This window comes from Quercus lobata, chromosome 11 (genome assembly GCF_001633185.2).
Source record: "Quercus lobata isolate SW786 chromosome 11, ValleyOak3.0 Primary Assembly, whole genome shotgun sequence".
NCBI classification, from domain to species: Eukaryota; Viridiplantae; Streptophyta; class Magnoliopsida; order Fagales; family Fagaceae; genus Quercus; species Quercus lobata.
Window position 1 is genome coordinate 43311814 of NC_044914.1, and position 71573 is coordinate 43383386.

General features: G+C 36.2%; 4 protein-coding genes and 1 long non-coding RNA gene across 8 annotated transcripts; 2 read left to right on the forward strand and 3 right to left on the reverse strand.

The window, feature by feature from the left end:
- The first annotated feature begins 8180 nt into the window (after window positions 1–8180).
- LOC115966243 lies at window positions 8181–9963 on the forward strand. Its single transcript, XM_031085496.1, has 2 exons — window positions 8181–8270; window positions 8639–9963. Exons 1-2 carry the CDS (start codon window positions 8214–8216, stop codon window positions 9773–9775), a joined length of 1194 nt encoding a protein of 397 aa, XP_030941356.1. The 5' UTR covers window positions 8181–8213; the 3' UTR covers window positions 9776–9963.
- A 7457-nt stretch (window positions 9964–17420) lies between these two features.
- LOC115968251 (SWI/SNF complex subunit SWI3D) lies at window positions 17421–32331 on the forward strand. The gene is made up of 8 exons (XM_031087589.1): window positions 17421–18144; window positions 18738–19267; window positions 27736–28401; window positions 28759–28925; window positions 29022–29809; window positions 30209–30402; window positions 30495–30933; window positions 31982–32331. Exons 1-7 carry the CDS (start codon window positions 17664–17666, stop codon window positions 30840–30842), a joined length of 3174 nt encoding a protein of 1057 aa, XP_030943449.1. The 5' UTR covers window positions 17421–17663; the 3' UTR covers window positions 30843–30933; window positions 31982–32331.
- Window positions 32332–39549: 7218 nt separating this feature from the next.
- LOC115968253 (bifunctional L-3-cyanoalanine synthase/cysteine synthase D1-like) lies at window positions 39550–45150 on the reverse strand. Of its 3 annotated transcripts, XM_031087594.1 has the most exons (8): window positions 44612–44685; window positions 44133–44189; window positions 43905–44014; window positions 43707–43764; window positions 43009–43272; window positions 42220–42928; window positions 41971–42051; window positions 41124–41413 (listed from the first exon to the last, which is right to left on the reverse strand). In XM_031087594.1, exons 2-6 carry the CDS (start codon window positions 44169–44171, stop codon window positions 42845–42847), a joined length of 555 nt encoding a protein of 184 aa, XP_030943454.1. In that variant the 5' UTR covers window positions 44172–44189; window positions 44612–44685; the 3' UTR covers window positions 41124–41413; window positions 41971–42051; window positions 42220–42844. The 3 variants fall into 3 exon arrangements, with proteins under 3 accessions (XP_030943453.1, XP_030943454.1, XP_030943452.1); XM_031087593.1 differs by lacking the exons at window positions 43009–43272; window positions 43707–43764; window positions 43905–44014; window positions 44133–44189; window positions 44612–44685 and adding exons at window positions 39550–40355; window positions 40439–40552 and having other exon boundaries at window positions 40733–41413; window positions 42220–42472; XM_031087592.1 differs by lacking the exons at window positions 43707–43764; window positions 43905–44014; window positions 44133–44189 and having other exon boundaries at window positions 44612–45150.
- A 327-nt stretch (window positions 45151–45477) lies between these two features.
- On the reverse strand, window positions 45478–46216 carry LOC115968254. Its single transcript, XR_004086718.1, has 3 exons — window positions 46172–46216; window positions 45693–45739; window positions 45478–45514 (listed from the first exon to the last, which is right to left on the reverse strand). It is a non-coding gene; the product is annotated as an uncharacterized LOC115968254 (long non-coding RNA).
- A 2534-nt stretch (window positions 46217–48750) lies between these two features.
- Window positions 48751–54951, reverse strand: LOC115968252 (serine/threonine-protein phosphatase 7 long form homolog). Of its 2 annotated transcripts, none has more exons than XM_031087591.1 (10): window positions 54841–54951; window positions 53817–53882; window positions 52977–53088; window positions 51238–51995; window positions 50786–50876; window positions 50274–50672; window positions 49382–50188; window positions 49172–49279; window positions 48960–49061; window positions 48751–48819 (listed from the first exon to the last, which is right to left on the reverse strand). In XM_031087591.1, the coding sequence occupies exons 3-8, from the start codon at window positions 53085–53087 to the stop codon at window positions 49190–49192; spliced, it is 2256 nt and encodes a 751-aa protein (XP_030943451.1). In that variant the 5' UTR covers window position 53088; window positions 53817–53882; window positions 54841–54951; the 3' UTR covers window positions 48751–48819; window positions 48960–49061; window positions 49172–49189. The 2 variants fall into 2 exon arrangements, with proteins under 2 accessions (XP_030943451.1, XP_030943450.1); XM_031087590.1 differs by having other exon boundaries at window positions 48960–49069.
- Window positions 54952–71573: the final 16622 nt, after the last annotated feature.

The following is a 71573-nucleotide window of genomic DNA, read 5'->3' on the forward strand; positions in this document are numbered from 1 at the left end:
TAATCATACTTTTATATATTAAGGCCCAGTTAGGCAATTGATTGGCAAGGAAAATTGCTTGATCAAGACAAAAATGAAAAGAAAGCTTAAGAATGCTTGATCACGACAGAAATGAAGAGAAGGCTTATTGTATTGGTAAGCTGTCACCAACTCTAAATTCCATGGCATGACTTTAATATGCTAGAAAACAAAATGATTATTGTATCGCTTTTGTATCTATCTATCTACTCCTACCCAACCATTCCTTCTAGATAGAGTCAAAAGAATATGGACAATCGTAATAATGGCAATATGCTTTTGCAGGCCCACCACTAAGCAGATTTGCGATCACCAAGATTAACTTTCGAATTATTAATTGTCCACGTTGATCATAAGGCTTTTACGTTTTCTTCACATGATTTATCTTTTGTGTTTTTTAATTTTTAAGTATAAAATATTCATATTTTGTAGAAACAGTACCAATAATAGTTTTTTTTTTTTTTTACAATTAAGGATATTTAGATTTCTTCGAGTATTTGACTTTTTTTTAAGTATATTCAATCTTTTTAGGAGTGACTTTCATTTACTGATATAAGGTTTCGCATCCATGACCTCATGGATATCATGAGACCTTAATAACAGCTTAACAAATCTTATAATAAGAAGTATTTGGGAATTGTTTTAAGAGAATGGAGATAGATAAAAAGGAAATGAGAGAAGATGACTAGAATGCACTAAACCTCCCCGCAAAATGCAAACATAGGTTAGTGTGTTTGAAAAACTATATAATTGATTCAATTCTAGTTTAAATGAAACTTGAACTAAAATCAATCAATTTTAATTTTATCTTATTTTATATCCAATTTGTCAGGGGAGTTTGAACTAATTTAGGTAATTTTAATTTTTATTATACTCAACTTTAAAAGCTTTTATTATACTCAACCTTAAAATCTACATGCTTGCTATAAAAATAAAAATCTGCAAACTTCACATTGTCATGTATCACATAATTATGTACTTATTTTTTTAGGTCTTACTTTGATTATAAGAAACATTTTTTTGTTAAAAGTAGGTAAAATAGTAGGAAAGGAGGGGACAGAGTTCAAACTTCGAATAGACATTAGACACCACAAATTCTATACCATTATTACTAAGCCATCACTTGAACCCATGTGATATACTTGTTTTAAGTGTGTGTTGATAATTGTAGCAAAAAAAAAAAGTGTGTTGATAAGACTTAAAATGTGGCTTATTTGGCTTATTTATTGAATTACTTGTCTTATTAGATAAAGATTTTTCATATCTTTGGTATAACAACATATTGAAACCAATTGCAATACCCAATAACAATGGATGGTTGAGATTGAAAGTTAAAAAAAGTAATTTTCAATCTCAACCATTAATACAAAAAGTTGAAAAATAACTAAAAAGTTAAAGTTAAAAATTAAGAATGGTACAAATTTATGATCCAAATCCTAACAACCACATTTATGAAAACGGCCCCAATAACTCACAAATTTTTAAATCGTATCAAATGGACACTAGTTTTATAATTAATTTTTCTATACTATTTATTGAGATTCAAGTATTATTGAAAACTGGTCCGTTTGGATACAGCTGAAAATTGAAAACTGAAAAACACTGTAACAAAATAATTTTTAAATGTGTAAATAGTACCGTGGAACCCATTTTTAATATTTTTTTGAATAAAGTGATTTGTGGGTCCTATGAACAGTGTGCAAACAGTGTATGAACAGTAAAATTTGTCTCTACACAGTAAAATTTGTCTCCGTACAGTATATGAACAGTACTTTTACTGTTCATTCGCTAAAAAAAAAAAAAAAAAAAAATCTTAAACGCAAACGTGCGTTTGGTTTGCGTTTGGGAAGCGCAAAACGCGCTTCCCAAACGCACTCTAAGTTTAGTGTAAGTTTGGATCCAGAGTTATGCGTTTTGCGTTATGCGTTTTGCTTTTTTTTTTTTTTTTTCTTTTCTTTTCTACACGCGTTTCAGGGGACAAGCGGAACAGTAGAGTACTGTTCAGTACTGTTTGGCCCTTTTTTTGACTTTTCTGTCAATCAGTGGGTCCGTGCACTGTTCACGGACCCACAAATTTCATTTTTTATCAATTTTTTCATTAAATATGGGTCCCACAGTACTATTCACACATTTAAAAATTATTTTGCTACAGTGTTTTAAGTTTTCAGTTTTCAGTTTCAGCAAAATAAGTTCTATCCAAACAGACCCTTAGTATTCGATGAAAACAAAACCTATTCATCAATCAAGGTGAAGCTTGGATAATGTACAAAACTTCTCTCTAACTTTATTTTGAAAAAACTCTTTCAATCCATTACGTAACACAAATTTTAGTTTTTTATTCTTCAATTATTGTATTTTTTATTATATTTTGGTAAAGGTGAATAATCTTGTTTGATTATTTAATCTCTATGGTCATAGTGGTGTCCGCCATTGACAAGATTGGCATCATTTCCCTCCTCCACCCCAAGTTAAAGTAAAGTTTGGTTTGATTAAACTGGAGTTTGGTGTAACTTCAATAAATGATAGATTAGTCTATCATTTTTATTATTATAATAGTTTTTAAACCTTGTTAGATTAAGTGCCTCACTCACAATGATCATGTTCAAATATTAAAGTGATTCGACAGTATAAACTAATTTATCTAAAAAGTGTTCAAAATTTTAATTCCTTCTGTTCTTATAGATTTGCTAATAAATAACATCATAGATTTGATGATAAAGAACATCCAATAATCATTATAAAATTTTATACGTGTGATGAATATATAGAGAAAATCCATCCAAAAAAATATATGATATAGGGAAAAATTGATTTAATGGTAGATTCAACAAAATATTGATTAATATAAATTTATAAACACATAAATTGTGAAATTTTTGTAGGGAAAAAATGCAGAATACTTCCATGTGGTATTTTCATAAAACACAGAACTCTTCTATTGACTATTGACTATAACACTAAACCATTCTTCTGGAATATTGTTTTTGTGTAAATCGTTAAACGTCATTAAAAACAAATGGTAAATTACTCATGCGATGAAACATGTCTATACTATGTCACATAAAACAGTACAACTTAAGGGTTTTGTGATTCACTCACAAACCTACAGGGATTAAGTGTTCCATTCAAAACAGCTAAGATTAGATAGACACAATTAATGGCTTACACATAAAATAATACTACAAGAGTTTAATAGTTAGACTAAAACCTTTAAAGGGTTACATGTTTTACGAGGAGATCACTTGAAGGTTTTGCATACTTTTTCGTATCTTATATTTATAGAAAGATTATAACTTAGGGGATTCCAATTAGCTCAATTGGTAAAGTCTCTAATTGTTGTATAAGAGATCTGGAATTCAATTCCCATCTATACCAAAAACCGATTGGTGTCTTGGTCTAATAATAAAAAACTATTATCATAAGCAAACGCCATAGGTTAAAACTCTCTAAAATATATATATAACTTAGATAGAGTATATTAGGTGTGATACATTAGTTTCTCAATTGAATTCAACCATTTGATTGTTTTGAATTTAATTGTCATTGGAAAATATAACACTATTTGTGTCTTATTGGTCAATACAACCAAGTATTTGAATTCAATTGGAAACCTAATTTACTTTACCTAAAATAGTCTATCTAAGTTTTATCCTTAAGAGTGTGTTTGGTTGGGATAAAAAGTGGAGAGATAAAAAATGATGGAGAAAAAAGTGAAGAGAAAATGATAAGAATAAGTGTTTGGTTGAAAAGAGAAAATATTAGTGATGAGATGAGTTTAAGTTATACTTGGTTTAACTCTTTAGAGTTACACATTTTTTTAACTAAAAAAAAAAAAGTTTACATCTTTTCTAAACCATTAGATTTAAGTAAATCCAAAGGTTAAAAAAAGACCCTCATTATTACAAATATTTTTTTTTAGAATCTCATTAATTACCCTCATTTATTGCATTTTATTCGGTTTAGAGATAGGTGTAGAATGTAATTATTTTTTTTAGAAACTAAAAAAAATATAATTACATTCTACACCTATCTCTAAACCCAATAAAATTTGACTTCTAACTCTCTCTCTCTCTCTCTCTGTCTCCTTCTCCATTGCACCTCCACCATTGTTCTAGAATTCATGTCTGACTTGAACTTGCCCTCTTTTATAAGGGTATTAGTAGTTTTTGTTTGTTGAGGGCTATAATTTCCTCCATGTGCATTCGCCTGTTGGCACTTGGCAACCAGAGAATCTGAATTTACTGAAATAATGATTATTAGTTTGGAAAAATAATAATAATTAGAAGTAAGAAAGTTTAGATTATCCTATTTTCAGCTGGTTTTTTTTTTTTTTAGAAATAAAAAATAAAAAATAGAAGTTCTCCTCGATTTGGATGCATGATCCAAAGTTAACAGATATGGATCGTTTTGTATGCATAGAAACAGTGTTCGGCTTGGTTTTTTTTTTTTTTTTCTCTGCCGGCAACTTGTGGAGGTGGAACAATGGTGGAGGAGCAATGGAAGAGGAGATAGAGAGAGAGAAACGTAGAGAGAGAGAGAGAGAGAGTTAGACGTCAAATTTTATTGGGTTTAGAGATAAGTGTAGAATGTAATAAATGGGGGTAATTAATGAGATTCTAATAAAAATATTTGTAATAATGAAAGTCTTTTTTTAACCGTTGGATCTACTTAAATCCAATGATTTAAAAAAAGTGTAACTTGAATCCATCTCATGAGTGATTTTGCTGGAAGTAGAAGTTTTCTTTCTGGCCTACCAAAAAAACAATCTCTCCAAATTGGAGAGAAAATAGGAAAGAAAAGAGGAACAAAATCTTTGGACAAAAATGTCCAGAGATGTCCTCCTTACAACATTTCTTTGTTTCATTCTTGTCATTTTACCATTTTTGTTTTAGTCTAATTCTTCTTCAGTTCTATACTTCTACTACATTTCGTTGTTTTTTTCTTTTTCTTTTTTAATTTTGTTCATCCTTTTTTTTTTTTTTTTCTTTCCGCCCCTTTGTTTTTCTTATTATCTGTTTTGGATTATTGGGTTCATCTTCCCCTTTTTTTAAGAAATACTTATTCATACACTTAAAAAAAAAGTATAATGTGTTTTTTTTTTTTTTTTTATCTAATAGTAAATTTATACAAATCACATTTTCTATCTTTTAATTTTTCTTCTCAACCAAATCAAAGACTCTTCAATCCTTCAAGTTTTCCATCACCCCAACTAAACACCATGAATAGTACTAAAAAGTGTAGTAAGACCCATGAATAGGATTGAGCATAGACCTGGCCAACCCGGCCCACCCGACCGACCCAACCTGACCCGAAGGGTCTTGGGCGGGTTGAATGGATGTTTGGGTTGGGTTCAAGTCCAATATTCGGGTCTGCCTTGGGTTCGGGTCGGTTTCGGGTCCAACCTGACCCAATCAATCTTTAAAAAAAAAAAAAACAAAACAAAACACACACACAACTTGTGTATCAAACAAGTGAAAGCGATCCAATACCCCATTATGAACTATTTCAAATAAACTAAAATACATTAAGATTCACCATAATCGAAAAGTAAAACACTTAAATAGTTTCAATTAACACAAAGGAAATCAGCTAATATTGCATTAAAATAGCAAAGATAAACCATAAATCAAACACTCTAAGAACCCAGAGAAAAAAAAAACCCATAAATCAAACACTCTAAGAACCCAGGAAAAAAAAAAAAAAAAAGACTGATATTTGCACCGAGTTTTGCAAGATTCCAAGAAAAATAGAGGAACGAGTCAGCAATATACAATCAAGCTCCTTTCGAACTTCGAAAAAAAATCCAAAATTTGAGAAACTAAACCCTAAAATCTCGGCTAGAGAGAGAGAGAGAGAGAGAGACGAACCTAGACATGGCGGCGTCGTGAGAAAGAGAGAACGAGAATGAAAAATCTTAAAAGGAGTGGTACGTGCTAACATGCGGCGGTGGTGAATGGTCGTAGCTGTTGCTGTTGCTACTGTTGTTGTTGAAAGCATTTTTTTCGTTGGAGACTCAGCCTTCTTCATCGTCTAGGGTTTTACCTTTCAGCCACCATAGGAGAGAAAGAGAGAGAGATAGAAAGAGAGTTTTATTGCAGAAAAGGTGTTTTTTTTTTGTTTTAAAAAAGGACAGACCCGACCCAATATCCAACCACCCAACCCGACCCGAGACCCGTACTTTTCGGGTTGGGTCGGTTTTCTCCCTGATAAACCCGATTGTTATCGGGTCGGGTTGCGGGTGGTAGTCAAACCGACCCGGTCCGACCCGATATCAGTCCTACGCATGAATAGTAGCAAAAATAAGTTGAATAATAAAATAAACTGTCAAATATAATCTATCCAAACGCAACCTTAGTTAGATTTGGAATCAGCAAAATCTTTAACCTTAGAGCAATTAGTGGCCCAATTTGCTTAAGTAAAGAAATGTGATTGGTGCTTAAAAAATTTATAATAAAAAAGAGAGTAAAATAATTTGATTTTTTACTGTCTTAGGGTTCGTTTGAGATCCGCTTATATTGCTGAAATTGAAAACTTTTTACTGAAAGTACTGTAGATAAAAGTAAATGTTAGCTAAAATAGTACAGTGAAACTCATGAATAATAACCAAAATAAGTTAAATAGTAAAATAAGTTGGCAAAAATAATCTTTGTCAAACGGATACTTAGGGGGTCCGTTTGGATACAGCTTATTTTACAGAAAACTGAAAATACTGTAACAAAATAATTTTTAAATGTGTGAATAGTGCCGTGAGACCTATTTTTAATGAAAATGTTACTGAAAAGTGAAGTTTTTGGGTCTCGTAAATAGTGCATGAGACCCACTAGTGTGCACTATGCATTGAAGAAAAGTAAAAAATCATGGCTAAAAAAAATTAAAAAGGAAAAATGTGAAAACACAGACATGGGAAGCGCGTTTTGTGCTTTCCAAACGCGCTCTTAAGTAGTTTCTTCAATCCGTATATTTTTAACTCTCACAATAATAAAATATTCCCAAGCCGCCCATGAAAATCACGAGGACAATAATCATGTATGGGTTTCCAATTGAAAAAAAGAAATGTTAAGGTTCTCATCTCAGTTCTCTTGCCAAGCATTCTCTCAGCTTCATGTAACAAGTAAATTATATTGCTTGTATTCTATTGTTCATCACTTGAATTTCATTTTACATTAGCACTATGTTTAGGAGTTTATAAATAAATAAAATGGACAGAAATAGAAAATAATTTGCTTAGATGCTTGAATGGAATTGAAGCAAGAGTCTTATTAGGGGTTGAATGAAAATGAATATTTTTACCACAACATAAAATTTTAACCAAAAAAAAAAAAAAAACAAAAACAAAAACATAGGTATTATGGAGATTTCAAATAAAAATTCATTAAAATATATACTATGCCCTCTGATTTCTCCTAATTTTAGAGGGATTAAAATGGATTTAAGTGGGAAATAAATGGAATAAAGTCTCAAATAAGAAATTGAAAATAAAAACTAATATATATATATTATTAAAAAAAATTTATTTTCATTCCATTCCTTCCCCATCAACCTCTCCCAAATACATGATAATGAGATAACAAATCAGTGAATGGAGATCAAACCTATGATCTTATAGTCTCATAGTATTTTTCTTTTTTACTTTAAGGAGTAGCCAGGTTTCTCTAGGACATGGGATTTATAAGGTTTAGGAATCCTTCTAGCAGTTATTAGGAGGGAAGAGGCAGAGAGAAGTCTATTAAGTTTATGTGTTTAAGTTTAACAAGAGGGAATCTCTCTCATTCTTTTAACCCATTGTTTCTCAACTTAACTATTTGATACTTATACTTTATTTTGCATGATTTCAATGCAAGTGAAACTTCCACTGCGCAAATGTCTTTTCACTTTTGTTTGTTGGAAGTCTCGGGCCATGCACCCTATGATTATCTAAGAGTGGGGTCCCAATTTAAAAAAATAAAAATAAAAAACCAAATTAAAGCAATGGTCCCACTATTAATATATTACTGTAAATTGTACCAATAAATACTATAGGCATGACCAGAATTATTGATTAGATTTGATAGATTTGATTTGATTAATCCCTCCCCAATTCTTTAGGATTCAGTCATTTTCAAAGAGAGAAAATTCTATTTTGTATGTTGCCTATAAAGAGCAAGGGCTAATGAATCTTCCATGCAGATTAAAAAAGAAGCAACTACTTTGAATTAATGACTGTAGACATGGATTCTCGTTTTGCATGGCTGACTCTCTTCTCACTTCTCTTGGTAAGGATATGAAATTTGTACTTCGCTCGTTTTTTATTTTTTGAATCATGATTATGGAAAATGTTTGGTTCCAAAATGGTTTGGAGATATCTTGCTCCAACTCATGATATGACAATTAAAAAAATAATCTAACAATATGTAGTTTTAGTCATATATATATATATATATATATATATATATATATATATATATATATTTTAATGAGACTTGTAATTTGTTTAAATAATACACATGTATAATCTTTTAAATAGTCATGTAATAGATTCGAAAGATAACTTCAAACTAGTTTATAATCAAATTTTGTTTATACGATTATATGGTCCTAAAAGACCTTGTAATTTCTGACTTTTCTTTGTGTTGTGGATCAGTTTGCAAATACCATAGAATCAAGGAAGGATCCAGGAGAATATTGGACTAGTGTCATGAAAGATCAACCAATGCCAAAAGCAATTCAAGGCCTTGTTCATTTGGATTCATCGCCATCTAAGCTTAGCAAGAATGACAATTGCCACACATCTGAGGGGGCAATAGGCAAGGACCAAGGTGAGAAAACTTATGTTAAAGATTTTGAGCCGAGACCTAGTGTCACGGCTTATGTTAATGATGTTGGTCTTGAAACAAAGAATTTTGTTAAGGATTTTGAGCCAAGACCTAGTGTTACAGCTTATAATAATGATGTTGGTCTTAAGACACAAAAGAAATTTGTTAAGGATTTTGAGCCAAGGCCTAGTACCACAGCTTATGTTAATGATGTTGGTCTTGAAACAAAGAATAATTTTGTTAAGGATTTTGAGCCCAGACCTAGTGTCACAACTTATATTAATGATGTTGGTCTTAAGAATCAGAATAAATTTGTTAAGGATTTTGAGCCGAGACCTAGTGCCACAGCTTATGTTAATGATGTTGGTCTTGAAACAAAGAAGAAATTTGTTAATGATTTTGAGCCAAGGCCTAGTACCACAGCTTATGTTAATGATGTTGGTCTTGAAACAAAGAAGAAATTTGTTAATGATTTTGAGCCGAGGCCTAGTACCACAACTTATGTTAATGATGTTGGTCTTGAAACAAAGAATAATTTTGTTAAGGATTTTGAGCCCAGACCTAGTGTCACAACTTATATTAATGATGTTGGTCTTAAGAATCAGAATAAATATGTTAAGGATTTTGAGCCGAGACCTAGTGCCACAGCTTATGTTAATGATATTGGTCTTGAAACAAAGAAGAATTTTGTTAAGGATTTTGAGCCAAGACCTAGTGCCACAGCTTATGTTAATGATGTTGGTCTTGAAACAAAGAAGAAATTTGTTAATGATTTTGAGCCGAGACCTAGTGTTACAGCTTATGTCAATGTTGTTGATCCTGAAACAAAGAAGAAATTTGTTAATGATTTTGAGCAAAGACCCAATATCTCAGCTTGCAATGATGATGATGTTGGTTCTAAGGATGAGAAGCCATTTGTGGAAGACTTTGAGCCAAGACCAATTGCTTCTGTTTATAGTGAGTGATAAAGGAGGACAAAATATGTGCAATTTAGGGATTTTATGTAAAATATTCTGCAATTGAATAAGTATGGAGCCCAGGAAAAAAAGGCTATGTAAAAGGGTTCTTATATCCTAATTGCACAACATGTTGGCTACTATGTAAACTTTGTGTGCTGATGAATATTATATGAAGCTATCGTTATGGTTTGTTCCATCTCTTTTTTTTTTTTTCATTTGTTTGTTTGTTTTATTTTGGTAATGCAAGTGAAAAGAGAAATTAACGATGAATTAAAAGAATCCATAGTTCCATACTCGACTTAAATATGAATGTGAAACCTATGAACATAAGATGGGGAAGGAGCATAAAATGAAAATTTGTTAGGCTTACACTCACTCAGGTACGAAGCCATAATTATACCGTTGAGGGGCCAAATCATGAAAAAAAAAAAATTTGACCGTTCAAAAATAAAAAATATATTAATATATAAAATATAAAACTAGATTCTATATATTAATAAGTATTAGCAAAATACTCTTAAATAAAAAGACAAATATTATAATAATAATAATAGGTAATTGAGAGAAACTTGTGAGGACACGATTTGTAAAGACCCGTAATAGTGTTGGGTTCGCACGTAAAAAGGTTCAAACAATATTATTTATAGAGTGTGGGTTTGAAAGGTTAGGCCTTGGTCATAAGACAGTAGGTTTTTGGTGGTGTTCATACATAATTAAATCGTGTTCGCCCTAGGAGTTTTTCTCCTGGAGGCGGGCTGGGAGGCTCTGGTTTTTGGTCATTTTTCCCAGCCACTTTCCCAGATTGCTTACTTTTCCTTTTATACTAGCCTGCATCCCATATCCAACGTCCACGTATGGGTTCGATTTTCCAGGACTGATACTTGTCCCATCAGCCCATACCCAGAGTGGTTGGGGATGGTTGTAAAAACTGAAGAGTATGGCTCTGTCAGGTGCAGAGTATTGAATGTCAGTAAGGGCAGCTTTTCCTTTGTCCTTAGTTGTTATACTATCCAGCGTACCCTTATCTATTGACCTAGATATTTTTAGATTTTTTCTCAAACTGTTCCTATACCGTTTCTGCCCTTCCTTCTAGGGAGGCCTCGAATATGCAAAGGACAGAATCATCATCGGCTGTGTCTCAAAATTATTTGGACTTTAATTACCCATCCTCGGCCATAACCTTCCTCGGCTTGGGCCTTGGGCCCCAATGTAGAAATGGGCCAGGGTCTCAAGTTATTGGACCCCACAAAACTCAAATTAGAATTCCAAATTAAAGTTTCAATTTTGGGTCATGTGTCCTAAATTATTTATTTTTAAAGAGTTTAATTTCTTAATTTTAGAATCAAATATGGGACTACATCATAAATATTTATTCAAGTGAGTTATTAAGTACAAAAACTAAAGAATCTAGAATAAATAAATTGTAAAAAAAAAAAAAAAAAAAAAGTGCTTCACAATAATTAAAAAAAAAATAGACAATTCACATTTTATACCTAGTAATATCCTTACAAATTTTTTGAAAGAGTTAACAAAATATAAAAATGACTATTTATAGTATTTAAATTATATATAAAAATTATATTATGCATTTTATTGTATTTATTTTTAAGTGAATCCATGCATATGCACAGAGTTATAAGCTAGTTGTTATAATATATTTCACTTTAATCATTTATGAGGAGGTCAAAATAAAATTTGATGTATTTTTATAAAAATCATCTATGATTAATTTGTAATGAATTTCACAATAATTTCCCTTCTTATATACAAAATTAAAGAGTTTTTATTAAATCACCTTCCATTTGGTTAGTTTTTGACAATATTTATGGTTGAAAATTCTCATGTCATAATTGCAATAAAAACGTTAAGCATAACCACTTTAAATAAATTAATGAGTTATTGATTTCTAGTTTTACTAGTCACTAACTCAATTCTTAAATATCTGACATGTTTTTAAATAAATTAATGTCAAACTACATTGTGCTTCTAACGAGTTGCATTTTTCAATAGCATTATGACATGATATGTAAAGTCATGAATATAAAAGTTATTTACCGACAAAAAAATATTAATTTTTTTTATTTATGTTGGGTACCTATAAAATGGTTTCATAGTGGTAAGTAAAACATCTCATCAATTGAGACTGAATTTTTCGATAACTAATTGAGGGGATGAAACAAGACGAATGACATCAAGTCATCGCATGATTTTTAGGTAAACTCTATGAATAAAATTAGAATAATTTTCTATATGATTCAGGAAAGCACAATATTTTACATCCTTAAATTTCTTCTAATTCGTCAACAATGAAGACATTATATCTTAGAATTTCAAATGAGTTATTAAATAGAAAGCATGGTAGATTAAAAGTTGAATCTTTATAGGCATATTTATTATCTCATTATTATATATCAAACATTTCTTTAACTAAAAAACCAATTAGCTTTATCAAATAATAATTTTTTTATAAATAAAATAAAATAAAATCCAAAGACAAAAATAAGGAAAAAAAAAAAAAAAAACACTCAAACAATCTTTTAGGTAGAGCAAAACAGAGTGATATACTTTAAATCCCAGTGCTAATTAAAACTTTAACTTTAGTCCTAAAAAATAACTAAAAGGTCGTGATAATCACAAATGTAGTTTAGAATGTTCAGGTGACCATTTTATTTTTGGGGTTAACTTTCAATTTAGTGGGTTAGCCTTCAATTTTTTAATGATACAGATTTAGATCTAAACTTTCAAAGTTTACACATACTATTTTTTTTCCCTCTTTTTGGAATAGGTGGTTGCCCCCATTGGTCAAAGAATAGTTATTTCTTTGCTCACATTCTTCCAAATTTTTTTAACAGGAACAAGATGACTTGCAACTTATTACATTTGTTCCATAATTATTCTTTTTATTACTAATAAATCAAGATACTAATAGGTTTCTTTTTCATATAGGTAAGATTTAAATATAGGTTCGTTATCCAACAACAAATAATTTTACCAATTAAGTTTGGTGGAACCTACAACTCACGCGGTTCTTTTACTTGCTTAGTAGAAGCAAATTTTTTTCCTTGTGAAAACTTTGTGTAGGGGGTCAAACCTAACAAGCCTAGAAAGAATACCAAACCAAGACTAAAGATTGAAAGACAAAGGAACTAAGGCCGTAGACCAAGCATTAAGGTATGAAACAATCACCATCTCAATATGGCTTGGTTGCCAGCCTATAGATCCCTTCCTTCTGATCGATCGGTAAATAAGATTATTCTCAAAAAGAAGGGTTTATTCTCCTTCGCATCCATATTTATTAGACACAATTAACAAGGCATTTAATGCCCTTATACTTGTCCCACCTGCTTGTAGACTGTGCCTGCTACCATGAAACACGTCCTTTTGGCTAACCTTGGAGGACAACAAGGCAGATCTCTAATTTTAGGACAAATTCTTGTCCAAAAAAAAAAATATTGATAAGCAAGGTATGCAATGCAAACTTTATGCATTGCTATTCTATCATTTTCACTCCTAGTTATTGATATAACCATCGGAGCATGCTAGTCCATCTCTTGAGATGATCAGAGCCAAACAAAGACTTCTCTTGCTTCAGAAATTACTTTTTGTGTTATAAAGCACTAGCATTGAGGGGTAAACACCCTCCAATTACTATTTTACAACCAAAACATCAAAAAATATGCTCCATTCAAGGATGGGTATGTATAATTTTTTAGAACCTGTGAACAGTTGGTTCTTAGATATAGAACCAACTGTAGCACGAGATGTAAAACAAAATATATTATTTTAATTAAAAATATCTGAAATTTCTCTCTTTCAATCACACGCCATCACCTCTCACCTCTCATTCCCATTTCTCTTCTTCCTTTCTCTCTCCCAATTTCTCTTCTTCCTTTCTCTCTCCCCTCTCTCTGTTTTGGTGTCTCTCTTAGATCAGCCTCTCTCTCAAATTGGCTTCAACGGCATGGTGGTGGTGTCGATGACTGTTAAGACATATATAAATCATGTTAGGAACATATGTCAATGTAAAATTGACTAATCTTTTAACAAAATGCACTTTACTTGTAATTGGGTAGATTTAGGATATATTTAATACTTCAAAAATCAAGGTTTCAAATCCAAGTGTTAAAGTCATGCACATCTGTCCAAGAATCAAGTGAAGAAGTGCTGGATTTTAAAACTCGACAAATAGCATCTATCAAGGTTTAAAAGGCAGTTTAGCTCGATGCTCGACAGCTGCTCGATAGATATCCTATCTATTGAAATTTATGAGAATCAGGTTTTCAGTTTTGATTTTCATCTAATTCGTTTATACATGTTTGGGCTTTCTTTTCTCACAACTTTAAACATATATAAAGATTATTTTAAGGGCCGTTACAGCTGATGCAAGTGAGTGCAACTTGATGCAAAGGTTTTTCACAAGCATATTATGACCGAAGACAATTTGTCTTAGTTCATATTTCTTTTCAAGAAGTTGCTGCGTCTGTATGCCGTAGGGTTTTGTAACCAAAGAACTTTGTGATCTTCATCGTGTGGATGAACTGAAGAATTTTATAGCCAACATCTTTCTCAAGTTGGTGTATAAGTCGCGTACTAGGATCCACGCATCAATTGGTTAGTCACGTATTAGGAGCCGTGCATTAAAAGGAGAGATTGTCACTACAAAATAAGTCCAATTGAGTATTGGGGTAAGGATTCAATTGTAGGTTGGTATAAGATACTGAGATTCCATTACTTGTAACCGCTTTTTGTGATAATAGTGGATTATCGGAAGTGATGATCTTAAAATCACCCGGTAGGGTTTTTGCTTTGAAGGTTTTCCTTATTTGTAAATAAATCACTGTGTCAACTTTATTTTCTACTGTATATTAACTTTGTTGGTGATTTTTTTTGCTACCACGCGTATTGCATGTTAATTAACTTAATTAATTCACTTGACTAATTAATTGGTTAATTTATCACAAGGAGTCAGTATATTCTTGGCCTATCAATGATGTGTAGACGAGATTGGCGTCAACGACTGGAAATCAGCCTATAATGATGATTACTCCAACGGAAATGTCGCCATCTGGTGGTTATGGTGTTGAGTATTTGATTTCTTCATCTATTTGAATAGCTAGCAGTGCTTTCTCCTTCTTTCAGTCTGTTGTGGTGGGGATATAATTGAAATAATCAAGATTTTGTGGCTGATTTTTGGTGGTTATGGGTTGAAACTTGAATCGGTGGTTGAATTTGTGGTGGGTTGCTGCTGGGTTTTGGGTGGTGCGATGGTGGTGAGGTTATGGGTTTTGGGTCACATGGGTTGTGGGTTTTATGGGTCGGTTGATGTTGGGTCGTGGATTTTTTCTTAGTTTGGTGAATGGTGGTGGGTTGCTTGGTGTGAGTTTCGTGAATGGTTGAGGTGGGCGGTGAAGGGTTTTTTCTGATTCCGGGTGGTGGTGATGGGCTATGGTTAAGGTTTTTTGTTTTTTTTTTTTTTTTTTTTGTTTTGTTTTGTTTTGTTTTTTTGTTTTTTTTTGGCTATGGGTTTTGATTTTGGGATGGGTTATTACTTGGTTTTGATTGTTGTGGTTTGATTTTTCAACGATGGTGGTTGGTGGTGGCAATTTTTTTTTTTTTTGGGTAATTTTAGTGGTGATGAACTGGGGTTTGTGGCTGAGTTTTGGTGGAAGGTGGTTGTGTGGGGTTTTTAGGAGAGAGAGAGAGAGAGAGATAAATTTTTATATTATTTAATGGTATAGTTTACATTATTTTAATAAATTTTATATAAAAATAGAAACTGGGATGTTAGGAGATTTGTAAAATAAGATGGTAAAACAGATAAAATAGTTTTTTATGTTGTAAAATAGATATTTTTTGTCATCCTAGATGCTAATACTCTAAGGTATCATCATTTGTTTGATCTTTGTCAAAGTACATATTGCAGTTCCATCTCTTCACCAAAATTTCACCCAATTCCCACTACCACCGTATGGAAAAATAAAACCCATCATGCATTTTGGTTGTAAATAAAATTTAGGTTGAAATTTGGCCAAGTATCAATCTCTTTTGAAATAAATGTTTATTTATAAGTTGTGTAATAAATTAATTAGATTGGCTAAAATACATTTTGATCCCTAAACTTTGCTTACTAAGCACTATTAGTCCATTAATTTTTAAATGAGTTTTCCCATCATCAATTTTCGTTACTTTCATTGCCTACTTGTTATCGGAATAATGAGGTGATATTTCTTGTAATGACATGACAAATTTATGTATAAAAAGAACAATTAAAAACCTAACTCCCTAAAGTGAATTACTATGTTAAAACATCTTGAGGAGACACCAATTAAATAGTTAATAACTTTTGATTTATAATTGAAATAGTTAATAACTTAATATAACATATAGAGACACCACTTGACCCAAAAACTTAATCCAATGAGTTTAGACTTAATTTTATTATATATTAACTACTTATTATTTTCATTTGTATCTAACGTGAGACTTTACTATTTAACTAACCACATTATTCATATGAATATTTCAACATTGTTGTTGGGTGCTTATGTGCAACTTTTTTATAAATAAAATAAGTTGTTATATCATTTAAAAAATGTTAGCTCATTGCTCCATTAGACGTATAAATAAAGGGAATTGATGGAAGTTGGTGGAGGGACCAATAACATCATCTTAAAAACTTTAAAGATAAATAGCTCTTTGAAATTTTAGGGATTAAAGCTTTCGGTTGTTAAATTTTATGGACTAACAATGTATTTTGGACAATTAAATTTTATTATTTTACCAATATTTGAACAAAAATTGCTTAATATAGTTGTAATTTCTACAAAATTAGTAATGAGCTACCAAAAAATCATCAGCCTAGCACTTTATTTTTTTATTTTTTAAGTCTCCTACCTTCAAAATTAATAGACAATATAAGATTTTAGAAAAGTTACACTAAAAACGCTATAGAAAATATTCACCTAAAATCAAAATATAAAAAATCTAAAGACATTATAATTTCACAGCCAATTCACAACATTCTGAAGTTTTTACCTGTGATTGGTGCACAATAAATATCCATGATGATCTTATGGGTAAGTATTGTAATTCAATAATAAATTGATAACGAAACATGTAAAACATATATATATATATATATATATATATTTTAATTCTATAGTTATAATTGTGAGGAAGATTTAAACTTTGGATGCTATACGAAATTAGATGTGGATTTGGGTTTTTACTTAAGAGCATTTGTATTAGACAATGCAAAATAGAAAAATTGCTCAATTTTATCCATCTAAGCTCCAAAATCACCCACATTAATTAAGTTAAAGAAGTATAAATTTGTAAAATTGTTACAATAACCGTGTAAATTTATACTGGTATTATTCTTTTTACATTTTATTTTTTATTATTTATTTACATATCTCAAGGATAAAAGAAGAGACTGAATTGTGATTGTTGTGTATGAAAAAAAAACTTGAAAAAAATCAAAATATTGCTCTTTTAATAAAATAAAGTTTAAAATAAATAATCTGACGTAATTATTTTTCAAAAATGATATAGAAGAAGTAAAATTTTATGCTAAAATAAATATAAATTTTGCGAATATTCTAAGGGAGTAAAATAATACAGGGGGTTGCAACTAAACTATCCTGCATCGCACACAAACACAAAAATATTATTGCTACAAACCAATCAAATTTCTCCAATCTCCACACCAATCACTCCGTGGATAACCCAATAAAACTCTTCCAATCTTCCTTGGAAACAATAAAATAATCCCTGGAAATAACAATTTTACAGAAATGGTGTAATACAAAACAAACACACACAGTCACTCACTGAATCACTATTCTTCCAAATCCAAAACTCCAAAAAAAAAAAAAAAAAACAAAATCCCTCAATGGAAGAGAAACGCCGCGAAGCCGGTACGCAACCGGCTGCCGGGGCAGCCGATTCGCCGGCTTCAGCTGAGCCGATCTCCTCTTCGCGGCGGAGAGCCGGGGCACATAAACGAAAAGCTAGCAACCTCGGTGGCAGCGGCGCGTCGAACTCTCCCTCTTCGTCGACGCCGTCGAAGCGCGTGACTCGCGAGAAGGCGTCGCTCTCTCACTCTCACCACCACCACTCTCCGATCCACAATGGCCCGTTGACTAGGGCCGCGCGCCAGGGCCCTAGCCACCTCGGTTCCGCCTCAGCGGCTTCGTTGGCCGGGGCGGCGGTGGGGAGAGAGAAGACGAAGGAGCTGGCGCTGGCGGCTCAGGCTGAAGCGATGGAGCGGCGTAAAGAGATTGAGTTGGAAGCTTTGGAGGCATCGATGGAAGCTGATTTCGAAGCTATCAGATCTCGTGGCACAAATGCTCATGTGGTTCCCAGTCATTGCGGTGAGTTTCAGTTCCAAGCCCTAATTTTTTTACGTTTTCGTGGAAAGTTTATTGTTTGGCTGTTTGGCCGCTGAGAAAATAGATGAATATAGAGGAAAATGTACATTTTAAATTGTGTGTATATTTTGAATTGTGATAAAGTGAAGAAATGCACCTTAGTTATGCAATTGTTTCAATTTCTCGGAAAATTTGTTTGAATTTGTTATTGAAATGCTAATGCTAGGCTCTAATTAAGTAGTTTTTATAAAAGAGTTGCTTGTACACTGATTGGTTGCCTAGAAATGTCAGGGAGGGAAAAGAAAATGAGGTTTAGAATTTCATGATTTTGTCTCAGTGAGACTGCATTAAGTTCAAATTTGTCTTTTGGGCTTTGAAAGTTATAATTCTGGGATATTTGGAAAAAGAAATTATAATGAATTCCTATCTCAAGTGTGTATAGTTAATTATTTATTTATTTAGATTTCGGGATCTGAATAAGAGGTAAAGATGGAAATATGTTGAGGTTGTGTGATTTAAAGCAGGTTCAAATTTGGTCATGAGAGGGAGAATCAATTCTGTTGTTAATTAGTGAACTTCCTCCTTTTGGCTTTCAGGTTGGTTTTCGTGGACAAAAGTTCACCCTATCGAGGAGCGCATGATGCCTTCTTTCTTTAATGAAAAGTCTGAGACTCGAACTCCTGATATGTATTTGGAGATACGTAATTGGATTTTGAAGAAATTCCATTCAAATTCAAGCACACAAATTGAATTGAAGGACTTATCGGAGCTTGAAGTTGGAGACTTGGATGCAAGGCAAGAGGTGATGGAGTTTTTGGACTACTGGGGTTTGATTAATTTCCAACCTTTTCTCCCGACAGATTCTGTTGTGCCCACTGCTGATGATGATGGATCAGCTAAAAACAAGGATTCCTTGGTTGAAAAATTGTATCGCTTTGGAACATTGGAATCATGTGTTAGTGTTGTTCCGAAGACCAATCTGACAACTCCAGCTATGCCTTCTGGGCTTTTTCCAGAGTCTGCAATTGCAGAAGAGTTGGCAAGGGCTGAGGGGCCAGCAGTTGAGTACCATTGCAACTCTTGTTCTGCTGATTGCTCTCGCAAGCGCTACCATTGCCAGAAGCAGGTTTGTACTTCCACAACAGTTCAGTGTTTGCATATTGAATTGTATGGTATGCTAGTTACAGAGAAAACAAATTGCTGAACTAGATCCTCATTTGTTTTTGAGTTTCAATTCTGTGTGATGCCACCATAACTTGCTATCTAGTTGGGTTGAAGATGCATTTTTTTTTTTTTTTTTCCAATTTCAGAACCTCTTTATATATTTATTTTTGCGTTGGTGGTACTAATAGGGTAAACTAAACTAGAATCTTGTTTTCCATAAGTAATAAAGTTTTGTTGATGAAAAAATAAAACGCGTATGCTGGTTACAGAGAAAACAAATTGCTGAACTAGATCCTCATTTGTGTTTTGAGTTTCAATTCTGTGTGATGCTGCCATAACTTGCTATCTAGTTGGGTTGAAGATGCATCTCTTTTTCAATTTCAGAACCTTTTTTATGGTAAACATTTCAGAACCTCTTTATATATTTATTTATGATAAATAGAACCTCTTTATATATTTATTGTTGAGTTGGTGGTATCCATAGGGTAAACTAAACTAGAATCTTGTTTTCAGTAAGTAATAAAGTTTTGTTGATGAAAAAAAAACGCGCTTATGTACACAAGATTGTACATGAGGTGGTCTAAAGAATTACTAGAAAAACTGTTTAACTGAGAGAGAATGAATAAAACCTACAACAGAATGAGTGCAGGGGCCTTACAGGGTTGGTTTATGGAATTATATAAGAAAAGGTGTGGGATGACTTTTATACTTTTATCATCTTTAAGGTGGGGGATGGTTCTTGTATTAAATTTTGGCATGATCCATGGTGTGAGGGACTTCCTTTGAAAAATATCTTCCTAGAACTTTACTATATTGCTAGTAACAAGGATGCTTCAGTGGCTGAGTTGTTGTTCTCAGAGGCAAACTACCATTGGAATATCAGATTTACTCGACCGGTTCAAGATTGGGAGCTGGAGTTGGTTGCATCATTTATGGACTGTATTTATTCTGGATCTTGGAGAAGGAATGGGGTGGATAAAATTTGTTGGACACTCTACTTGGGGTGTTTTTGATGTTCTTTCTTATTATGGGGCCTTACAACCCCCAAATCCAGATTCTTTTCCATGGAAACTGTTGTGGAAACCAAAAGTGCCTCCAAAGGTTAGTTTCTTATTTGGGCAGAGGCTTTGGAAAAAATTTTAACCATTGATAATTTAAGGAGTTGAAAAGTGGTGGTGGTGGATTGGTGTTGTATGTGCAAGAGGAATGGGGAGATCACTGACCACTTACTCCTACACTGCCGAGTATCTCAAGAGTTGTGGAATATGGTGTGTTCACTATTTGGGGTTCATTGGGTAATGCTGCGTAGTGTCGTGGAACTTTTGGCAAGTTGGTCAAACAAGTTCAGCCGACTTAGATCTAAGGTGCTTTGGAAAATGATCCCTCATTGTCTTATGTGGGTCATTTGGAGGGAAAGGAATACACATACCTTTGATGGGAATGAAAGATCGATTCATGAGTTGAAGCTTCTCTTTTTTCAGACTTTGGTTGATTGGGCAAATGCTACGGATGTTTTTACTTTTATTTCTTTACCTGACACGCTTGATTTTTGTACTTTTATTGTTACTTAGTTTTTTCCCCTGATGCTTCTAGCACACAGCCTGTGTTTTTTGCCCTATTTTCTCTTCTTTTTTCAATGAATTTTATTACCCAAAAAAAAAAAAAAGAAGAAAAAGAAAAAAAGAATGAGTGTCACTAGAGCTTTTGTTAACCAGTGAAAGACTTCTCCAAATGCACCGCCAAGGCTTCCACCCTTAAACTGTGCATTGATTTCTCTTCTCTCTCTACAATGTCCACAAGACATAATGAGGTTAAATTCCAAACAAAAGAGGATTTTTTTTACGAAACCAATTTCTCCAACCAGCCAAAAGGTCAACAACATTCCTCGGCAATTCCCATTGAACCCCAAGCATATAGAAGACAAAGGACCTCAATGCATATGCAATATCACAATGCAACAGCAAATGATCACTGTCTTGCTACTGCACATACACATGCAACACCAGTCAACTAGGGCGATTTCTCTCTTCTTAAGATTGTCACATACTCACATGTCATAATTTTCCACTAAGTTGTCCACACAAAAATGGCAACCTGTTTTAGAGCCTTAGAACACCAAAATATCAAACAAAGAGTACTGATCCCAATTCCCAATAATTTAAGTCTCCAAGAGCTTTTCATGGTTTGCATCCCCTACCTCAAACTGCACATGATCCAAAACCTGTCCCAACCCATCTGTATACTCCTCTACAAGCTACAACCATGGGTGCCTTCGTTGATTGACGACGTTGACGCCAATCCTTCCCATACTTTAGAGCAATAACCTGTCGCCACAGATGAGTTTGTTCCTCCCTAAATGCCATGTCCATTTATCCAAAAGGGCTTGGTTGAAAGTGATTTAATTTCTTCACCCCCAATCCCCCATTTTCTATTAATAATCCAATCCACTAGATGAAGTTTAAACTCATTCATGTAGAACAGAAATCTTGCCAATGAGGTCTAGCTCATTGGCACCTCTTATAACTTCTAGGTAAGGGCGAGATCCCCCTTTATTATTCATTTTGGTAATGGATTTTCTAAGTAGGAGGCTTCATTAAGGGCTTTAGAATAGGTACTACCATACCAGAAGGGTGTGTGTCTCTCATCTCTTATTTGTTGATGATACAATTTTGTTTTGTGATGCCAAGTGCTAATGTTGAAAAAATTCTTTTTGTGAAAATGGTGCTGACTTGCTTTGAAGCAGTGATGGGTCTAAAGGTAAATCTGAGCAGGATTGAGATGGTCCCAGTTGGGGCAGAAGAATTCAAGCATCATTTGGTGGGCCGGGATACAGTTTGCACTCCTATTGTAGCCAAGCTATTTTGGGAAGATGGCTATGGTGTTTTGGGATGAAGGAGATGTGCTTTTGGAGGAGTGCAGTAGTTTGAAGTACAGTGAGGATTGGGGTGGATGGAGTACGAAATCTTTTCATGGAATTCAGGGTTGTACTTTATGGAAGAACATTAGGATGGGGTCGGATAGGTTCTTACAGTAGACTCAATTCAATGTCAGTGATGGTAGTCGGGTTTGGTTTTGGCAATCTAGTTGGTGTGGCGATCAGCCTTTGACGTTGGTTTATCCAGTCTTTTATGACTGCTCTTTTACTAAAGAAGAGTTGGTGAGATCCATGTTGGTAAGGCAAAATGTGGGGGGAAGGAGGAGTTTAGATATGATATTTTTTTGAGATTTTAATGACTGGGAGTTACATTTGGTAGCTTCCTTTCTCAACTTTCTTGAATCCACTATCCCACTTATGGAAGGGTGTGACAAAATGTATTGGCGATTGAAAAGGAGTGGAGAATTTGCCGTTAATTCATTCTATAATGCATTAAGGGGCCATGTGCATTGGCATTCCCCTGGAAGAGTATTTGGAGTGTTAAGGCCCCACGATGGGTCTCTTTCTTTGTCTGACCGTGGCCTGGGGTAAGATTCTCACTGTGATAATATCATTAAGCATGGTAATATGTTAGTAGGGTGGTGTAGTGGAGATGGTGGGTCATTTGTTATTACACTACCCTATTTCATTTAATTTGTGGAGTTTTCCCTTCAGATCTTTTGGGATTCAGTGGGTGTTACAAAAGCAAGTCATTGATTTGTTGTTTAGTTGGAGAAATTGGTCAGTAAGCATGTGTCGGACGCTTGAAAATCAGTTCTATTATGTTTGATGTGGAAAATTTGGCAGGCGTGAAATCACCATGCATTTGAGGATGTGCTTTGTTACTATGTTTATTGGTTCTTTATTTGATTGGTCTCGAGCTTGGGTTTCACAGTTTCATTAATACCATTTCCATTCTGTAATAAAATATATCTTAAAAAAGGTAATGGTTGAGGTCATGGGTTCAAGACCCATTGGGTGTGTGTGTAAATTACCAAGAAAAACTGTAGAACAGAAGTTTTAATGGACTTTGATATCAATTTTGATGTGGGATCTTTAAGAATTCAATACTAAGTTGGGGGTTTTAATGAGATTTTTAAGGGTTTTTAAAATAGGGTTTGATGTTTAAGGGTTTTGATAGTTTAAGTAATAGTAAGATTGGATCTTGAATGAGTGTGATAGCTAATTGTGTTTAAACTGTGAATGAAACTAAAAACAAAGAAAGATATACCCTAAACAATTACATCAGGATTCCAAAGAAATCACACTTAGGAAGGAGAAGGCAATCACACCTTCAGAACCTTTTTTATTTTTTGACAATCACACCCTCAAAGCTTAAAATAAACTATTGAAATTTTAATAAATTCAATTTCTCTAGGAATGTTATTGGCTGCAATAAAGTATTTATAAAGTCAATTACTAAATCCTTTCCTACAAAGGACTCCTAAAAACCAATTTCTAGAAAGTTTAGGATTACTGAATATCCTATTCCTAGAACAATTACAACTACTAATCACAAAGAAATAAGTACTTAAGAACTTCTAAACCAAATAGAGAAAAGGCTTAGAAGTTAGAACACAAAATAAGACTCATTGGCTTTTGATACAGCTGATTGTTTGTAGCCCATTCCAGAAAAAAAAGTGGAAGTTACCAAATTACCCACATTCTAGTAAAACTGATCTAGCAGCAAGTAAAGTTTCCCGTTAGTTCCATAGCTCTTACCTCAAAATTCTTCTCAACCTTTCACCATTAGGACCATTAACCCCACCAAATGCCCACTTAAAACCATCTACTATTTTACACCATTGATAGGACACCATGAACTTCCTTGAAAATACTTCAACCTTTTCCACCACCATTTTATCCCAAAAAGTAAGAATCCCTCCTTCTGTATTAACATTTAAAACTCTAAAGCTACCCAATCAACCAAAGGGCTTGCCCAAATTCTTCTTACATTACTCCCATTAGTCTCATCTATTTTAGTTTCCAGCAAAGACACTACATCATACCTCCAATTCTTCACCAGGTTCTTCACCGCCATAGTTTATCGGGGTTGTTTAAACCCCTCAAATTCCAAGACAATGAGTGGAGCATCATTGGGAATATCTTTCCACGTAGTCAAAGTGTTATTTGTCAATCTCCATTTTCATTAGTGAAACGGGCAAAAGGGAGGAAGTCAAGGTAAGTTACTAGCCCCCAACCTTGTATTACTTTTCCCCTTCGGCTACTATCAGGTCTTCAAGCATCATAATTGATGGATGAGTTCAGATTCCTCAATTCCCTCGTTCCTTTTGTAGATGTGTTACCCAGTAGCCACTCCTCTCATGCCTTTTTCAGCTTGGGATTTTTAATAATTTTCCTCAGTCTCAAACAAAGCCAAGGTTGCTCTTCAACACCCACTATGGAGAAGCCTACATATTTACTATAACCCTTTATTCACCTTAACATCCATTCAGAGAGTTTTTGTCCCAAAATTTCATCTGAATTTTTGCGTTGATGATCTTTGAGTCTTGCTTGAGTTGATTGACATTTTGAATGTATCATAGCAACACCCCCTCATGATTTAGCATTAAAAAGTCACAAACGTCATTTTGAAAATTTTCTTTAATTTTTATTTTATTTTATTTACATGGTTAACTTTTGCACTTACAAGTTTATTATGTTAACATGACTCCTGCTCCCCCCTCCCCTTCCCCATCCTCACCCTCTCCACCCCACCCTCTTCCTCTCCCTCTCCCTCTCCCTCTCCCTCCATCATCACATTCTTTCTTTCCTTTTTTGCCACCCTCACATTTTCCTACTCCCTCCCCCTTATGCTTTCCTCCACAGTTTGGGCTTTTCCCATATCCTTATCCCCCTCCACCACTGCCTTTGCCCTCCCCTCCCCCACCACCTCAGGGGTCTAACCAAGCTTTGCCTTCTAACCAAGCTTTGCCTAAACAGCCTTCCCTTGTACCTGCACCTCTAACCTCACCTTGGTCTCCCTCCATCGATACCTCTCAAAACATCCCCCCTAAACCTCAATCCTCTGTCCTTGGGGGCAGCAAGAGGTCTTTTCATATTGATGCTAAACTTTTTTCTTTTTCTTTTGATGGGGGGCGGTCTGATTCGTATGCTATATATGAGACACGTCGGAATGTTAAGAGCTCTATTTGCGTTGGACGTAGGGGCATGGAGTGGATACTTGTCTTGAAGATATACGAGATTGGGTGCCTGGCCATGCTTTGCTTTGTAAGAGATTTAGGGATAATGGGAAGTTGTTAGAGTTTTGTGGGAGATCTAACAAAGCTGGTCTGATTGTCGCTATTGCAGTATATTTTGGAGGGTCTAGGAGAGGTTGTATTATGATACCAGCAAGCTCCAATAGAGCTGGTTGGTCTTTGTTTCAAAAAGAGCTTAGGTTTTTTTGCTCTGGTGCTAAACCGGTATCCTTGGCCAAAGTTTCTGTTAGTAATGGTGGTGGAGGTGGTCAGCTTGCTGGTGGTGGTCGGAGTGGGAAGAGTTTGTCTGTGTATGGCAATTAGCAGAAAATCAGGAATTTTGAAAAAAATGGAACTAAATGGGGGTAGAACGTGATTCATGGAGATTTTTTAGAAAATGATTTAGCTAGAAATGGCAAAGGTTCAGCTTTATATGGCAGACCCATGCGGGCATTTAAGTTGACCCCTGCTGTGTTGGCTTTGAGGGTGAGCAAGCCTGAGGGAGGGAGACGTGTTGTGTCTTACCTGGGTGCTAAGGAGATAAGTTGGCCCAAGGATATTAGTGGTGGGCCAGAAGTAACAAAACAATCAGGTGGGCTTGAGGAAGCCCAACCCGTGGTGCTAGTGCCTTCACTTAAGAAGGGTAGTTTGGTTAAGCCCAGATTTTTACATGTTAAGTCAGTTGCTCAGACAACAGGGGTAATAGGCGAGAGCTCTAGAGGTTATATGTGTTGAGATTCTGAGTCGCCGGAGAGCGTAGCGGTGCTAGATTGGGTTCTCAGTGTCTCTGCCCTCATCGTCGACCCGGTCCATGATGCCTCGGTGGCTTCACCGTCGGTTAGTTTGGTGGGAACTAATGCCAATGTAGAGGTAAGTGCGACGGTGGCTTCAGTTTTTGAGCTGGAGATTGGTGGGTGCACGCCGATGGAAGATTCCGGTGCACTGGGGGCTGAAATGGTGGATCTTGACTCCGGCAAGGTGGGTTCTACTCCGGTGAGTACGGCGATGGTGTCTTCGGCACTGAAAAATGGGTCACAGTCTCTTCGTTGGCATCAGTGGGTGAAACATAATCGCTTCTCTGCTTTGTCTGAGATGGGTAATGAGATGGGTACTGAGTTTAGGGAAGAGGAAGATCGAGTTGAGGCTTCTAGTGACTACCACGAAGTGGTGGTATAGCCGAGGTCAGTGGCTTCTGCTGGTTTTAGTTTATGCCAGGTTCTGTGGCGGCTTTGTTATCTTGTTGGCATCAGTGGCTTGGGAAACATAATTCGGACATTTGGAATTTGGTTCCAAGGTGCTTAATGTGGATTGTGTGGTTGGAACGAAACTGTCATTCCTTTGAGGATAATGAGAAGACGTTGGATTAGTTGAAGGTTTTATGCCAACATAGTCTTTTGGAGTGGTCTCATTGTTGGGGTTTTACTGATTCTTCTTCTCTCTCTGAGTTTATGTCTTCCCTTAGCTTAGTTTCCTGATTTCTTGTTTTGCTGTGCTGTTTGTTCTATTATTTCTTCTTGTTCATCATCATGAACAACTTGTACTTTTCCTTATTTTCTCATCAATAATAGTTTTCTGATTATCTATCAAAAAAAAGAACTTTTGCACTTTTTCCCCCTTGGAACTTTAAATTAGAATTTGGTCCCATACTTCACAAGTTTCTAAGACCTCATTCTATCTCCTAAGTAGTCAAAGACTCAAAGCATGAACCAAAATCAATCATTTATTCTATTCTTTCTTGTAAATCCAAGAGATCCCAACAAATTTGACTACAGCCCAATGTTCAGGAGACAAAAATCAAAAGCCTTGGGTAAATAAGAGCAGGAGAAGAACTTAATAACAATAATTTTAATGGCTTGGAATCTTCAATTATTGAGCTAACCTTAAATTGTGATTTTGGAGATCTTTATATTAGTGGTATCACATTCTTGGATGTAGCAATATGCATTTGACTGTAGATTCCAAATATTTTCTTTTCAAGTTTAAACTCTTTACTCATTGTAATTCCTTCTTTTTCAGTAGAAATTATTATTATTATTATTTAAAAAAAAAAAAAAAAAAAGAACTGGAGAAGAAGGTTGTGTACCAATTGTGATTTTTGAACATGATGCAATGCCTTGAATATGCTGCATAATAGTAACAAAGCAGTTGATGATGTACATTTCTTTTAGGATGATTTCATGGAATGGAAACAAAATTAGTCATATCTGTTTGATAAAGAGAGATTTGATGTTGATTTATCATACTTATTTAATTTTGCTAAATATTAGTTTCCCTATAATGTGTACTATTTTTACTGATCACATTCATCTTTGACAGGCAGATTTTGATCTATGTACTGATTGCTTTAATAATAGAAAATTTGGAACTGGCATGTCCTCATTGGATTTTATTCTCATGGAGCCTGGTGAAGTTCCAGGGGTAAGTGGTGGGAAATGGACTGATCAAGAAACCCTCCTTCTCCTTGAAGCACTAGAACTTTATAAAGAGAACTGGAATGAGATTGCAGAGCATGTTGCCACAAAGACAAAAGCTCAATGTATATTGCATTTTCTTCAAATGCCAATTGAGGATACATTTCTTGATTGTGATGATGATATTGATGCCAGTTCCAAAGAAAATGCAGACCCAGCTTCCACCAATAATGATTCATCTGTCTCTAAAGATGCCCCTGAGACAAAGGAAAGTAAGACTGGTGCTAGTGAGGGTCAGCCCCTAACTTCCCCAATGGAAACTTCAAATACAGAAGATACAAGTGAAGTGAAGGTTGGTGAGGAAACTTCAAGACCAGAAGATGCAAGTGAAGTAAAAGTTGGTCAGGAAACTTTAAAACCAGAAGATGCCAGTGATGTGAAAGTTGACCAGGATGATGGTGAAAAGTGGGCACTGAAGGCTCTTAAGGAAGCATTTGAGGCTGTTGGTTATCCTCAAGCACCTGATAACCCACTTTCGTTTGCTGAAGTGGGAAATCCTGCCATGGCATTGGTAAGTTGAATGGTTATCATATCTGCAGAAAATTAAGACCATCTCTTAGGGTGCCTTTGGAGGGAATTTCAGTGATATACTAGTAATCTTTCTGGTCCACAACCCATGTATAATGCCTCATTGTACTATAAAAATTTCAATATTAACACTTCAAGTGCATTTTAGATAAATGAATTAATTTGAATATGATGTCCAAAACTATACATAAATACATATGTATGGATTAGATATGTGATTTTGTATATCCTCAATACCTTGCTTTGTGAATCACATTGTAAGATGTAAAACGTACCAGTCACAATTTTGCCTCCAATACTCTTGTTGTAGTACACTTATTTGAGGTTGAATCTTTTACAGGCAGTGTTCCTGTCACGGCTTGTAGGACCTGATGTTGCGATTGCTTCAGCCCACAGTTCATTAAAATCCATATCTGGAAGTTCTCCTGGCATTCAGCTGGCTGCTAGGCACTGTTTTATTTTGGAAGATCCACCAGACGACAAGAAAGAACCAGTTGGTTCTGGGAGGTGTGTTACTTTATCTGGAGCTTATTTCCTTTGGAAGTTTCTGAGTAACTTTTGATGTCATTGAGATTTTTGCTATCATGCTGAAATTGTTGACAGGGATTCTCAGGAAGATGGAAACCTGGAAGGCAGAAATGAGAAAGAGGATAAGTCTTCCTCAGTGTTGGATGATAGCGTTTTATCTAATAACCAAAATGAGAAGAAAATTGAAGATTCTGTACCGGACGAAACTCTGAATAGTGAATCCACAGGAAAAGTGGTTGCTGCAAAGAAACAAGATACTATAGCTTCTTGTGAGGATGCTGGACAACATAGTTTGGATGAAACAAGCAATTCAGAGGTGCAAAAGGACCACCAACAAAGTACTATGAAAGATTCAGGTGATTTAACATCCAAGGTGGATCTTCCACTGAGTTCTGTGAAGGAATCAGAAGTGACAGTGGAAGAGACTCCTCAACCTGCAGAGGCTGCAAAAGATGTACATTCGATTACTGATTCTCGGCCAGCAGAAAAGAAAGAAATTCAGCAATCAGTTTCATCAGATTCCGTGAGAGAGGCACCACAACCTTCGGAGGCACCAAAGGATGTAGATATGTCTGATTCTCTGCCCTTAGAAAAGCACAAGCCTGAGCAACCAGTTGGAACCAATGCAGTCGAAAAGCCTCCCCAACCTACTGAGGCTTCAACAGATGTAGACATGGCGGCTGATTCTCTGGTCCCTGAGAAGGATGAGCATCAGCAACCAGTTGCAACAAATTCAGTTGAAGAGCCCTCTCAACCTAAAGAGGCACTAAATGATGTAGTTATGGCGTCTGATTCTTTGCCCTCAGAAAAGAATGAACCTTCACTACCAGTAACATCAAATCCAGTGGTCGACAATGAAGCAAGTAAATTTCTGTGCGCGTGTGTGTGTGATAGCATAGATAAAAGGGTAGACTTATTGGCAATATTAGTCAAGAGATCTTGACAATATGGATTAGAAAAGAACACTCACTAATTTGTAGAATGAGAAGGTAGGGTAGAATATGTAGGCAACACAATGGTAATGGGCATATCATGATTCTTGAATCCTATCAAAAAACTATAGGAATTTACAAATATATCCAAATGCCTGCTACTAAGTTTGGATAATATGCTATTAAATTAGTAGATAAAAGGCATGCTTTAGTGAACATTGAAGAATTTTATCACCCTGGCAAGCTTTGGCTGCAGAAAGATGAACAAGTATCCTTGGCAGTTTGTATTGTATTTGTGATTATATTTCCTAATTTGTTATCTATTTACAGGTGAGGAACAAATTGAAGATGGTAAAAAAGTCCAACTCGAGACTACAGAGACAAAAAAAGACGATAACAAATATGATAGAGTAAAGCGTGCTGCAGTTACAGCAATCTCTGCAGCAACAGTAAAGGCAAAACTTCTGGCAAACCAGGAAGAAGACCAAATCCGACAACTTGCTGCATTTTTGATAGAAAAGCAGGTAAATCTTATAACCAAAGAAGCTCTCATTTTGCTGTTAATTGTGGATTTTGGGAGTTTTGACTTTATGTACGGTGTTTCCATTTGTTGCAGTTGCATAAGTTGGAAACCAAGTTAGGTTTCTTTAATGAGATGGAAAATGTGGTACTGAGGGTAAAGGAGCAATTGGACAGGTCAAGGCAGAGGCTTTACCATGAGCGGGCACAGATAATTGCAGCCCGGCTTGGTTTACCAGCTTCCTCATCTAGAGGTGCAATGCCACCATCATTACCTACCAACAGAATTGCTACAAACTTTGCAAATGCAGTTGCAAGGCCCCCAATGAGCATGACTGCCCAAAGGCCGCCAATGTCAAGACCCATGGGGACAGTGGCTCCCACCCCTCCAAATCCATTTACATCCAATGCAATGGCTGGAAGTTCAATACGGCCGTCCAGCTAGGATAAGCTTTCTTCAGTTGGGACAAAGTTGAATGCATGTGATAGTGTCTCATCCATTTTTGTTCCCTGATAAACTACTACAAGTATTACAAGTGAGTAGCCATTTTTGTTGTTATTATTATTTTTTAATTATTGTTAAATGTGGTCAGCTAAATACAACTTAAATCCAACTTGCAAACAGTAATTGGTTTGCAAGAGTTGAGAACTTGTATTCTGAGAGTTCAATGAGCCTATTTGCTTGGTTGATGATATATATATATATATAGAGAGAGAGAGAGAGAGAGAGAGAGAGAGAGAGAGAGAGAGAGGGCCATAAGCACTGGGACAATTCTAGGTGCAAACATAGTAACTCAGGATATGACCTGACCTCAATTTAAGATCATGTCCTTTTGATTTCTTTTGACCTTGGAGCTGATTTTTCAGCGACTGGAACCCCTAAGATGCTAGTTTCTGGACCTCTAGCATGAGTACCATGCAATTTTCAAAAAGTTTAATTAGAATTAATTTTGAATATCCTATTAATATCAGGTTTTCACCTGTTCATGTAATTGATAAGATACTTTGAAGGTAATGGGGGGATTGGATGAACGGAATGTGCAGAGTTTGATATGGGTCCATTTTAGTTCCTTTGATAGCAAAGTGCATCCTATTATATTTATTACTTATTTCATTGAAGCTAACATCATTTTATTAAAATTTTGAATTAACATCATATGGATATGTGCATAGTCATTAGTCTATGGTGTCTAGAAAAAATTTTCAAATGCTTTATTTAGATTGATAGAGAGCAAGTTAAGATGGTAGTTTCTCTGTCAAAACTAAACATGTCAACAAATATTATTAAGATTTTTGGTTTTTTTTTTTTTTGAAAGAAAATTTTTGGTATTCATTCCATTGTTTTTGTCATCATGTGCACTTTGTGTACGTATTTATCTAATTACTGATTTATTCATTTATAGAAAAAGGTTCTGGCTAATATATGATATAATAAACTTATGTCTAAGCTGGTTGTTTTTGTTGCCAGTTGGCAATAGTTTACTGATTTTCTATCTCTTTATGTTTTGTACTATTAAGTTGCTAGTATTATAGAAAGTTTGATACTGAAACTGAAAGATTGAATGCTACCATGCTTTGTTGTAGGTCTACCAAGGATTTACGGATTAGCTTTAACTCCAACAACATGAGTCATCTGCATGTTTGACGAGCATCAATTTGTCTTGCAAAATCAGCAGATGCCTTGTCCTTTACATCATAGTAAGGAAGATTTGTCCATTAGCAATTTAGCATCTTCCTTTGCTAAGCCATATTCCAACTTATCCCGTTTTTTAAGTAAACATTTTTTTTTCAGAAGGTTAAACTTCAGTAACTAACAGCTAGGATTTTGGAATTTTGGCTGATGTTAGTTATTAGTAAGGCTAGGTCTTTTTCAGTAGTATTTAAGAAATTCAACTTGTATAGGTAAATGATTGTTCCGTGCCAAATAGAATACTCTCATACTTTAAAAAAAAAAAAAAAAAATTTATATGTACTGGTGCTAATCCTGTTTGAAGAAAGTTCAATTTCCTGCTGTGTATTTTTTCCCCTCTCAATTTGGTATCTTCGCTGACCTGACTATCGATGAGAGTTGCACCCATTTGGTGGTGTCATCCCTAAAATTTGGGATTAGTTTTTTCCATTTCTTTTTATATTAAAAAAAGCTTTGATCTAAACGGTGAAATAAAAATTGCAACATCACCTGTTAAATTAGCAAACCAGCCTGAATTTCATACCAGTTAGTAACTAACATTGCTAAAATTCGTGTGTAACTAGTAAATTTTGAGATAATTTTAAATTAAATTTCTATATGAACACATCACTAGAAAAATAGCTTGATCATACTTGCTACTCCAAATAATTCAAATCAAGACGTTTGATTTTTCTACCTCATCACTCAAATAGATTATCAACTAAAATTTTAAGAATGAATTACATGTAAACAAAGCCCATTAAAGCCCAACATTGAAAAAGGACAAAGTTAATAATTAAAAGTCTCTAAAAACATTATCACTATCATGCAATATCGGGATTTTTCAGAAAATAACCACAAAACCCAAACTATTTCATTAGTTAGGAAACGTTTGAAACTAATTTGGAATATAACAACTCGAGTTCAGAGGGGACGATTTCCTGGGTTTTTTATTTTATTATTGCGAGAAATCGAGTTGAAAGAACTCGACTTCTAAGCCTGGAAATCGAGTTCAATGGACTCGGTTTCCAGGCTTTGAAACCGAGTCCCTTGCACTCGGTTTCCAGGCTTAGAAGTCGAGTCCATTGGACTCGATTTCTACTCTTTGAAGCCGAGTTCAACAAACTTGTTTTTCAGGCTTAGGAACCGAGTCCTTTGAACTCGATTTCCTTTTATAAAACTGCCACCATCAGTTCCATCAAAACAGCAGCAACAGCAGCACTCCCATCCAACAGCAGCACTCCCATCCCACAGCAGCAACATCACGTGGGCATCACAGTTCCCCCACAGCAGCTTCAGTCCCCAGCCCTCCACGTGTCTGTGGGTCCCAGCTGGACCTGTCCCTCTTGCCGTGGGAATAAGTTCTCTGTAATAGTGTTTCATAAGTTCTCTGTAATAAGTTCTCTGTAATAGTATTCAGCTCTCTCTTGAACACTCTCTATATTCAGCTCTTCAACTCAGTCTCTATATTCAACTCACTCACAGAACACTCATCACACAACATTCTCAGGTAATATTTTTACAATATTGTGATTATTTGCTAGATCTTTTTTAAAGAAAAATTTAGAACATATTAGGAAAAGTTTTGTTTTTCTTATTTGTTAGTGTAAATATTGTGATCAATTTATTTGTTAGTATATTGTGATTATTTGCTAGGTTTTTTTTAAAGAAAAATTTAGAACATATTAGGAAATGTTTTGTTTTTCTTATTTGTTAGTGTAAATAGTGTGATTAATTTATTTGTTAGTATATTGTGATTATTTGCTATTTTTTTTTTTTTAATTAATGTTATGACACATTTATATAAGATCATGAATCTACTTAAGAAAAAATATCTATAATGAGTAGTAATTTAATGATTAATTGTTGGGAATATTTAGTAAATAATTGTGATTAAATTACAACATATTGGGGAATTTTTTTTTGTTAGTGTAAATATTTTGATTAAATTACAACATATTGGGGAAATTTTATTTTTATTTTTTTGTTAGTGTGAATATTGTGATTAAATTATTTGCTAAGTTTTTTTTTAAGAAAGTTAATATTGTGATTATTGGGAATATTTAGTACCAAATATTGTGATTATTATGTGAAAATTTGAGTACTCTAGATATGCAATTTTTTCCTTTTTATTTTTATTTTTTCATTTAAGAGAATATATAAAACTTTTTTGGCTAAAGGTTCGAAGCTCAAAATCTTATAAATCCAATTATTTTTTATTTTTTTTAAGGAAGTTGCAACAGTAAAATTGTAACATGAAATGGTCATGACCATGACCATGAATGAATGTGTACAGATGGTGCAGCACGAGCATGTATAGTTTGTGAAAAATTTACAAATATTTGGTGTTGTTACCATTTGTAACATTCCAAGTTAGGAAAAAAGGAACAGACTTTAAAAATAGAAAGAGAGCAAACGCTGTCCATTTCCATAGCCCTTTAGGATTTTAGGGGATTAGATATTGGCAAAAAGAATGGAGTCATTAGGGATTTTTTTAGAAAATAACTACAAATATTGTGATTATTGGGAATATTTAGTACCAAATATTGTGATTATTATGTTATTACAACATATGGGAATATTTGTTTTGTTTGTTAGTGTAAATATTGTGATAATATGCTAAGTTAAAAAAAAAATTAATATTGTGATTAATTATTGGGAATATTTAGTACTAAATATTGTGATCAATTGTTAGGAATATTTAGTACTTTTAGGTCTTTCTCATGGATATGAAATAGATTATGAGTTTGATACCTAAGATAGTAGTCTTTTTACCATAAATTATTTCAAGATATATTTGTTTAAGATTTGTAACAGAGATTTCAATGGATAACTAGTTGGTATATAATATTTTTGTTCATCATAACTTATTTGAATGAGTTTTGAAAGTCATGCCCCTAGAATGATTTAGAATTTTTAAAGAATATGAAATTGGTAATGACTATTTTTGTAAGATTACTAAAGGTGAGTATATGCAAATTTGGTTGAGGTTAGTATTGTTGGCATTTCATACGCAAAGTTTTGTGATTGATGTTGATTAAGCGTTATAAATTTGTCACTAACACAATTGCACTTGATGATCTATAGGTTGACAATGATCTATATAAATATATACTACGGTGGACCCCTTAGCAATGCCAACCCTTATGATGGAGTCTCATTTCAAGGTCCGGGTATCCAGTGCTACTATATGATGATACGCCGTAAGCTAAAGACCCTGAATGAGCTGAAAGTAAAAATTATGGAAGAGTTGCAAGTGAACCCTGCTTTGCATGACATACATATTACTTTCCGTTCTCCATATGAAGTCCTCAATCAATGCATTAATTACAGATATATGGCGATAACAGAGGACAAACATGTGAAATTCATGTTTAGTAAGATGGACAAATGGAAACAAGCAGCAGATTTTGAGTTATACGTCACTTTGGAGCCTCGTGCAGAAGTCGGCGTAGAGGACGAAATTGTACAAACAACTACATCTCTACAGTTTGCAGTCCTAGATGATCAATGCACCACATTGGGAGGCTATACACCCCCTTTTCAAGAGACACCAGTAACAATTGAGAGCGAACCTGGAAATAGATATGAAGATCAATTTTGTACACATCGAGGTGAATCCTCTACAGTTCCAGTAGTTGAAGATGAAGATGAAGACGAAGACTGTTCTGGGGAAGATGGTGAGGATAGAGATGAGTATGAAGAGAGGATTGACGATGGTGACTTTGACAGGGGTCTTGATGACCATGACATTACTCACATTCCTCATGTTGATGATATGGCTGAATGTGATGAAGATGATGAGGACGCTAATGCTAGAGTTCAGCATGTTACAAATACGACCCTCGTTTATGAACCTCCTGCCTCATCATTTTATGAAAATACTTGGGAAAATATGGTTGATCCTGAAGTTGGTCAGCAAGCATTTGGTTCTTGGAATGCAGACATGAATTTTGCGAAAGGGTTGATTTTTGCTAATAAAGATGCGGTGAGACGTGCATTAACAATTTACGCCGCAAAGTATAACAGAAACTTTGTGACTAGTAGGTCGACCACAAGTAGACTGTCTGTGAAATGCAGCGATGAATCATGCATGTGGTACGTTAGGGCAGTTGTGAAGCCTGAACTCGGACTATGGATGGTCACATCTTATAGGGGTCCTCATAGTTGTATGCCCCTTGCCACGGCCCTTGATGGTAGAATGATGGATTGTAATTTTCTAGCAGAAGAATTTGTTCCATTGTTGAAAGAGAAACACACGGCAACAATTTATCACCTCAGACATTTCATTAAAGGGAAGTATTATGGGCATATTCTTTCTTACTATAAGATATGGGATGCGAAACAACGAGGTATTGCAAAGATATTTGGGGATTGGGAAGAGTCTTACCAAAGGTTGAAAAAGTTATTATTTGCATACTGGGATCAAGAACCTGGCACCCGTTTCTGGTTTCACACCATACCCAGGGACGAGTTCGGTGATACAATATTGCGCTATATATTTTGGGCTTTCGCTCCATGCATTGCAGGATTCAGACATTGTAAGCCAGTGATCAGTATTGATGGGACCCATTTGTATGGTAAATATCGAGGGGTGTTGTTGATTGCAATGGCCACCGATGCCAACAACAAGGTTTTGCCTCTTGCCTTTGCCGTTGTGGACAAAGAGTCAGGGTCTAGTTGGGGGTGGTTTTTAGAACGCCTCAGGAATGCACTGGGGGATGTGATAGCAGATAAGGACATCTGTATAATTTCTGACCGACATAAGGGTATTCAAAGTGCAATTGCAAACTGGCCTAGACATGATGATGGACGACAACGAGTAGTTCACAGATATTGCCTTCGACATGTTGCTAGCAACTTCAACACGCATTTTCAGGACGCCACTTTAAAGTCATTAGCCTTGAAAGCGGGGTATGCTACTCAGGAATCTAAATTTGAGTTGTACATGCAACCTATCAAGGAAGCTGAGATCGAAGCCCTTAGGAAGAAACGGAGAACCGAGCGGCAGGAAAGTGAACCCGACTCATCCATCATGCCATACACATATCTAATGAACGAGGATCTAGACAAGTGGACCCAACTACATGATGGTGGATACCGTTATGGGGCTATGACAACCAATGTCTCGGAGTGCTTCAATGGAGTACTCAAAGGTGCCCGTGGCCTACCCATTGCTGCAATGGTTGAATTCACTCATTGCAAACTTGTTGCGTATTTCCATGATCGACACAAAGAAATTACTCATGATCTCTCAAAGGACAAGGTATGGACTAAATATGCCTTAAAAATCTATGGACACAACCTACAAAAATCAATTTCACACCAAATAAATCCGTTTAATAATCAGAATGGTATATATCAAGTAATTACTTCATACAACATCTATAGCTCTGGAGGGGGAAACCATAGTTATGAAGTAAATGTAATGGCCAGAACATGTGGTTGTGGAAAGTGGCAAATGAGAAAGATCCCTTGTTCACATGCAATTAAAGCTCTTCAGTACTTGGGGCAAGATGCGACTGCATATATTGACCCATGTTATAGTTTGGTGAACGCCATTCACACCTACTCACATGCATTTGTGGTGCCAAAGTCAGATTCATTGTGGAGGGATGTGGATGGTCCAAAGTGGGTGCCTGACCCAAAACTGTTGCGGGGCAAAGGTCGACCTGTGGCGTCTAGGATACGAAATGAGATGGATGGGGTCCGGCGAGAACCGGGAAGCCGGAGGCCAGATTCTGACTTGAGGGAGATTCAGCAAAAGCAGAGCTGTGGACTGTGTCATCAACATGGGCATAACCGTAGAAGATGTCCGCTTTCCCGTGGGGCTTCGACAAGCAGTAATAATCCAAACTAGGTAAGTGATGCTTTTATATAAAATGCCATGATTGTATCAATTAGCCAAGTTGCATAGATTAGTACGTATGTTTTGGGTTTTGGTATCTAACAACAATATTTGAATTTTTGCCAGGCATGCAAATACTCGAGTTTGGAATGGCATTGTAGATGTCAATTGGGGTTCTCTTTATTATGTGTTTGAACTTACTACTGGGTTGTATCCACACAATTATTATTTTGTTTGTCACTGAATGAACTTGTAATCGAAGTATTTTATATCCAATGTACCTGTTTCTAGATTGTGATATTATGACTGTTTAATTTTGTCTTTCAATTTTAAATCCCCACAATTTTGTAGTTTATATTGCTTACTACTCACTAGTTTAATTGTGATGATTGAATTAACTTACTGAAATGAACTTTAAACAGTACATATATATCCAGGCCAGGAACAAATTTTGTCAGAGTGATGTGTGACTTGGACGGTTAATTTTCAATGAATTAAAGGTAGCACTGTACCAAACTTCAACTTCAAACCTTACAGTTACAGACTACAGGACAAGCTAAATGGAGAATTGGGTTTTGGGAATCTCCATCCCCTTTTTCATATATGAACTAGTCTTGGCCTTGTTAATAGAATCTTTCACAATGTGATAAAGTGAAAGAACACCTATTGGCTATTGCTTAATATTGTCTTTTCTCAGCTGGACGGTACCACTGCCACATGGAGAAGAAGGGACAGCCATCGAGGTCAAGTAGAAAGCAATAAAAAAAAATTCAAGTTATCTCAGTAGAACTACTACCTTACTAAAGCCGCTGCCATAGACAAATAAAGTACGTAAAAACAAGATGAAAGAAATGATCCATATGCTAGCAGGACAGGTTGTGGTACTAAACCAAATTAGATGTGTTCAACAAGTGGGTGGTCCTTTTCTTTCCCAATATCCCTGGAAAATATTTTGTTTCTTTCCCTAATGTTTCATTGTAAATTTTAAGGTTGTTTTTTTCCTCCTATTATAGTTAATTATAGAAGACCAAAAAGAGAAATGGCAAGAGAGCTCCACGTAAATGCAATAGCCTCATTATTTAGGTAAAAAAATAAAAATAAATATTTATTTTATTTTTTAGGGGAGAATATTACTTGTAAGGGTTCTTTTGCTCCCAAAAAAAAAAACATAAAAAGCCTTTATTGAACCCAATGTTCACAATTCTTAACTATGATTTTTCCTGAATGCTATAGACACACACACATCCTTCCCTTCCCCTTCAAGGGGTAATAAATATTGTCAATGAATTATCAACCCTTTGATTATTCGTGCTTTGAGCATTGATGCTACAACTTCCAATTGAAGCTTGGTCAGTACCATCAGTGCAATCATGCTCATTCATCAAAAAACAACCAAAAAGAGAAACAATAAACACCCCAAGGAAACACTTATTTCTGAAGACACTCGTAGGAAATTTCCCACCTCAACATCCATGCAAACCCGACTATGCATTTATCTAGTGAACAGATTATTGTCTATCAAATATATCAATTACAACCTCCCATTTGTCTGATTTTTTTCCCCATTTTAAACATTGGTTATTTTATAAGGAAAAAATAAATTCTAACAATTTGTGATTGATAGAAGCATCAATGGAACAGAAAAGGTGAAATAGATGACTTTTATTTATCAAATTAGTATCATTTCGGTAAATCTCAACATAATTTAAAAGCTGTACATAGAAAAATCCTTGTACAAGCTATGCAATTCACATACAAAGCTCTACGCAAACCAACATACTGATTATGAAGAGGCTATACGATCATACATAAGATCTAGCTAAATCCAATCCATTTAACCAAGGATGGAACAAAGTGACAAATTACATATAAAAAACAATCAAATTATATAGCCAAAATGGATAGATGCTACACAGCTACACTATTGTTGCTTATAGTAGCCACTTTGCTTATATACCTTACTTTCTCACTATGGTACCGCTCCATCAACTCTTGAAAAGAATGTTTGTTGTTGATGGACTACTCTATATCAGCAAATGATGATGCACAGGCAATGAACTCCTTCACACGCTCTTAAAAAGGTGTATAATTAACTAATAGACGATCCAAAACGATAAAAGTAGATTCCACCACCTGTGTCATGGACTTGTGTTGAAGCAGATTCATTGATTCAAGATGGGTAAGAAGCTGATTTTGAAGAGGCAACACTGTCTGCTCAAGCACATCCACGTTTAAAGTTGTTACGCTACCTTTTAGCAAAGCAGGAGGACTCTTGGGGATTGACAATTCACTCGAAGACTGAGCGTCACGACAAGATATTTGTGATGACGTCTCATCAAATTCAACAATTGAAGGGCTATGATGCAGGTCAGCAGAGCCTTCACAATTAGACACATCTTTATCTCGAGGAACAAATATGGAATCAAAATTAGGGAAAACACCTGCCAAAAATATGAATCAGAGTCACAACCAAAGATGAAAGAGGGAAAAAAAACCAAACAAATGGAATGTAATCTGTATTTACCACAAGAGAGAGGCCGAGGTGGAAGAACTAATAAACATCGAGGAGGAGGGAAAGCAAGCCGGCTCAACCAACCCAGAATATGAAGTCCTAAAACTTGACTTATACAATCTGTCACTGGAAGAAAAAATATATATATTAACAGATAACTGATAAGGGCAAGCAGCAAGTTAGTAAGAACAAAGCAAGAGAAACATAAACTATAAAGATACGGTGGGTGAGAGGGGGGGGGGGTTGGGCTGGGCAGGGCAGTAACTGTAGGATACATAGCAAATGTGTACATGCGCAAGAAAATACCTTCAGTACAAGTGTCTCCAGCAACAGTAATCTGCCTCCAGATCTCAGCCTGTCCGCAATGAATCTCCCATGCATCATATAATCCAAGTAACGACTTCATTCGGATAATCAATTATCAAATTTTTCTTAATCAACTGAAATGGAATCATCCCATTTTGGCAAGCACCATTCTCTCCATGAACCAATTGTCTCTGTACCACATTATTGGAAGTCGATGGGCCTTCACACACTCAAACACCACTCACAAATGGAACAAACCCACACTCTCAAAGCACGCAAAGAAAGATAGAATGGAGAGGGAAAAGGAAGAGAATTCTTCTTGTGTTCTTATATCTGTTCTTCACACTTGGTTTGCAATTAATGGAGGAAAACATGAATATATACTACACCATGCAACCTTAATTCTGACAGTATTAAATTATATAAACTTTAAAATTTTACTACTCCATTCAACTTGTTTACTATATTATTTGATGAATGAAATAAAGTCTCATAAATAAAATAAGTTGTTCATAAACACTGCAAACATTTCATTAGCAAGTTTCTTATTCTTTCAGTAAACCAGCACAGCGAAATGGACATATAAAGACATCACTAAAAAGTCATGTTTTCCGCCTCTCTCCTAATGGAATCAAAGAGTGCAGTACATAAATAACGTTCTCCAGAGCTGGGGAAAATCACCTGCATAGCACACAAAATCAAAAGGAAACAGTTAAATAATTGGGTTAAACATATATATGCCGACAAGTATATTTTTCAAACTTTGAATTAGGTTAAAGAGTGGTAATAATTACACACAGTATGTATGGGACACCCGGACACACAATGCCATGTTAGCTGAAATTATGTTTTGAGAACACAATTTCAATAAAAATTGTGAAATTAAAAACACGATTTTACCATTTCACAAATATAACTTAAATTACAACAAATTGATCAATATTGTATACGATATTATGGCCACACAACCTGCAGCTAAGCAAAAGTAATGGACAGCTTGAAAATAAATATGGTATTCTACAACACTCTTCATCTCCTGGTTTTGGAAGACATGAAGAAATATGGATCCTAGAATGTGCAGTCAGGACTCCGTAGAGCATACAAAAGGAGTCATCCAAAACATATTTAAAGGGGTTCAGATGTGAAGCTTGAATTAAAATAACCTAAGCAGACTATCATAATAATAAAAACATGCAACAGAGATTCTATATTAATTTGAAGAAGGCAATAAGACTTACAACAATAAGTTTTCCATCATTTTCAGGCCTCTTTCCCACCTTCATTGCAGCAGCTGCTGCAGCACCAGATGAAATCCCCACCTGAAATAAACAAGCTCCCATTTTCAACAGAGAGTTGGAAAACCAAAGAGACCAGCAAGTAGCAACAAAAGAACTGTAGAAATTATGTGTAACAAAAATAAATAAAAAGGAAGTGTAAGGAATTCCTCTAGAATCTTTACATATTATCTAATTAAGATAATTCCATACCAGCAAACCTTCTTTCAGGGAAAGCAGCTTAGCAGTTTCAATAGCTTCCTCACTTGATACCTGAAAAAAGTTACCAAAAACATCACAAATCATTGAAGGTAAATCCATGCCTGTAGTAGCAGCCAACAGAAATCAGAAATGTTGTCATGGAAACAAAATAGCTCAGACTTGTTATGATTTGACAAGATTCACAAAGCAAACGTTGTAAGTATGTTCCTGCACTACTAATCTAATAGGTTCAATTAATCAGATGCATTTGCAACTTTTACTTAAATATGTAACAGGAATGTCCAAAGTCTTCTGTGTGTCTTTTCAGTTTCTATTTGAGGTAGAAGTATTATATCAGTCACTAGACACTTGTCAAAGGCCTATCAAACCCCATGGATATAGAACACTCAAATTTTGTCAGAGCATTCCTTATCATTTTCCCAAAGCATCTCTCTTATTAAATACTATAATAATAAAATAGTGCAGATATTGAGTATGGAAAATCAATCCCAGAAGAAAAAGTTTACAAGAATGATCCATTTCGTGAAAATGTATGCATTTTCCTTTCCAAGCCTTCCTTGACAAAAGGAAATAAAGAAGATGAACAAATCTCCAATAAAATATTCAATTTTCATTCTCAATATAAAGTCGTCCTAAACAAAATATCAACTTTCCCTGCTGAATCTCTCCATATCTCTGGGCCAGTGGTTTCATAATGGATCTGAACCAAGAATGACAGAATGATTTATTAATGGTCTCAATCATCTATCCATATCAAAATATAGCAAATGTAAACAATACCTGTGGGTTCGCAGGATTTGCAAATTGTTTAAACAGATAACTATTAGGGAATTTGCTTAAGAGCTCATCAGCCTTCTCAAAAGCACCATCAAGGCCCTTGGTAGGATCTGTAAGGTGCAACTCAGCTCCAAAAGCTAGGGACACAATTCTTCTCTCAATGCTATATGAAGCTGGCATGATAAGTATTAGTCTGTAACCCTTGACAGCTGCAATGAAAGCCAACCCAATGCCAGTATTGCCGCTTGTTATCTCCATGAGAATAGTCTTTTTCCATTATTCAAACATGTCCCGAATCAATGAAAAATATGTTAGTTCTATAATCTGGACTACATACATAGCAATATCTCATATACAATTAAATATAAGTATTAAAGAGAAACTAAAAAAAACGAAGAATTAAAAGTAGAAGTGAAAAACCCTGTAATATGAGCATTACAAAACTGTGAAACAAATCCCAGAGAGGCCATCCAAGTCTCACTTTAAGTCATAATGAGGTTAAATATCAGCACAGTATGCAATAAAATGTGTACCAAATGCCAAATGAAAAGCCATGCAGGTGCCATCATAGCAATTGTAGTAATATACTTTATTTGGTTTCAATTCTTATAATCAACCAAGAAAGAAGAAAATTTGAAAGGTAAAAAACCTGTATGACCAAAAAAAGAAACCTTGAGATGTGTAGAGATTTCTTTACCAACCTTCCCTGGTGTAATCAGACCCTTATCCTCTGCATCTTTTATCATACTATATCCAATCCTACATGCCAAAAGTTGAATTCAAATGCATGTCAGAACTAAAGATTGTCAATTAAATACAATAGCTTGTAAATCACACTATATAAATCAAAATAAATAAATTAAAAAAAAAAAAAAAAACAGTTAAATAAAGAGTAATGCCTGTCTTTAACACTGGAACATGGTTGCATCATCTCAAGCTTGGCAGCAATACAGGCTACACAACCATCCACAACATTATTGAGATATACCATTGGGGTATTGCCTATCAGCTGCACAAGTCAAAAATTACCATTAACAAAATGGAATATGAGAGCAACAGCGTTCATAATACAAAATAATGAAAACAAAAGCAACATTAAAGCATTAATTCTATTGAAAAAAGAATACTTCTGTAACATCTTTCTTGATTGCACACTTGTCTTCCATCTTATCTTCTTAAAAATACTGCAAAATGATAAAGAAAAATGAGTGTGACGAAACTTCAAAGAAGTAGACTGCATTTGCATATAGAGAACAAAAAAAATATAATGGGCAAATTTGCACAATCATGAAAAATAATATTGTCCCATTTTGCTTTTCACTGAGCCAATTCCTTTTTTCAATTAGTAAAAAAACTGCAAAACAAATCAAAACTTTTGATCATTACAAAAATTTAGCATGATTTGAGATATATCAACATGATACGTATAATGGGAATATAATTAGCAAAGTGAACAAAAAACAGGTATTACATTAGTGCCACTCTAGTACACCGGAGGTATTCATGATAAAAAAAATATATATTATCACAGACCAAATAAGCTTATTTTACAATGAGACAAGTCAAACAACATCTCAGCAACCCCAAGAGCAGAAGGTTCACTTACAGTCAACTCAACCTCCAGCACAGCTAGGTCTTGGAGATTTGAAGAGTCCTCAACTCGTGATGGATCAATATACTTTGTAGATGTTAAATTCTCTGAAGTCTCATCATGTTCACTCCTCTCTATGACAGGCTCTTGATCTTTCTCAAAATGTTCATGTACAGCCACAGAAGTTGGGAGATGTTGAGGATTTTCCATCTCTAGTGAATCAAACTTCCTCTTTCGATTATTAATACTCAAATCACCCATTTTAGTGACTAACTCATGGCTTGTTGAAGTAGAATCTACAGATATGCCATGTTTGCTTTCATCTACAAGATCATTAATTGTGGTAATTTCTTGAGTATCCCATTGAAGGAAATGACAAGCTCCTTGTCCCGTTTCAAAGCCACAATCCATTAATCAGATATCAACTAGTATGTGAAAGAATGGCATTTTAAAATGCTCTATAAGGAGGATACACAAAATGAACAGAGGCTGCTCTCCTAAAATGCTGCCATTGGATCTATATCTTTTCAAGTTTCTTAGTTTATTTTTATCTGTATTGGTTTTAGTGTGATTTACCAAAAAAAGAAAAAATCACCAATGAAACAACACAGCCTTACACAATAAATTGTACCAAAAACCTTAAATGCAAAAAGACAACCTTGGATCAAGAAATGCCTTTGAAATTCATATCAGCTTGCATTTTCGACAGAGTATGATTAAACAACCGAAATTGAAGAGAGATGCCTAATAAAAAGGAGGAAAGAAAAGAAACAATAATAATAATAACAACCATGAAATAACTACTACAACAACTTACTGCTATACCAAGAGCAGTACTGGTGAAGAAGAGGTAAAGGAAGGCCCCCAAGAATTTCAATGCTGTAAGCAGATCAATGTTGCTGACATCAAGTGATTGGACTGCATTGAAAAGCACAATAGAGGTGGCATCATGCACCACTCCCTCACCGAATACAATACTGTAAAGTAAGGGCGTTTCATCTTGATTGAGAACCTTTATCAGGCCAAAAATATCATGCATTAATGGAGCATGTCAATTTCCATGTATAACATTCATGTAAGGATGAACATCGTGTACCTGCAGCGTGCAAACTGAATAAGTTGCTGACAATATGGCACCAACAGCTGCACAAAAAGGATGCACAAATGATCAGTATTAAAGGAGTAGCTAAAAGACAGGCAATTGCTGGTAAACTAGCAGCTTTGAACCAACTTGTACTGTTAACACTCATCTTTCCAGTTTCTATTTAATTAAGAATTAAAAATAAAATCCTCAATAAATCACAAAAAACTAAAGACTTCCAATTCAACTTATATCTAGTCCAAAAAAATAATTGAATTGCGAATATTTAAAAAAAAAAAAAAACAATCGCATTGCAAAGACATTGAATTAAATTAAATTAAATTTGAAGTCAATTCAATTGCAAACTGGTTCCATAGTGTTTTTCGGTTTGACAAATGATCCATAGAGTTACCACTAAGGTACAAGGCTCTTCACAGAGAAGAACAGAAAACTAAAAGCGAGCAGTGAAAAAGGTAACTGTTATTCATATCTACCTAAACTATCTGCCGATACCTTTGAAGCATGTCCTTGTGCTGCCAGCTCCAGCATGGTAATTTGAACAGCACCTGGCTGCTCTGGTCCACGTGGAACCTAAATATCACTAGAATTGTTCACAAAGAACGTTGCATCTCGTGTTTTACGAACAGGTTCAAGCATGGCACCTTTAAACTGCCAAATTCAAGAAAACAATATAAGGGGCACTATCACTGTGGTTAGTTATTTCCAATTGACTTCCCTCACAATATTTATAAAATAAAAGACAACTTGGACTAAAGTTTAAAGCATAAAATACCAAGTATCTTCATGTATGCAGCAAACTTACACAAACAGAAATATCTGAACTGAAAAGCCCTCTGTCTAGAAAGCTAAAATCACAGAAATCACTTTCTTCTAAATTGTTAGGAGTACCATCTAAATGCACCTGTAAAGGTTAAACAACCATCATAAAGTTTTCTGGAACATGAAAAATAATGCTCATATAACGGGATGATCTTATCTTCATGTGTAATGATTTTTCTGCTCCACCCTTGGCCATTAAATTAAAGGTTTATTTCAAGAATAAGGCGATCAATGCATAATGATTATATATAGAACTAAAAGAGAGAATTATATGATTTGGTACCTCTGGACAAAGTATTCGATCAATCTCAGTGAACAGATCAAGTGTGGTGCAACGGCGCTACTGGACATTTTCAAGGGATAGCAGTCCGGCTGCATGCACCAAGTCATAAGTTCTAGGATACGTTGGAAAGGCTTCACACCTGAAAGGAAAATGGAATTATTATATATACAAGATCAAAGCATTAATTATTTACAATAACCAGATAAAAGTACAATACAGTGGCTAACTTCTTTGTGAAGCAAATGATACCAAAGTAGTTCCTTAGATTGCTCAAAAAGATCATTCTGCGACAGTGCTGAGTTTTCAAGGGATCCTTGAATCGTATCATATAATTCTGTTATTATGGCATATCCTTAGAATGCATAACTTCTTTCAGAGTTACTTTATAATCTTTGGTAATTTGATTCACCAATACTCCCAACTAACTCCAAGCTCCAAATTATTTGAACGCTAAAAATCAAATCCCCTATACTGCTACTATTACTAAGTACCCTTAAAATTCTCACCAAACGTATCTGAAATATAGAATTGGCAAGTAACCACCTACACATTAAAGTAACTGTAAATCTTTTCCAATCAACACTTTCACTAGTAGACATGTAATGCCAGCCAAGTTCAACAGAAGGATTGGAAAGACAAGCCCCCTTCAAAAAGGTTAGTACTTATCCATTCTATTTAAGATGACCCACCAAATAAATTTTCAAATAAAAGTTCCTGGAACAAGACAGCCAATTGAAAAGATATCTGGAAGGGGACAGCAAACATGTAACTTGGATCAATTTATCTCCAGGGTTCACTGACTAAACTAAATAACCTGATATACTATCCTTGCATGTATATGAAAGACTGGAGCAATAGAATAACATTTAGTTGAGATTTCAGGTTAAGCAAGAATACCAAGATGTATCATTTATACTGAAAGAAAAATGGTAGGAAGAAGGTTTCATTACCAATCATGCAATACACCAACAAAACCCCTGTCCATGATCAAGGGAAGGTAGTTTGGTCCATTTGTATGGACCACATTCATGTTTTCTGCACCAATGTATCTCCCTCTCTCTCCCTCAACCCTAAACCCAAAAATAAAAGATTCCAAATCTTAAAGATTCCACCTGCTGATGCCACCCAACCAGTGAGATTAATGCTCAGAGGACGTCCAACCTTTCAGCCTCCAGCTGTAAGTCTCTATTTTCAGCAGTGGAACTAGGCGTTTAGCTATTGGGTGGGAGGGCTAATTAGGGACAGAATTGTGTGTATCTATATATATAATATAAGAAAAGAAAAGTAAGTGCATTTTTGGGGGAGCCACTTGTATACATAATTAAACTTTATCCTCAAATGTAAAGGAAAATTTAAAGCATTTAGAAAATCTTGGGGGGGCAATGGCCCCCTCAAGCTATAACATGTAATATGACTTACTTCCCAAGAGCTTTATGGTGCAGAACAAGTCCCAAACCAGTACCATCCATCCCTACATACATTCATACCAACAAAGTTTCAACATCCAGCAATTTTAAATATAAAAAATAAAAAAAAAAAAACTGACAACAATTTGCCTAATGTTTTAACCCACCAAAAAACACATTAAACATCAAAGAACAAAATCACTTAAAGAAAACCAAGAAACATATCCACTGAAATCTAGCATCAACACATATCTCGTAAACACAAAGCACAAAGCAAATTCAAAAGTAGAGAGTTGGATAAACTTTCCAACCAGGCATTAGTATTTCAATGTAAAATTTACAAAAATCAAAGACTTTGAAATATTATTAAAAAGAAAAGGGTTTTTAAGATAAACCCACATCATTTCGAACGGTCTGACAGAACAAGCAGTTGGGAACCATTTCGAACAGCTTCATCAGCAGCTTCACTATATATATTTAGTGTCTTTTCCAAGGAACCATCAACTCCTTTACGAATATCAAAAAATGTTGGCAAAACTTGAGGTTTCAAAGAGGGATCATTTAGCAAGGACTCAAGCTCCCCTTCATTCAGTACGGGACTGGACAAAATAACCTGCTCCATGGCAAAAAATTATAACGTGCAGTTCAAAATTTGAAAACTGAAAGCATTACATTATCATTTTACCTAAAAGTCAATTCAAATTAATTGTTAAAAACACCATTAATATGGCAGAAAGAGAGATCCTAACAAACCTGTGAAGCATTTTCAGGTCCAACCTAGAAAGAGTGAGGTGTTTTCTAAGCTAAGTGCTGATCATCACTTAGGGTCAGAAACTCCAATTCTCGAGTGTCCTCCTTTGTTTCTTGATAAACCCACATCAAATAATTAGGAATGTTTTCAAAGCATTAAAAGAATTAAATAAATAAAAAAAAAGTGATTTCAGAGAGCAAGAGAGAGAGAGAACCTCTATGGGATGCTAATCCTAATGCATTTTACGCTTATGCTGTCTCGTATAGTGTCTGGTATGTGGGGGAGGGGGTACTACATCTCCTTCGTGAGGCTCCTCACGTTGCTGCAAAGATGAAGTTACAACCAAACAATGGATTACATGAATTCCAATACCAACCATAACAGTAGTTACTCGATATTTATTACATTAAATGATTTGTCATACCGTGGGGCCAGCGTTGTGTCCTGCTTTGTGACCACCTGTCCCACAAGGAGGTGCTTTCATTGTACGTTTAGGTCGACCTTGTGGGGGTGACTGTAACCCAACAACCTGCTCATTCTCAACATGCACAGCTGGTTGTTTTGCTTGACTCCCAACAACTGCGGGGGAGGATGGTGTAGCAAATGAAATGTGAGTGCCCGTACTCATGGGATCTATATGTAGTCTAGGAGTGGGCATGAATGACATGGAGTGACTATGGGGCGGTACATGGTCTATATGACGAATGTTGTACGATGGGGATTGCGTGTGCATGACAGGAGGGGTTTGATTGAAATCAGGGCCGAGATCAAAGGATGGTGGAGTAAATGAAAGATGAGCAGGATCAAAAAATGTATGTGAGGTGTGTGAAGGGATCTCGGGGTGAAAAGATGCATGAGTAGTGGGTAGAGAGATATCTAGGTTAGAAACTACATGAGCAGTATGTGGAGGGATCTCTGGGGAAGGAGATGCATGTGGAGGTGGAGGGAACTCTGGGGCAGGAGATGCACGTGGGGGTGGAGGGAGATCTGCCCTACTGACAACCTGATGGGATGCAGCACGCTGACCATGGCTATGGCTGGCACGAGTTGAGCTCGTGCTTGGTCGTCCAGTATCTTCTGGCGCTTCTGGATTTGCCCCATCGATATTTTCCAACGGAAGTCGAGCAGTTATACGGTGAAGGCGTTCCACTGTCTTAAGTACAGCTGAAATATGGTTGTACTCAGGACTGCCTACTGTATGAAGTCTCAACAACTTCTTGTGACTGGCAACCTGAAAGTAAATAAATACAATTAGTACATCATACTGAAGTTCCTGATACGCAACAAAAATTGAAAAGAAAGGTCAAAGCAATTACCATAATAATAAGTGAAGCCGAAGTGTGGTCGACGAACCTCCAAGTCACCCTATCGTACCAATCGAAGTATGGATGAGCAGGCGACATATCACCCTCTAGTCGTGCTCCAGGACATAGAGATCGTGCTCGAGTATTCCATACTCGGATATGGCCATAATGTCTGTCCCTCCAATTCACATTCATCTTCCCCCTCAAGTCTATGGCATGAAGGGCTTCGTCAGTATCAACATATGGGGGGGGTTCTTGTACCATCCCGAACTGACGAACAACACGGTCCGGTGTATGTTTCTCTACTAGCCAGAAACATACAAGCGGTACCCTCGCCGTCCATACATCCCTTCCGGCGACACAAAACGCAGGCAGGTGGGCTAATTCAGTTTCATATGGTTGCCACACCACCTAAAATAGTCAAATCAAAGGGCAGCACATTATGCAATGTTCCATATCTATGAGCTCTTTTACATTTATAAATACAATAGTCATAAACAATAGAATAAACACAATGTTGGTACCTGCTTTGGATGCATACAATCTAAAAGCTGACGGTACCGGACCAGACAGATTTCGGCGGGGCTATTCAAGGTGTTCACAACCCACACAGTCCTACAATTGCGAAAGAGGAAGTCAATACTTGGAATTGAGAATATGAAGTAATAAACAACAACAAATGATGGGCAATCGTAAATTTAACAGTACATACCACTAAGATTATACTAATAAATGATTATCTAAACATATGATTAGTGGTGGAGCTAAAAATTAATAAGACTTATATTATACATCAATCATAACATATGACCTCCGTGGTTGTCAAACGATATATAAAAAATATAAATAAAAATCCTATTAATGAGTCACAATTAGAAGAATATCAAGGTTCAAATTTTATTTTCTATGTCTAACAATGTGTTTAAAATTATGGATCTATTTCCAATAGAGAAAATCGGTCAAAGAAGAGACTTACTTAATAGACAATGGAGAAGGTGCAAATGGTGGGCCATATGCACCATCTGGTGGGAGGTCCATCCTTGGGCACAAAAAAGGGAATCTAACCCATGCCCAATACTGAACTAGCAACAAGGCCCCACCAATCTGACTAGCACCTCTGTCGGTTGCCCTGCATAACTCTCTGTACAGCCATGCAAGGCAAGCGCTCCCCCAACTATACTGAGGTGGATTCCGTAGGTTCCTCAGCATCTGCAACCACATTGTATGCACCCTATCACCAGACTTGTCGGCGAAAATTGTGTCTGCCAGGAGTGCTAGGATATAACACCGTGCATATTGATGCACAACCACCTCTGTTGCATCATCGGGCAACCCTTCGTCAATTTTTTCTAGTAGCTTCTTTATTTGGATCCTTTGTCCTTTAAGCGTGGTGTCATTAGTAGCAATTCCAAGCAGACTCTGACATTCATCTTTCCATGTCAAGTCAGTTGTTCCAACAATTGCCTCACCATCGATTGGAATCCCGAAAAGAACCTCCACATCTTGTAATGTGATCGTTGTCTCACCATGTGGCAGGTGGAAGGTGTGGGTTTCAGGCCGCCATCGCTCAACGAAGGCCGTGATCAGGTTATGATCAATCTCTCTACTTGGGGTCCTATACAGCCCCTCTAATCCAACTCTCTTCACAATGTCGACGATACGATCATCCACCACTATCCGGCGTCGTTTTCGGAACTCGTCATTACGACCGCGGCATTTCAGTGGCCCTGGATCCTGCACATGATAGAACTATGGTGATGAGATGCAATATGCCATAACCTTTGTATATATGATTGTAGTTATTGATCCCAAAAAACAAAAATAAAGCAGTTATGAAGGGACCTTAAAATATCAACCCCAAAAAGAAAAAATAAAAACAAAAAAAAAAAGCAACAACGGGAGAAAAATAAAAGGATGCAATGCATTTTATACATTTGTCTAGTAATGAAAGGTTTCCCATGCGACCAGCCTATTGCTGCCTCTAAACCAGGAAAAGTCAAAAGGCTTCTTAAAGCTATTTCATTAATTTAAGAAGCTTTAAGTAACTATCTTGGAATTTGGTTGTATTTCGTTGTCATAGTTGCTGATTTGTGTTTGTTTTCCCTTAAGCTCTGTTGTTGTCCAACCCTTGAATTTACTTAACTAAGTATTTTAATGCAAGTAAGAAACTCAAGTGAAAAGGGTCCTTAAGGATTTTATTTGATTTATGACAAAAGCTTGTCTTCAATATGATTCATTAAGCTAGGTTTGTTACACAAGTTGTAATTCCAAATGGATTCCTAAATATAAACTTCTATGTTTTGCTTTTGGAACCTAAGGATCATATCTGTTTGACATGATATGGAAAATAAACAACCTAAATAGAGGAAAGTAAAAGAAACTAGAGGCAAAGGCTAGCGTTCTCAATAATAACAATAAAAATTACTGCAACAACCACAACCTGAACAACTTCTTGCCAAGCAACAATAAAATTATCACAGGTCACATTGCTTCAAACAAAAATAACTCTTATGAACCTAGGATTGCTTTGTTCATGTACACCCACACTAACAGTCAACCAATCTAACTTAACCCAACTAATGCGCATGACCATGCATTGAAAGCTAGTAATACCATTGACACTTAAAATTTCAGAAATGGGAAGAAAAAAAAAATCAACATAATGTAGAAGGATAAGAAGAGAACATTCAGCAGGTGGTCGGTTTTAATTTTTACCTTGCCTTCCCAAACAGCGCACGCTCGATGTGTTTTTATAAACCTTAACACCGAATCGTCAGTGGGCCCAGGACCAAACTCATCAGGGAGCTGAGCAGGAACAGCAGCCATACTGCACGAAGTTTAGGGAGTCAAGAGTAATATAATCACATGTTAAATTGGCAAGGAAAGTGATGAACAAGAAAATGATTCAGTTTATTTTGACAACAAGCAGATGGTCCTCTTTACTCATAAAATTAATTTGGGCTACAATGAAGTTTTACAAAAGGTGACAAAAAGAATGAAGGAAAATCATATCCGCGTTGATTAATTTGGGCTACCCACATAGTTGGCCCTACTATTTTCCCTCCTACCAAATGGACCCTACAGTTACGTGCTACATAAAAGATCTGAAAAAATTAAAAAGGGGGGAGGAGTTTGTGGGGTGGGTTCTGAAAAGACTTTCTAAAATTGATTATCTGAACTCACAACAAAACATCCAAACCAGGGTACAATGGTGAACAAAGCCTTTACCCTACCACCCCAACACAAGTAGGTACGAAAAATCTCATTTCTACACTTCATCCTACCAAACATAATGTAAGAAATCATAAAATCATTTCAACATTGCAGCATTGCCTGTGTAGATTCATGTGAAAACTATGCAGAAGAAGTGAAGAACCAGATGTTAAAAATAAGACAATATAATGCAAAATTTAAATACCAGGACAAAAAAAAAATAAATAAATAAATAAAAAATCTTCAATAACAGCAATGTATATAGTAAAGCAAATGAACAAAGGTAACAAAGCAAACATGGCAGCCAAGATTTGAAATGCAGCAACATAGTAGAATCATTACCTGCAATATCACTATGCAACTACCTTCTCTAAAAGCTTATGTTGTGAAGCCTTTTCAAGCCTATTCCTGCAAGGTATAAAATGCAATTAGCACCTCAAATATGTATATATATGGATGAACATCATTTCTATGCTTATATAAAGAAGGAAGAAAGGAAAATAAATTTCTAGACAGACATTTTAATATATATGATGAATTTCATATTGTAATATTTAGGAGAGCCTTTTTTTTATAAGAATAATTTTATTGAAAAAAAGACTACATACAAAAAGCACAAAGCAGCCAAAACAATACTATTATAAACAGTATAATAAATTGATGCACAAGGTAACTACATGACACCAATTAAACATCTAACACGTCTACATTCATAACACTATCTAATGTTTCCAACCCAATTTTCCATTTTACAAGACGTTTAAACTTAACAACATATTATGCTATACTTGGAGCCAACATCCATCTTAGAAGATGCCAACCAGTTTGAATGTTTAGGATGACAATATCAGCATTCAGCACCTCTATCAGGCAAATTACTTCAACCACCATATAAAAACATAATAAAGGAATCGCAAAAGTACACACATATACAAATACTTAAATCATGCTCTGAGGTACAAGTCATAATAAAATAGATTCTATTCATTTAAACATTTCTTCAAACATATAGTACATTTATACAAGAATACACAGATAATTTTCTCAAGCATGAACCGTTTCTAACACATGACAAATCAACATAATGAAACCCCATATTAATTTGATGATAGATCGTAGTAGAAACATGATCCAAGGCTATTCATTATTTTGGTACACAACAAAAAGCAAAACTCACCACTCAACCAATGCTTTCGCTGAGATAAAAACTCCAAAAAAAAAAAATACTTTAACATAAGACTCAAACTTTTCTTACTAATTTTCTTTTGCTTTCCTGCAGTTTCTCGGTTGCCAAACAGAGGGAAAGCCCAATACTTGACATTAAAAAGTTAGAAAATAAGAAATCGGTGAAGTAATAGAAACGTACCTAAATGGAAATTGTTTGTGAAAACCAGACGGCGACGGGAAGTGCTCCGGAGCGAGATGGAGGGCCGACGGCGACGGAGCTCAAGAGAGGGAATGAACGCGATGGAACGGCGACGGAGCTGAAGCTGGATGAGTGCGACGGAACGGCGACGGAGAAGGACGGAGCTGAAGAGGACTGAGAGTGAGAGAGAGAGAGAGAGAGACTGAGTTTTTTGAGTGATGCACTGTGAGTGTTGGAGGGAATGAGAGAGTTTTTTGAACTAAAGAGTTTTTTTTTGAGACTGTTTTGAATGAGTTTTTTTTTTTCAGTCGGATTACATACAAACCGAGTCTAATTCGTTTTTTAAACACAGAAATCGAGTCCAATGGACTCGATTTCTATGTGCAAAAACCGAGTGTATTGGACTCGGTTTGTATGCATGGAAATCGAGTTTATTTAACTCGATTTCCAGTGTAAAAACCGAGTTCATTGGACTCGATTTGTAAGCATGGAAATCGAGTTTATTTTACTCGATTTCTGTACGCCCATTTCCCATATCACTGCAAAAAAGGAAAATCGAGTATCCTAAACTCGATTTTACAACCCACAAATCGACTCCAATAAACTCGAATTGTTAGAAACCAAAATAGTTTGAAACGTTTGCTAACTAATGATATTGTTTAGATTTTATAGTTATTTTCTAAAAAAATCCTGCAATATCCAATAGAGTTGCTTGTAATAATCTCTATGAGAAGCAAATATACAACAAAATAGCATTAAACAGAATAACTCATAATAATCAAGAATATACCTTCTTTTCTTTTTACAACTTATTAAATAGAATAACTCATGATAATCAAGAATATACCTTTTTTTTTTTTTTTTTTTTTTTTTACAACTGCACCATGGTGTGGACGCAAGAAATTTCTCTATTACAAATGCAAATGCAAGTTATAAGTTGAAGGAAACAAAAAGGTCAATTAATTCTCTAGGATGTCGAACATGATCACTTGAAAACCATTAGAATATATGGGTAACAATTCCTCAAATTTAATTTGTTCAGGGAACCTACAGAATCAAAGAACAATCTTACAATTTATAAAGAAAATTAATATAAAACACATGGGATGGCAAGTAATGCCTGTGTCAAGCAATGTGATGCAAGTTTTTGTCTTGAAATCAGCCTAACCGACCTCTCCCATACCTTTTTAATTTAAATAATAAATATTTACCACATCAGTAAAATTAATCACATAAAAATATGGAATGATATTATTACCAAATGAGATAATGTCTCCATGAAGAACTTTGACTTCAACCTTATTGTTCCTCAACCTCTTCCAATTGAGATATGACATTTGCCCTACAGTCAAAACACAGTAGGTAAACAAAAAGTTCAACAGACAAGCATTAAGAGAACAAAATAAGCAACCGTGAATAATTGGGAAGAACAAATATCTTGCAATGAAAAGCAAGCGTATCTGCTGTTCATCAGATGGATTTTGGACATGTTTTGATAGTTTTCTTATTAATTTATTTATCTATCTTTCCTCTCCTTTCTCTTTTTGGGCTGTCAAGTGTCTAGGTTTAGATGAATGGGGGATAAACTCAAGGGATTAGGTATCTAGTTTAATTATGAAAAGGTTATAATAAATCATGAAATAAGGCAAACCTGAAATTTCAAGAACAAAAACACAACAATGTGTTTAATGCTTGTCAAGCTCTTGAAAACTACTTATGGCATTACAATTCTAACGCCACCATAGAAAGCAAACTATGCATAGAATTTATTCAACAACTACCCCAGTAGCACATCCATCCAGATTAGTCAAGCTTGGACAAGACTGTCTGGAGTTAATCTAGGCCCAGGGAAAGTGTAACATGGCTCAAATAAGTTAATTTAAGCTTATGATGGGAGCTCTGATTTCATAGACCTGTGAGCCCACCCAAATCTGATGCCATGTACAGATTGAAGAGATTGAAGAGGAGGGACTATGACTTCTTTGTAAAAGCTGTCATATGCAATAAACCAAATAGTTGAATATACCATGTAAACTCACCATCAAACTAAAATCCCTACTAAACTGACACAAAATATTTAAAACAGAAAGGGAGGAAAAATCTACCTTAAACAGAGGCCAAAAAGGCTAGCATCAAGAACTTCTGATATAACTACCAATTGAAAATTATTAATAAAACTATCCAATAGACATTGCAATCATTAAAAAAAAAAAAAAAGCCCTTGTAATCATAAATAACAATGTATAACTAAAATAAAAAATGGACATTATAAATTGAATTACTATTTAAAATATATATTAATAGGTAATAACATTTTTTAACTATATAACTTTTACAATTTGATGCAACAATGAATGTCATTAGTTAATATCAACAACATAAAAGTAGACTTTAAAAAATAACATAATAACTAAATCTATGAATTATTATGTATTATTTTGTGATTAAGGATGTATAAATAATCTAGTAACATTTTTTTTTATTGTCGTAGCATTATTCTTAGAGTCACGTGATTCTTAAATAAGGCTATACATTAATATCAAATCAAATTCACACGTGCTCAATATATATGTTATTAGATATGGTTATACATGCTTAAACAATTTTAAAGATTATAAACAACAATCACACAAAAAGTATTTGTCCCATAAACTTCATTAATAAATAGTATCCCTCTCCTAAGGGTGAATAATACACTCTGTCCCTCATTGAGAGTTGTTATAAAAGTTAAATATTCATTAACATAGGCTTCAACACAACCAAATGAACCAATATGAAGCCCCATAATTTCAATCCCACCAATGTGCAATCGGTCTCACTTTTTTTTTTTTTTTTTTTTCCTTTCCAAATCGACAAAACCAAATATTTTGCTTCTTTCTCAGTTTTTGAAATAATGAACAATAGCTCTCGCAATGCTATCGACTAAAATGCCTAACCAATGGATAAAATGGCAGCCAACCCAAAAATGAGTCCAATGAAGTAGGTTCAAAATTTTCACTCTATTGCGTCGGCCCAATTTTCTTTATTCAACATGCCCGTACACTATTGCACATAAAAAACCGAATAACATGATTGGAACTAATAGAACCAGTTAATAATATGTAAAACTGTAAATTTATATCAAATTTATGATGCGAAAATCTCATTCAAACTCATCAAATAAATTTCAACTAATACATAAAATATTTTTATTACATAAAAAATTTTATTTCAATAGTCAACGATGAAACATTAAGAAAAATAAATTGTGAAGTGCAAATATGCCTTAACACACATTAAATGCCATCTGTTTGAGTTTAATTACCATTATACTTTGATTTTACCACCAAAGCCCGGCCATTCCATGCATGATAATACAATCTTATACAAATTAGAACGCAAGTAATAAACCTGCCAACAAAATAGAATAGTTAACAGGGTATATATTAATATTGAACACAACATTTCAGCCAATAACTAAACAGAATACCATTCTTAGAGAAAAAGATTAACATAAAACAGGATTCAGTTTTTTACAATGGCCAACAATGTATTAGTATAAAGAAGTCGCTGTTGGAAAAATAGTATGGTGTGAATAATAAATTGACTCATAATGTGTTCACTTGAAAATGATATTGAAGTGGTGAGAATCTTTAAATCTCACATAGGAAATGATAAAGAATATGAGTTTATATACTCATGGGTTGGATATTGGGTTGAGCTTTAGGAATGTGTGGATTGGGCCCTCTTGTCCAAATAATAATTATATTTTATTATTTTATTTTTTGAATCAATAAGTCTGTATACAGCAGTTATTTTTGAAACAATATATCTGTTTAGTAATGTATATATTCATAGTCTCTCATTCATGAAATTTTTTTTTGATAAACTCTTCCATAAAAATAAAAAAAATTGTGCATTCATTTGAGTCAAAGAGAGAGAAAGAGACATAGATTAGTTCGCAAAACACGAATCTTGTGTGCTTCTTCTACGTGTTGTAGATCATTTTATCTTGAGAGGCAGGCAGACGTCTGTGAGTCTTAAAGTACCATAGATTGTGTGAGGAGCGAAATTTGCTTTAAGGAGATTATATCAAATACAAGACTTGATCTGTATCATTCATCCTTCATGCATTTAGTTTGCGGGTTTTTAATTATTTGCTGATTTTTTCTTATATATATATACACAGTATCTTTTAATGTTTTTGCCTATCACATCTAATTGTGTTATTGTTTATATTTAGATTTGTATGTTGTTCTTTTTTGTTTAATCACAAAAGTAAATTATTACTAACATTCGGGTGGCCTAGTTGGTAAGATACTAGGCCAACAAGTCTCAAGACTTGGGTTTAAAGCTCAACAACTAACCCATTTTTTTTACCAAAAAAACAGAGAAAGTAAATTGTTAAAATATATCCAACCGTATCTACTTCTTGATTCTAGCGTCGAAGTCATGGCCATTGCATGAATTATAAAAACAATCTTGCTTTATATTACGGCCAAAAGAAAATACTAAGACCTGTAATATTGCTTTAAACCAAATCTCTACTGCAACTGCCCGATTCTAACCCAGATGTTAAACAAATAATCAAAGCCATTAAGGAAAAAAAAAAAAAAGCGAATTTAAAACTTAATTTATTGATTCCTGCGCCAATACAAAGTCAAGTGGTGCACAGATGGGCAGATGAAAACAACCATTAAAGATTCTTAACGGTTAACAAAAAGATCTATTCAATCTTCAAATAGATAAGAATTATACATGTTATTTTTTTTTTTTTTTTGAGAAAGTATACATGTTATTAATAACAATAACAATATGTTACATACATAACAATATTAATAACTTTGTGTGCCAAAGTTATGTAACACATTGTAACATACATGTTATTAATAACAAATAACAATATGTTACATAACTTTGGCACACAAAGTTTAATGCAAAAAGTTTGTAACCGAATAGTATAACACCATATTCAATACTTAGAGCAATTTTTCAATCACGATTGATTGAATTATTTACTAACCTTTTCATCAAGGGTACGTAGCGCCAACAGCAATAATGTTGCTTTCTAATTTCTATACTCCTCTGGCAAAAAAGAAACGGTACAACAGGGAGAAATAAGAAGTGAATATACAAAGAGAGTTAAAAAGATACAGTAAGGTTACCTAGCAAATCGATGTGTTTTTCTCAAGAGAAATAAATTAATGTGACTTAGTAATGATAGCAAAAATTGTACTGAAACAGTGCTTAATCCACTAAACGAAAATGCACATTTTTCGGTGTTTAAAATGTAAACGGGGTATAAATTTATAGAGTCACATAGCATAATAAGGAAATGCCAACAAAAAGCAAAACATTTCGCTTTTATATTATTATATATAAATGAGATTGTGCTGCCTTTCAGGTACTACCACCAGGATAAATACAAGGATTGAAACATTCCAAATCCTACAACCAGAGAGAGAATTAATTATTATTATTTAAAGGCAAATAAATTAACAACTAAGAAGGAACAATAGGTTCAGGACAAATTCTGTTAAAATACATCCCATTGAGGTCATCCTCAAAAACATCAATCATGTCCACAGGTGGACTAACAAAAGAAGAAAAATTAGCGTCCTGACTGAAGCTCATCTTGGCAAGGCTATCGGCACATCTATTCGCTTCTCTAAAGCAATGCTTGACCTGGATCTGTTGGATAATATAATCTCAATTTTATAATAGCCTTTTCATGAAATTAAACTTGCAGCCAAACCCAAACCCACCGCTCTCTCCTCCCGCCCTCTACTTTCCTCTCGTCATCCATGAAATTCTCTTTAGTTCATAGCCTGACACGCAGAATTACCAGACATGATAAACTTAAGCATCAATTACCAATGATATATGAAGAAATGACCCAAGTATAGAGTTAAATGAGATTTCATGTTCAGGTTTTGGTCTTATATTTGAAAGATGCCTATGTGTTCAAACTTTAGTGAGCTTGTTTTAGTTTGGCAACAAATGCATATACCTATTATGCTGGGATGTGATTTGTAGGGACACGTTTGACAGCCCAAGCCCAAGGTGTGTGGGATATTGGCCCAGTGAGCCTAGTACAATAAATTTGTAGAGAGTGAGTTAAAGAACTAGGCCTTAATGAATTGGACAACGACTTGAATAGATTTAGAAGATGGTCAAGTAAGAACAAGGAATACAGAGCTAAATGAATTCACTATCCGAGAAGGTTATTCTTCACATAAATCAATTAAACAGAGTACAGGTACAATTTTGATTGCTACAGTATTTAGTTTCTGTTTTTCCGATCCCTTCCTCATGGGAGGTCTCTTACATTATATAGCTCCCTCTAGATCATCTTGATCCTACACTTGTCGATCATTTGAGCCCTTACTTGAGTACCTGTCCCATCAGATACCCTCTTTGGCTTTCTGTGAGTTGTGATTGCTAAGGCAGCACTGTTTAGGGGTCTTCTCCACATAAATGCGACCAGAAGAGTAGCTGTAGTGCATTTAATGCGGTGGTAATAGCTTTCCCCTAGATATTTTTGAGTTGCCATCACCCTGGTACGTTTATGATGCACATCCCTGTCACTAGAGCTTCCTAAAAGGTCACCTTAATTATCAGGATACATACTGGAGCTATTCCCAGTTTACCAGAGGAGATGTTCCTCCTCATACCACCTTCCACTCATTCCCTACTTATGAGGCTTTAGACTGGAATTACCCATAGCTATTTATTCCTCCTTGGGACCATTCGTGTCCTCAGACCAAGCTCAAGGCCCAATATACACTCTAGGCCCTTAACCCTACAATAGCCCCTCAAAACTCAATTTTTTGCCTTTCATCCGAGGAGAAAAATGGGGTTTTAATTTTTTATGGGTTAATACCGACTGATTCCTTGATTCACACGTGCGGTAGTGCTGTTTTACGCGCCTTATAATTGTTACTGACATTTCGAAGCCCGCGAAGCATCATTAATTACTCCAGGCGGCGTTCTGTCCCCCATATCCAACGGTAACATGCAAATCCAACGGTTGATATTTTTCTAGGAATTTTGAGCGAGATTACTCTCATTCATTCCCACCCTCTATATAAAGCCTTGAGGGAAATCATTTTCCCTTTACTTTACGAATCTTCAAGTTCTCCAGAGATCTCAAGCACTCCAACTCTCAAAGCTCCCTACACTCCTAAGTCTCCCTAATTCATTACCTTAAGAAAATTTCCAAGACACTTTTCTAAAGGTTCAGGGTTAAATACACTCACTTTCGTAAGTATCTCTCTCTTTAAACTTTCTTTTTCTCCTCGACCAACCTCCTTGGCCTTCTCCCTTTTTAGAAAACTTCCTTCGTGTCATCTACATTTGCTTAGATGGGTAGATTCAAGCACTTAGTAGACTCTCCGGCCGGTATGGAGGGTTTTAGGGCCAAATATCATATTCCACAAGGAGTGGTTTTAGAATATTGTCCCCCAAACTGAATACTTACAGACAAGGAAGAGGGTGAAGTTGTCATTCCAATGATCGCCTTTATAGAGGAAGGAATGACACTTCCCATGGGTAGGATAACCAAAGACTACCTGCTCAATCACAGGTTGTGTCCCCATCAGTGCACTCCTAACCTATTTAGAGTCCTATGGAGTGTAGATGCCTTGAACGATCAAATGAACCTAGGGCTCACATGGCACGATGTAGTTCACATGTACGAGTGTCATTCCGTTGCCAGCGCGGGATATTACCTCAAGTCCCGGTCTGACGTTGTTAGATTGATATCTTGACTTCCTAAGTCCAACAAGGGCTTGAAAGATGATTATCTAGTCGCCTTCGGGGAGTGGCATGACGGTCTTCATTGCCCAGTTCAGGCAGGAAAACCAGGTGGGGTACCTTAGGATTAGGTCCCTTAGCAAGTATTTTAGTTTTCTTATATATACATTTTTTTAACTCTACCTTAACATTTCACCTTCTCGGATGATAGTTTTTATTTTTCTAACCACAATTTCCTCCTCGAATGTTTTTGCAGATAAAAACCACGTCGCTCCGAAACTTAGTCACGTCAATGTACCGGGTCTTAACAAATTGCTGAGATCAGAGATATTCGTAAGCAAAGACAGATAGTTACGGGCCGTCCATTTAATTTTGGACTACGAGCCCCTATCTCGTATATTCCAGGACGTTGGCCAGGCAATAAGGGCTGGTGACCCCAGGCTAGCACACATAGACATCTCTAAGCCGGGGTTCTTGTCTAGGAGAGACCTTCCACTCGTTGAGCTGCCCATTCAACGTGCCCCTTGGGAAGTAGCCACTCCAAGAGAGGAGACAGCCTCTACACCCTTATCCCTGGAGGCTGAGATCGACCAATTCCATCTTGAGGAGGAAGGTGAAGTGCCAGAAAGGTTGGTAGAGCTCTCGGACTCTAAGGCTAATTTGGATAGGTTTTCTGTTGCTCATTCTCCGAGGTTGGTAGTTGCTCTGGTTGATACCAGCCCGGAGGAAGAAGAAGGTATGGACTTGAAGCAAAGGTCTAGCTTAAAGGGTCTGTTGGCCAACCGGAATAAGGGGTCAACTTCAAAAGAAGTCTCCAAAACTCAAGTTCCACCTAATCTTCCGCCTCCTCCTCCCCTTGTGACCGTAGAGGGACTGCTCCCTTATCCTAATTTAAAAAAGAAGAGAAAGGTATAGGAAGGGGAGGAGGGGGAGATTATTCCTTCGAAAGGAGCGAAACAGCCCAAGAATGCTAAGGACAAATGGGCTCCCTCCGTGGAGAGCAGGGATGAAACTGGTGCTGAAGCGCGCCAAGGGCCACACACATGAGCCCCTCGGCTAGAGGTAGGGGGTGCTTCCATTCCTTGGGATGTCACAATTTGGAAGTCCCAAAGAGGGCACGCCACCCTCCTCGCCGAGGCCTTAGAGCAGCCTCTTCTCCTCTCCAAAGACATGGAGAGCCTTAGGCGTACAAGGCAACAAGACCTTTTCATGTCCCTGAAGAGGAACCTAGCCATGGTAAGTCAGTCAATACCCTTCTAAGTTCAACGCTAAGATGTATACTTATTCATATGTATATATTTGACCACTTTGCTATTATCATGCAGGTCACTTAACAAGTTTTTGTAGCTGAGGATTGGGTCAGGAATGCTCGCGATGAAGTTAATGCTGAGGCCCACTCCCGAGCTAATGCTGAGAAGATTCTTGGAGCCTTTAAAGAGGAGCACAAATAGCTGACCAACAAGTTGAAGGAGGCAGACAAGGGGCACCTGAGTGCCTTGGCTGGCCTAAAAACTGCTAAGACCCAAGCCGAGGACCAGTGCAAATTGCTCTACACAATAGAGATTGAGTTGGCCACTCAGAAACAATTCGTTATGGATCTTAAGGCCAAGCTACAAAAGGTAAAAGATGAAGCTAAAAAAGCAGCTCAGGTGGCCAAAGAAACTACTGCAGCTGTGGAGATAGCATCCTATGAACGTGGGGTGGAGGATACAGAAAATAGGTTGGCTGAGGAGGTGGCTGGAGTGTGTAGGGAGTATTGTGCTGAGACCTAGATAGAGGCGCTCAATAGTGCGGGGGTCCCCACTGACTCCGAGCTGAGGAAAGCTGAGAAGACATTTTTTCCTGAGCATATCTGAGAAATTCTAGCGGACCTCCCTCCCACTACTCTACCCCTTCCTCCTCCTGAGCAAGTCCCACGTATCCAGGACCCTACTCTTGATGTTAGGGCCTCCATAGGGGCAAATAAGGGTAAGGAGACCCTGCCCTCAGCCAAAGACACTTTGCCTGAGGATGCCCTTACAATCAAGGATGTTGTCTCCCAAGATAAAGAATCTGAATTTAAGTCCAAGACTGGGGGTGCTGAGCTTAAGGTAGCTGACCTCAAGGAGGGCCCTCAATCAACAAAGAAGTAGTTGTAGGATTTTTTTTTTTTTATTTTTTTATTATTATCTTCATGTTATTTCCTTCTTGTTGTGGTCTTTGCCATTATTTGTTATGTACTTTCCTTTTAATCAATGAATTGACTTTTTTTTTTTTTTACTCTAAGTGTTTTCACTTTATACCCCTTTTTTTAGCTTATTACTATTGCATACAGTCTTGAATTGCGGCCACTCTATCCCTGATAAAAGCAAGTAACAACACAACACACTGCTAATAGTTTAAGTAATTTGATCAAGTACTATGAATAAAGAGGTTTGCCACATATTTGTACTGAAAGTTGAACCCTTTGCAATGAAGGCTGAATTTAATGTGGATGAGTAATATATCTTTCCCAGGATAAAAAAGGGCGGATACATCCTTCATTCTGTTTAACACTTAGGCAAGTAACAAAGGATTTTAACTTATTCAAAGTTACCAATCCAAGTAGTTAGTTGTAACCCTGGATCAGTCTTGACACTTTAATGAAAAATAAAACATCACAAAATGTTAGTTTCCCTAAAGTATGTGGTCCAAGGAGCCTGACATTACTTAGGTTCAGTTCAACACTTATAAAGACATCATTGAGTGTTAATTTTATCAAAGTATGTGGTCCGAGAGACCAGGCATAGCTAAAGTTCTGTTTAACACTTATAAAGATGCCATTGAGTGTTAATTTTACCAAAATATGTGGTCCGAGTGACCAGGCATAACTAAGGTTCTGTTTAACACTTATAAAGATGTCATTGAGTGTTAATTTTACCAAAGTATGTGGTCCGAGTGACCAGGCATAGCTAAAATTCTGTTTAATACTTATAAAGATGCCATAAAGTGTTAATTTCTCCAAAGTATGTGTTCCGAGGAGCTAGGCATAACTTAGGTTCTGTTTCACTTATAAAGATGTCATTGAGTGTTAATTTTCCCAAAAGCATGTGGTCCGAGGAGCCAGACATAACTTAGGTTCTGTTTAACACTTATAAAGATGTCATTGAGTGTTAATTTTCCCAAAAGCATGTGGTCCGAGGAGCTAGACATAACTTAAGTTCTATTTAACACTTATAAAGAATGAATAATGAGAAGTACAATGCCTTTATTCAACAAGAGAACATATTGAAGAAGGAGACTTTCATTAATAATAATACATTTTCAGGTTGTTTACATTCCAAGGGCGCAGTATTACATGCTCATCTAAGTCTTCCAGAAAATATGCTTCTATACCAGCCACCGAGATGATGCGATATGGTCCCTCCCAATTGGGCCCTAGCTTTCCCCACGCTGGGTTCTTGGCAGTACCCAGAACCTTCCTTAACACCAAATCACCAGGCACTAATGGCCTCAACTTCACATTGGCATCATAGCCTTGCTTGAGTTTGTGTTGGTAATACTCCAATTGAACCATTGCACTCTTTCTTTTTTCTTCGATAAAGTCTAAGCTCTTTTCAAGAAACCCATTGTTACTATTCAGATTGAAAGAACTTGTCCTCAGAGTTGGGAATCCAGTCTTTAAAGGAATGACAGTCTCGGCTCCATAAGTCATTGAAAATGGGGTCTCTCCTGTTGACCTACGATAAGTAGTTCTATACGTCCAGAGGATATGTGACAACTCTTCTACCCATTTTCCCTTCACGTCATCCAGCCTCTTTTTGAGTCCATTCACTATGACTTTGTTTACAACCTCAGCTTGTCCATTTCCTTGGAGATAAGTTGGGGTGGAGTACCTGTTCGTAATCCCAAGATCACAACAGTATCACCTGAAAGATTTGCTGTCAAATTGAAGGCCATTGTCTGAGATGAGGGTACGAGGGACCCCGAACTGTGTGACAATATTTTTCCAAATAAACTTCTTTACATCCACGTCCCTGATATTTGCCAAAGGCTTGGTTTCAACCCACTTGGTGAGGTAGTCCGTGCCGACCAGCAAATATCTTTTGTTCCCCGCTGCTTTAGGGAAAGGGCCAACAATATCTAAGCCCCACTGAGTAAATGGTCATGGGCTGGACAGGGGGTTAAGGACTCCTCCTGGTTGGTGTATGTTTGGTGCGAATATTTGGCATTGATCACATTTCTTCACATACTCTTGTGCTTCCTTCTGCATATTTGGCTACCAATAGCCCTGCATGATGGCTCTGTGAGATAAAGATTTGCCTCTCGTGTGGCTTCCATAAATCCCTTCATGCAACTTCTTAAGAAGTAATTCTGATGCCTCGAGGTGTATGCAGAGTAGATATGGCCCAGAAAATGAGCGTTTGTACAATTTTTGGTCCTCGGATAACCAAAAACGAGGTGTCTTTCTCTGTACTTTGTCAGCTTTCGATCTATTCTCCAGCAAGATGTCCTCTCTCAAGAATAGTATTATGGGATCCATCCAGCTAGACCCTACTCTAACTTGGTGAACATGGACCGCCTTTCCCCTTACCTCTATGGGTTTACACAAGTCCTCTATAAGGATAACTCGAGGTAAACTCTGGGCCGAGGAGGTTGCAAGCGTGGTTAGGGAATCAGCATATGTGTTTCCACTTCTAGGGAAGTGCAGCAGACTGAATGATTCAAAATTTGATTGCAAATGCCTAACTTAAATGAAGTACCCTTGCATTCTCTCATCTCTTGCTTCTAACTCGCCCTTCACTTGACCAACAACCAGTCTTAAGTCTGAGAACATCTTCACTGTCTTTCCCCCCATTCTTTGAACCATAGACATTCCTTCCAGCAGAGTTTCATATTTAGCCTCATTATTTATAAGCGAGAAGCCCAGTTTTAGTGACTTTTCAATGGTGATTTGTTCAGGAGAAACCAGAACTAACCCCACTCTAGAGCCCCTTTGATTTGTTGCACTATCAACGTATACCTTCCAGAATAAAGGTTCTTGCAGGAAGATTGTGCCAACCGATTTTTCATCCATGTTTTGTGTCGCTGCCACTTCTTCTAATGGGGATTCAGCAAACTCGGCCACTAGGTCCGTGAGGACCTGGCCTTTGACAGAGGTACGAGGCATGTACTTGATGTCAAAAGCCCCTAGAATTGTGCCCAATTTAGCAATCCTCCCTGTGTAATCAACACTTTGAAGTATAACACTGAATGGAAGCTGAGTTAGGACAACAACTGTGTGTGCTTGAAAGTAATGGGGAAACTTTTGTGTACCATGCACCACCGCCAAGATGGCTTTCTCCAATGGTAGATAACAAACCTCGGCCTCATGTAGTGACTTGCTCACATAGTAAACTGGTCGTTGTATGCCACTATCAACTCGTATCAATACCAAACTTACAGCATGAGGGGCCACAGCGATATAGGCAAATAGGACCTCATCTACCTCAGGACTGGACATGATAGGTGGTCAAAATAGATATTCCTTAAGTTGCTGGAAAGCCAAAGCACACTCCTCAATCCACTCAAATCTCTTCCACTTATTCATCAAGAGCAAGAAAGGTCTGCACCTATTCGCTGACCGTGAAATAAACCGATTCAAGGCAACAGTCATTCCGGTAAGCTTCTGGACCTCTTTGGGATTCTGAGGTAGTTGTAAACTGTTAATGGCTTTGATTTGATTGGGATTAACCTCAATTCCCTTGTGAGTTACCATGTAGCCCAAGAATTTGTCTGATCTCACACCAAATGAGCACTTAGAAGTGTTTAGGCGCAACTTGTGTTTCCTTAAAATTTCAAAGATGTTTTCGAGGTCCCCCACATGCTCAGACACTACCTTGATCTTTACCACCATGTCGTCTATATATATCTCAATACTCTTGCCCAATTGTGGTTCAAACATTTCCAACTGTGGTTCAAACATTCTCGTCATCATCCTTTGATAAGTAGACCCTGCATTCTTCAAACCGAAGGGCATCACTTTGTAGTGGTAGTTTCCAATGGGAGTCAAAAAAGCTGCCCTTTCCTGATTGTCCAGGGCTAGTGGTATTTGATGGTATCCTTGAAAGGCGTCTAAGAAGCTCATCTGAGGGTGTCTCATCGTTGCATCCACTAACTAATTTATTTGAGGCATAGGGAAGGGATCTTTTGGGCAAGTTTTATTCAGATCTGTGAAGTCCACACACACTTGCCACTTCCCGTTCTTCTTTTTCACCACAACAGTATTGGCCAGCCATTCTGGGTAGAAAACTTCCTTGATAGCCCCTGCATGCTTGAGCTTCATCACCTCATCTTTGACAGCATCTGCATGTCCCTTGGATGGGCGTTAAGGTGATTACTTTTTGGGGGTGATGGATGGGTTAACATTTAAATGATGGCAGATGAAGCTCAAGTCCACCTCCAGTGCTTCGTAAGCATTCCATGCAAATACGTCAACATTTTTCCTAAGAAATTCTACTAGCTCTCCCTTTTCCTAGGGAGGTAGCTAAGTTTCAATCAGAAAAAACTTCTCCGGGTCATCACTAACCATAATCGTTTCTAAATCTTCACACTTTGCTTCCTCAGCTGGTCCATTTATAGGTAATGTCGGAGCCTTTGATTGCTATAAGCCCCCTCCAGCAGAAACTAAGGACTCAGTTTCAGGTTGATGTAAGATGGCATCCACTAGGCATTGCCTGGCTGTGGATTGACTCCCCACGATTTCTTCAATACGACCTCCCAATGGAAATTTCACCTTCGGGTGCAGAGTGGAAGAGACGGCCTCCAGGACATGAAGCCAGGGTCTAGCTACAATGGTCGTGTATGGGGGAATAGGCATCCACCACGATGAAATTTACCTCCACCACTTCTGAACCAACTTCCACGGGTAGTCTTATCATACCCCTTGGAATGACTACCTTCCCATCAAAACTTACCAAAGAAGAATTGTAGGCTGTCAAGTCCTCGGGTCTCAAACTCAGCCCCTTGTATAAGTCAGGGTACATAATTTCGGCACCACTGCCTTGGTCCACCATTACCCTCTTCACGTCAAACCTATCAATCCTGAGCATGACGACCAAAGCATCATCATGGGGCTGTATGGTCCCAATCTTATCCTCATTCGAAAAACTTATTGTTGGTTGAATATCCATTCTAGCCCTCTTCGGCTCCAGATTATCATCCTCGTCGGATAGCTGAGCCACAAATATTACTTTGGAGGGACAATAACTGGTCCTCCTGAGAGCAGCAAAAATCACATTGATTGTTCCCAAAGGAGGTCTCAAAGAAGCATCTCTCTAGGGATCCGAACCTGTTTGGCCCACCTGACCACTGGAATGGTACAAAAGCTGCTTCAACTTTCCTTCTCGGACCAATTGGTCCAAATGATCCCACAAATTTCTACAGTCCTCCGTGGTGTGTCCCTGGTCCTAATGGTATTGGCAATAAAGGCTCTGGTTGTGCCTCATTGGGTTTCCAGCCATCTTGTTTGGCCATTTGAAGAACGACTCATTCTTTATCTTCTCCAGAACCTGATGCATTGATTCTCGAAACACCACATTAACCACCTAAGCATTAGCAGGCCTTGATTGCCCAGTAAAGTCTCTCCAAGGCCGGTTGTTGTTGTTGTATCGATCCGACCTGAAATCCTTCCTCTCTTGAAGGATAACCTTAGCTTTTCCTTTCCCAAGCATTGGTCTTCCTCTACCCTCTTATACTTATCATTTCGGTCCATAACAGGTTTGCCAGTCAAAGACTTCCTTAAACCGTGCTTGGCTGGGAGGCCGGCCTTGAAGGTGCTGATGGCCACGTCATCAAAGTCACCATCGATCTCGTTGAACATTTCCCAGTATCTGTCCAAGCACATCTTTAGAGTTTCCCCTTCTCGCATGGATAAGGACAGTAAGGAATCTATAGGCCGAGGGACCCTGGTACACGTAATAAAATGAGAGCCAAATGCCCGGGTAAGCTCCTTGAAGGAATCTATGGAACCTACCCTTAGGTTGTCGAACCATCTTATCGCAACAGGTCCTAGACTAGATGGGAACACCTTGCATATGAAGGCTTCATCCTTAGAATGGATAGTCATTCTCTGACTGAAATGGCTCACATGCTCCACCAGATTTGTTCGTCCTTTGTAGATGGTGAACGTTGGCTAATGGAAACGCCGAGAAAGAGTTGCTCCTTCAATCCTGTGCGTGAAGGGCGACTTCAAAATTTGGTTCAACGCTTTGCTCATAGCGTCATTTCCTAGTCCTCTGCAAGTTGGGCTCTTGTACTTGCGCCCACGATGGTGTTCCTCTTCATACAAGAAAGACTCACTAGGAGGAGTCCTTGACCTACGTCGATAACTACCATCCTTCTCATCATCAGAAAAGGAATCAGACCGGGAAGGAGTTCGTCTTCGTCATACATGGCATAATTCATTCTTTAGATGGTCAATTTCCCTTTGCATGGCTCTATTGTTCTGCTCCTGAGAGACGTGACTCCTAACTCAAGAGTGACCTTTACTAGTATGTGTGGTGTGTATGCTACCTTCTCGATCTCGCTTGTGTTCAAGGTTAAGGAAGTCATCTTGTCATTGAGAACCCATGGATTCTTGTTGATGGGGACTTGATCCTACCATAGTTAAACATCACACTCACTATTACACAAGTTCTTCCCACAGATGGCGCCAATTGTAGGGACACGTTTGACAGCCCAAGCCCAAGGTGTGTGGGATATTGGCCCAGTGAGCTCAGTACAATAAATTTGTAGAGAGTGGGTTAAAGAACTAGGCCTTAATAAATTGGACAACGGCTTGAATAGATTTAGAAGATGGTCAAGTAAGAACAAAGAATACAGAGCTAAATGAATTCACTATCTGAGGAGGTTATTCTTCACATAAATCAATTAAACAAAGTACAGGTACAATTTTGATTGCTACAGTATTCAGTTTCTGTTTTTTCGATCCCTTCCTCATGGGAGGTCTCTTACATTATATAGCTCCCTCTGGACTATCTTGATCCTACACTTGTTGATCA

Coding starts and splice junctions, on each gene's coding strand:
- LOC115966243 (XM_031085496.1), top strand. CDS start 8,214: ATGACTGTAGACATGGATTCTCGTTTTGCATGGCTGACTCTCTTCTCA. Junction 8,271..8,638: donor CTCTCTTCTCACTTCTCTTG/GTAAGGATATGA, acceptor GTTGTGGATCAG/TTTGCAAATACCATAGAATC.
- LOC115968251 (XM_031087589.1), top strand. CDS start 17,664: ATGGAAGAGAAACGCCGCGAAGCCGGTACGCAACCGGCTGCCGGGGCA. Junction 18,145..18,737: donor TGTGGTTCCCAGTCATTGCG/GTGAGTTTCAGT, acceptor TTTGGCTTTCAG/GTTGGTTTTCGTGGACAAAA. Junction 28,402..28,758: donor GAAATCCTGCCATGGCATTG/GTAAGTTGAATG, acceptor AATCTTTTACAG/GCAGTGTTCCTGTCACGGCT.
- LOC115968253 (XM_031087592.1), bottom strand. CDS start 45,007: ATGGATTGTGGCTTTGAAACGGGACAAGGAGCTTGTCATTTCCTTCAA. Junction 43,273..44,611: donor TGCTGGAGGTTGAGTTGACT/GTAAGTGAACCT, acceptor TAATGGAAAAAG/ACTATTCTCATGGAGATAAC. Junction 42,929..43,008: donor CAAATCCTGCGAACCCACAG/GTATTGTTTACA, acceptor TTCTTGGTTCAG/ATCCATTATGAAACCACTGG.
- LOC115968252 (XM_031087591.1), bottom strand. CDS start 53,087: ATGGCTGCTGTTCCTGCTCAGCTCCCTGATGAGTTTGGTCCTGGGCCC. Junction 51,996..52,976: donor GCGCTGTTTGGGAAGGCAAG/GTAAAAATTAAA, acceptor TATCATGTGCAG/GATCCAGGGCCACTGAAATG. Junction 50,673..50,785: donor ATTGTATGCATCCAAAGCAG/GTACCAACATTG, acceptor TGACTATTTTAG/GTGGTGTGGCAACCATATGA.